This window comes from Gossypium hirsutum, chromosome D08, assembly GCF_007990345.1.
Source record: "Gossypium hirsutum isolate 1008001.06 chromosome D08, Gossypium_hirsutum_v2.1, whole genome shotgun sequence".
Taxonomy (NCBI): Eukaryota; Viridiplantae; Streptophyta; class Magnoliopsida; order Malvales; family Malvaceae; genus Gossypium; species Gossypium hirsutum.
Window position 1 is genome coordinate 3,515,642 of NC_053444.1, and position 71,831 is coordinate 3,587,472.

Here is a 71,831-nt window from a genome sequence, read left to right on the forward strand (position 1 = left end):
AGAGATGGTAGCATTTTGTAATAACAACCTGAAGAACGGAATAATCTATAAGCAAATTTGGAAATAGATGGAGAAAACAGGCCAAATAAAAAACAGTGTCCAAAACAGAATTGAACAAGCCATAGCTATATGCTATGTTACTTGAACTTGGGAGTGTGTGTCAGATAGGGGCATGTGCCCAACACAAGTATGGCCAATTTTTCTAAGTTTTTCCATATACTTGGAGAATCATACTGACACCGTAATATGTTTCAGATACTGGTGTCGGACAAAGGTAATTCAAGGAAAATGAGGAAAGCAACATAGGCTACATGTTATGAAGTATTTCTTCTCTAAGTAACAGGTACAAAACCATTCTTAATGTAGTCAAATGGCACAGAAGCATCCTATTCAATTGTCAGGAAATGAGAACAAGAGCTCAAACTAAAACACTGAAGGGCCTAGTTGAAGAACTGCTACCTTGAAATACTAGATCATAATCAAACTTACCTCTTTTGGTCTGTCAAGACAGATACTGCACTTCAGTATTTCTCTGTACTCTCTAAGTTCTTGTTGAAGCCTTTCAACCATCAAGTTCCCTTCTGTCTTCGCTCGAAGATGTACGACCTTTCTTCTCGCTACTTCCAATTCTTCCTCAAGTCTTTTCTTTTTAAACCTAATAAATGAATGACATGCAGAAAAACATACATGAATTCACCCTATGCATTAAGAAAACAGGGAAACATAAAAGGACCAATGAATTCTATTACCTTTCTCTCTCTATTTCAATCTGCAACTCCACTAATGCCGCTCGACTTTTCTCAATCTTCAATTGCGAGTCCTCCAGTGACTCCTTTGCTTGATGAGAGGATCTTCTCATATCTGACAATCGCTTTTGCGTATTTTCCAATGAAACTGACTTTTGAAATCTTTCTTCTCCAAGTTTCTGAACCTGGTCTGAGCAAAACCTCAGCTGCAAAAGGAATTGTCAATACTTGAATGCCTTTAATAGTTTATTTCATATAAAATACCTAGTTCATAATCATACCTGATCCTCGATTCTTGCAGCTTTCATATTATAAAAATCAAGGGATGTGCTGGCTTGCTGAATCTCTTTCTCCATGTTATGTTTCTCCAAGAGTAGAGTGTCCTGAAGCTGTTTTGCCCTCAAACCTTCCAAAACAAGCTGAAAAGGACACCATTAAAGTAAAATCAAGTTCTAGGAGAAAATATACAATAGTGACAAAGGATCATGGAGGCTCTACAAGTAGAAGTTCTCTACATGAAGGTAAATATCAAGAAATAGAATATCGAACCTAGATGCCCAATGTCCTTTACAAGAATAGGTCATAATAAAACCGAAGGCATTAATTGCTCCTCCAGTTTCATGATAAGTAAATTCATCTGTCTTTAAATTAAAATTACAAGATCAACTTCATTTTTTATTTTTGCAAATTTCAGTAATGTTTGGGCCAATAAAACCCTCATCCTTGATATAATTGGAGGAGTTAGGCTATTCAAAAATCTCGGTGCCTGCCAAAAATAAATGAAATCTCAATAAAATTTTACATTAATGAATATGGGCACTTAGTTATCACAAGTCCAACCAATCATATCAGATGACCAGCCAAAGAGAATATTTATGAATCTTCATACCAACAACTAACACCCAAATGGAGACCAAGAACAGAACCCAGCTCCCAAGTTCTATCTCCTCATGTTTAACTCAAGGGAAATGATGATTGTTAGTTTCTGTGATTGGTTACCAAGTAAAAATTTCTATTCCATGATCAAACATCTATGAGTATCTGAAGAACCGTTCACCTCTAAGTACATGGCTGGCAGTGGTAGCTAGTGACAACTGGATGCTTGAGGTTTTAAAAAAGGCAGAGTTATACAAAATCAATTTATAACTAGCCAGCATAACAGCATAGTTACAGAAAACTTATCGAGAGACCATCGTTTTATGGCAGTAAGCAGCAAAAAAGGAAGAAAATAAAAGAGAAGAAAAGAAAAGGGTACAATGATGCTAGTGAATAAATTTTCAACGGATCTCTGAATATCATAAACCAAATAATTGATTACCTTGATGTTATAGTCATCTCTTTCAGTAATTTGCTGCAATAGCTGCTGGTTTTGAGTTTGCATATCATCATATGCCTGTCCAATTGACTGAGGAAAACCAAACTAATAGTGTCATGAAAACATCACGAAAGTACCAAAGGCAGAGCCAAGACTAAATGACAAGAAGCTAACCTCTATTTCAGATAAGTAAGCCTCATTTTCTTCAATTTTGGCTTTTAAAGAATCAGTAAGCCTAGATTTATCCCTGAAATAACAGCATAATTAACACTTTTCACTTGCTTCTTGTAAACCCATTGTTTGATAAATGAAGGTAGCAACAACATAAATACCAGCTACACAATTTCCAATACATCTACATTCTGGTAATGAGAATTTTAACAGAATAATGTGTGGTGGAATTCTCTAGGCACATCAAATAAACATTTTACGAATAGCAGCAGGCTTGCAGAGATCTAGGCAAAATCCGCTTCCAGAAAGAAAAGGTATATTAAAATAATAAACCTGAATCAGTGACATCAAAAGGTAATCTAATATAAAGAAAAAGAAACAAGTAAACTATAACCTCTTAGAAGCCTCCAATTTGTGTCGCAACTCAGCAATTTCAGCTTCGGCAGCAGCCAACTTTTGCTGGGATATCGCTTCAGCTTCATTAGCTGTCTTAACACGTAATTCCAAATTATGCTCATCAAGGCCGGATTTCAAACTTTGAACATGAGCCCATGCCTTGAATTCTGAATCTCTTGCTTCCAAAATATCGCTGCAATCATGGAAAAGGATAAAAAAAAGTAAGAACCTGTAACTATGCATCAAGAAGAACCCAATTGAGGGTAGCAAGATCAACACTTCAATACATAACGCAACATAACCAGAGGTAGAATATCATAACCAGTATAACATAAGATAAGCTGGCATTCTCTTGCACCTCAGCTCATTAAAATTTCCAGTAAAAGAACAAAGTTACATTACAGAAGAATCTGATGCTTAGTCTAACTTCCAGCAGCACTGGAGGGAGGACTTTAGTGAGAGATATCTTAAAGATTGATCAGGTGTCCAGAATTTTCCATGGATTAAAAAGTAAATTAAGTGTATTGAATCAGATTAGAATTCACTGCAGAAGATTATAAAGAACACATCTTGTTTATTGAATCTGACCTTGAATCAGTGAACTCACGTCTATACATCTCCAATATCAATTTCAATTCCCCATCACTGTCCTTCAAATCCTGTACCTGTAATAAAAGAAAAGCAAAACAAAATCTAAACATAGATTTTCCTTCTCCGTGAAAAAATAAGCATGGAGAATGATAAGTGCCGATAACCAATCATACCATGGCTTGCAACTTATGCATCTGAGTAACTTGGTCAGTAGATCTGACAGATAAATTCTCTATCTCTTTGGCCTGTTCATAAATAATTTTTTAGAAATTGTTACAATTCCATCAGGCAAAAAGAAAAGAGGATCTTTAATCCCTTAAAGCAACAACAGGAATAACCAGTCAACTTATAAAAAGTACAAACCTTCCTATCGAGAATGCTGGAAAGAGATAGCACGTCAGCCCGGAGAGAATGAATATCCACAGCAGCCTCTTTGTACTTCCCTAATTGGCTCTGCATCGAACTCATTGCCTCGGGAAATGAAGAAAGCAAGCTTTTAAAGTCTGCAATTATTTCCGTTCTTCCTGAAATTTAAATGTATTTTAAGCTAATATTCAGCAAAAGAATAGCTATAAGATGAAAACAACAGATATGTTCCTACCTGGTTCTCTAGATGCCTCTTCCAGCTTAGCTTCAATCCTCTTTCTTTCATCAACTTGTCGCTGTATCTCTGCCCCAAGATGAGAAGCTCTAGAATTAGCAACTGCCAATGATCTCTGAAAAACATCAGCTATATCATTCTTTATGCTCAACTCCTTTTCTCTCCAAGCCAGGTTATCTTTCTCAACCTAAAAGGTTTAGGAGGGACATTATAGTTAGCATAGGCATTGGAGGTCCTCTGTAAAATTACAGACAAAAAAGGCATAAATGAAACTACCGACCAGTAACAACCTGTAGTTTCTCAAATAAATCTTGATGGAGGAAAACTTCTGACTTGGATTTTTCTAGTTGATCTCTCACCAAAAGGTACACTTTGGAAGAAGAAATACACTTTACACTCTTCAATGCGTTCTGTCAATTAGAAATCCCCATTCAAATTATACAACTGAATAAGTAGACCTGCCTGTCAGAAATATAGGAAAAAGAAAAATATAATATCTTAAAAGAGCAAACCTGCAAATTTGATAACCGCTGTAATATTTGAATTCTTTCTTCATGAAGACCTTTTAGCTCTGTCAGTCGGGAAGAAGCTTGTTCCTGGCAGCTCAAATAGATCATTGCATCAACTTTCAGTTTTAGAAATTTCACAAGATAACTCAAAAGGAAAAAAGGAATTACCAACAGCTCCTTAAGGGCAGACTCCATTTCATGCAGATCTATATGCTTATCTTTGACTTTGTCACCAGAAACATGCTTACTGCCAAGGTTTAAGACAGGAAAAAATGCCCCTTTTGTTGCATCTCTCTCTGCTTTAAGAGTTGCCAATTTGCAGTTACTTTCCTGCAGTTCCGCAACTGCACTCTCCAATTCACCTTCAAAAAAAAAAAAACAGAGCAAACAATGGCGGTCAAACTTACAGATTCTATAATGACATTTCATATCTTGATAATTAACTGGCATTTGGGCCCCAAGGAAAGGGTTAACACCCAGTGATTAGTTCATCCATAGCAATAGAGGGAGAGAGTTGTCTAAGGTGAAAGAATTGCGTGGATTACATAAATTTTCAAAAATATATGGCATGCATACTGATTTTTGTTCATGCTACCACATAAATGCAAGATTAATATATCATAAATGAGTTAAGAAGCAAACGAATTCTGCTTAGGAGGCAACTGATAGTGTTGTTACCACTTCTTAACAAGACCAATTCTGATCACATATGGAAGTTACCTTTCAGACGTTTAAGTTCAGCTTTATTTTTCGCATCAATATCTCTATGGCTCTGCAATTCCCTTGCCAAAGATCTGTGATTCAAATGAACATCAGCTATTGCGAATCTCAAATTCTTAACTTCTGATTCTAGTTCTGCCAGCTGCCTGCATGAGCCTAGCATAAATAGACATGCATACAGTTAACTGATCAACAACTCGAGGGGGTAAAATGGGAAATATTATGTTGTACACAATATAAACTTCCTACTAAGCATGTACCATCGTTCTGAAGCTCCTTCCGAACTGCAGCATATAACCCATCCTTCAGGCACCACAGGTCATCAATGGCAACTATTATATTGTTTAAAATGTTCCCAGTCTTTGCAGAAACGGTATGTTCTCTATCTTCTTTAATCTGCTCTGTGCAATTATTGGAAGAGGAACTTTCAGTCGCACCTGTCTCCATAAGTCGGCTAAGAAAAGCATTCTCAGTATAGGATGGAGGCCCGTCTACATAGAAATGCAAAAGCCTTCTTAGCTAGTATACTTGCCAAACAATTAAAACCTAAAGATAGAAAACGGATGAATCATATAAAACTCCTATAAATCAGAATTGCCAAAAATTTAGCTCAACCTTAGAAGTTATAACAAAAATAAAAGCATAGTCCTTGGTATTAAGTTAACAGTTCCATTACAAGGGGCTAGAACAACAACAAATAAAAAATTTTAGCATGGCAGAAGATTCTCACCTTTCACATTTGGAGTATGTCCAACATCCTGTCCACTAGATTTTCTTGTGTGGATGGACCTTGATTCCAAGTCTGTAATCAGCTATTGTAAAAAAATAATGTCAATTTCCCATAAAGCAGTTTACTAGGGGAAAAAGTCTACAAGATGTAAAATATTTTTCTAGTCTTTTCTTAGTCAGCAGAAAAGCATATAATTGTCTAACGGTTTGGACAGGATCTTACTGCTTCCCAAGATTTATTCACCGCTTTCAATGTAGAATCATATGGCTTTTGTTTCTCTTTCAGTTGAAGGAACTTATTCTCAAGGGTAGAACACTCAACTTTCTGTGCCTCTAACTTTTGTACAAGCTTTTGATTCTGAAATTGTAGAACTGCAGCATCAAGCTGCATCATGCCAAAAAAAAAGGAGGGGGCATTAGGAGAAGGTTCAAATAATATGAGCTATAATAAGATAACATTTCAACTTGGCAACCTACTCATAGACAGATGAATTATTTCCCCCAAAATTTCACAATATAGCATTCACACAACCAATAAAAACAACTATCAAAGGCAAAATGACATCACAATACGAAAGCACAAACAGATACAATCAGAGGTAAAAGAAAAAGAAAAGGAAACTTCATATAATATAAAATTCTTGCCGACAAGAAAAAATGTGCCGTATAATTAACAAAGCTAATTTCCACAGACCAATTAACCTATCCATAGGTCCATACCCCAATCAAAATCTTCTTCCACAAAAAATAATATCTCATATTCAAGCCTGAGCACATAGGAGGAGGACCCAGCAATTCACGGTGTTAAAGCATACGACTATACTGAGGAGATTGGCTACAAACAATATAGTTACTAAAGTGAGCTAAAAGAGATCTGCAAAAGGGCGGTTAAGTGGCAATGGCAGCAAATAAACCTGCAAATCCATGATCATTTAAATAATAATAAACCCTCAGAAATCAAACCAGAGCTTAAAGTTCCAATCATTAGGTCAAAACCTTATATCAACATGCATCGATTTGATTCCATAAAAGAAAATTCAAGTAGAAACAACATGCTAAAAAAGAAACTCCGATTGATACATAAGAAAAACCAGGTCAGGAATTAAGTGATTTTGATTTTTTTTTTCGAGTTGAAATTTAATAAAGAAAAAAGCAATAAGACAAGCATAAATATTCCACTGCATACTTCAAATTAAAAACTAAAAGTTGTTTTTTAGGAAACTAAGACCTTACCTTTTTCTCCTCAGAAATTGGCAAGAATGGTTGCTTCTTCGAGGCAACAGCAGTGGGCGGTATAGAGTTAAAGTGACGCCGTTTTCGGCCAGCCTCACCAGTGCTCCCCATTGAGCGCACCCTCAAAACTCACAAACCCCCAATCCAACCTGTGCTTCGCATCAAATCCCAATACCCACCCCCCAAATAAAACCAAGATTAAAGATTAAAGTAAAGGTCTTTTTTAACAAAACCCTAGCCAACCAATTCCGTTTGAAAACCCTAATTCCTGAATTTGAAAGCTTTTGATCACCTCCGGTTCTATTGAAACTGTAACGAAAACAACAATATTGGGTTTCTAATAATAATAATAATAATAATAAGAGTTGTTTGTTGGACTTTCTTTCGCCCTACTTTTCTCTCTCTGAAAACACAGCGAGAAAATGAAAAATCCTAATTTAATAATTACTAAGGGAGGTCGAGGGGGTATTCAATGGAGTTGTCTGAAATTTCGTGAATGTTAGAAGGGTAGTATTGGAAATTTAGTGAAAATGGAGTTTTTTCTTCTTTGATTTTATAAATTCCTTGATTTTCTTAGCTGTTTGCCTGTTGGAGAAGAATCTCATAAATTATAAATAGGTTTAATTATGACTCCAGTCCTTATACTCTTTGAATTTATAATTTAATTTCTTTACTTTTAATTCAAGAAATCAATCCTTCATCGTGTCTGATTTAAAAATTGGCTTAATGCATTGTTTAGTCCTTAAAGTATACAGCTTTTCTCACTGATGGAATATCTAGCCAGTCATAAAATGCTAAGAATTAATGAATTCAAAAAATATAATTCAAAATTTAAAAAAAAAACCTAGAAAACAATCCAAAGAACTAATTTTTCCCTTAAAAACGCTGCTAACTTCCGTCAAATGCCACCATTTCAACCATCGCTCCAGAGGGAAAATCGATCAGGATTCTAATCTAGAGAGAAAGGCTATGGACCAATTAAGTCAAGATAAAAATTAGTTAGAAGCGACAATTGAATCGATTGAACTGATTTTTAAGATTTTTTATTTTTATTAATTTTTTAATAATTTATTTAATTGAATTATCTAAATTTGATCAAACCAACCAGATCGACATGACATTCAAATGCCACCATTTCAACCACCGATTTGTCCCCTTTCGCCTTCATTATGCGATTTCTTTTTAAGAACTTCCCAGGAGCAGACATTGGGAACCCAGTACTAACTTCTTTAATTTTTAAATCAAATAAGAAGGTTAAATTCCAGAAATTAAAAATAAAGATATTAAATTGCAAATTGCAAAAAGTATGAAACCTGAGGACTTAATTACACCATTAAAATATCCAAAGCTAAATTTAGTTCATTAGCTCCCTCGAGAAAGTTGGCACGAGATATAAATTCAAACATGAAATAAGAAAAAAAACCTTATATTGGATATATACTCAGATTTAAGTCGAGATAACACAGGAGATCAGCTATATAAAAGAAGGTCCTATACTCATTTCATCATTGTAATACCTGTTCTTTTTTTACAAATTGGGCAGACCGAGTCTGCCTAACAGTTCAGCTATATACACGTCAAATTATCAGGCTTCAATGGAGCTAGTGCTGGCCAAAAAGAATTTAAAAGAACCTCATCTACTCGGTTAACGGTACATTCATTACACCCAAGTGTGACGACGACTACGTCATTCATCTTTCATTGAGAGTTCACGTCTTTTTTTCTGCCCAACTTCCACAACCAGTGTTAAAAGAGCCTCGCACACTTGTGCCGCATCTGCTTCAGAAGGGTCATCATTCAATGATGAATAAACCATCCAGGCATGATCTAGTTTCCGTTTTGGCCGTACCACAACAGATCCTGGGGCTTCTGCATCACAGCGTGCCACAACCCCGTCGCTCTTTTCACTGTATCTAACCCGCAGCAACTGGGCACATGCAGCCATCACAGCACCGAGGGGCATGACCACAGGCAACCTTGCAGGTTGACCATCAGAAAGGGGAGCCGTCAATGGTAGCTCCGCATGAGCAATATGAGATAATGTTGCTAAAACAGCAGGAGTGATGCCGGCTTCGGTATGGAAAGAAACAACAGGAAGTTCCCGAGGTAAATGGTGTTTCTTCAAAAATTCCTTCCTCCGCTTGTAAGTTAAGTCTTCCAAAGCTTGCATGTCCCCCTGTACAGTCAGAATTATTCATGAACTTAGAAAAATAAAATGTGAAGAGATGCAAATTATCTATACTACTCGGACACAAGTTTAAGCATCATATATGAGTATGTGTCCAACACGAGTATGTTGAATTTTTCCAAGATTTTCCAAGTAATTGGAGGATCCCTAAAGAATCATAGTCTTATACCCGATTACATATCCGGATACTGCACTTGGCTAGAAAGTAGACTCATAAACCCTTCTTCCCTAGGAAAGAGGTGAAAATCACTAAAATACCAAAGCAGGTGCTGAGTTCCTCCCATGGAAACTCAGAAATTGCAGCAAACATAATTGCATAATATCATACTGTCAATTATTTGTAGAAACTAAAGAGAAAAGAAAATGCATAACAGATAACTCCAAACCTTAATCACTTTACAAATCAAAATCTCCATAAGTTTCCGTATATTAACATAATCACCGAGTTGACCTTCTCTCAAGATATCTGAAGCTATAGGGCTTCCACCATACGGACTCTGTGCTATTGCCAACCCAGCAACTTTATCTTTCAAGTCAGACCAATAAATAGATAAAGCAGCCGCTGCATCTACGCCACCTTTGCTATGTCCAAGAAGCAAAACGCGTTTCTGGGAACCCCAATAAATTTCCTCGATGTAATCCTTTATTTCTTTGGCATTTTTCTCAACTGAAGCCTAGTTAGTAATTGTCAACATTCAGTATAGACCAAAAAGTACAGAACTGTGGAATTGAAGACTAATTAAATATACCTCACTGTGAATTTTGGCAATATGGCAAGTTAGACCCAATTTTGAGAAACTTCTTTTTGTGCTGACAAAGTATAGAGGGCCATGGTTGCTGAAAAGACCTGCCAAAAAAAGGCCAGAACTGAAAATTTAGCTAATATAGAAATATAGAATCCTTTTTCTCTTTTTCGCTACAAGAAATATAGAATTTGAAGTTACAAAAGGGGGAAATTAACACAACATAGTTCAAAGATATCTCACATCTACTTTTCATGTCATGCCTACCAATGGCATCAAATTTCACCATCCAAAAAAATCAAGTTCAGGGATATATCTTGATACGAACTCAAGTCAGTTTTAACCTTGGTCCATTTTGGCATATTCTTAGTTATAAGTTTCCATAACTGATTTTAGTCAGTTGAAATCCTATGTAGACTCTTAATTACTACAAATACAAAGTAAATGCAATTCATGAACTTATATTCTTGATTTCACCAGTGAAAGGTAGACAATATGTTTCATAGCTGATACAAAATAGATGATTTTGGAAGGTACCACATGCTTGGTGAGGTAGTCAAACTCAGCTAAGGTAGGGTTAGGAAATGCTGTTTTCAGAAAGGTTTCCTTCTAATTTGTTTTTAAGAAACAATCTTTGATGTTTTAAACTGTCTACAATAAATCTTTAGTCATAAAATGAACTTCCCTTAAAAGAGTACTGTAAGCAACGGTATAAAATTACTCCCCCTCCTTTTAGTTTCTAAATCATTTTTTTTCTTCTCGCGGTGCCAAAGAAGAAATATTTTTTCTTTCAGGAGAAAAAATTGCTAAGATACCTGGAACCAATAAATAAACCATTGTGTTTGGCAGCTTGTGCAGACCATGCCTGACAAAATGGGAGCCAACTAATCAATAAGTGCATAAACACGCCAAGTAATAATAGATACAAAAGATGCAAAGCCCATTTTACCTAATATTGTCTAAAATTTCCGCAAACTTCTCAGTTCCATCTTCAACTGGAGGCATCTCAGGATCACGCTTCAACCATCCTATATCATCAGCAGATCCACGAACGGTCCTCTGTGCCCTTTCAATAAGCCTGAGGTTTTTTGTTTTCAAAGATTGGGAAAATTCAGTACTCCATATAATTCTCATAACTAAAATTTCCTCTGCACTAAATAAGAATCAATACAAAATTACGAACAAAAATCGAAATAAAAGAAAGGGAAAGATTTTTAACTAAAATACTCCATGATTTTAAATGGAATAGAAGTACGCTCCGTAATCAATATCCTATATCTATTGAGAGCATAAGAGGAACTTCACTTGAAAATTGCAAACATTTTATCTTTTAGCATCATGTGTAACTACAGCTACTGATAATATTATGGGAAGAAATTTTCAAATCATAATTCATTTTCACAAATTGTCCTACAGAAGAAATTCAAAATTAAGCATTCAGGAATCTGTACCCTTGAAACATGGAAATCCCATTTTGCCCATTATGATTTGAATGTACAATCACACCAGTATTTTCAGATGGATCTCCAGCAGTGGCCCTTGCTATTCCAACATGGTTAGCAGAGGTAGCATTTACAAGACTAGATGATTCAGCCAACGTGGAGGTGCTTTCACTAGAAAAAGGATGATCACTAATCACAGTATCCTCAGTCTGTACAGAAGAAAACGTTTCTAATTCTTGTGCATGTACAACGGAATCCCCTGAATCTCTGGTGGAAGGTTCCACTGCAACATTGCCGAAAATATTTCAATGAATTCATCCGTAGTTCATGGATAAAATCAATGAGAAGAAGAAATAAAGGCCAAATAAATGAAGAACACCATTAGTTTGATATATAGGCAAGTTTCAAATGAAAATGATATAAGTAACTCTTCAAAGGCTAATGATTAAGACTCGGGAAAGAAAAAGAAATAAGAAAGAACAAAAAATAAATCTTATGTACAACATAAATATTGCATAAGGAAAGGGGAGAGGAGAAATACAAGGTGAAAAGGTACAACTTACCAGCATAATCAGAAAAACAACCAGTAAAGTAAGTAGTTGTTTGAGCAAGACACGAAACAGCTTCATTTAGAGCTGGTAATGAGGTAAATAATTGAGGAATAAGCCCATCAAATCCCTTGTCATTTTGTGCCTGACAACAGGGTTGCTGTTACTTGAAGTTTAAGTTAAAAACCAGATGCAGTCTTAATGAAATTAACTAAAGAACTATGACACCAATTTTACCCAGAAGAAGAAGGGAAAATAAAATAAAGCTATAACTCCAAGTTATGAAGTTTAAAAACTAAATGTAATTGCAAAAAAGGATCTTATGTCAAACAATACTAGAAGGAAAAAAGATATATAACAGAGAAAGCAGAACTCTAGTATGTTATAAATTTAAACTAGAACCCAGATCAGGCTAAACATTTGATTGAAGAACCTCTTAAAACTCAATAAAATCTTGAAATCTAAACCAAATACAGATTCGAATAAAACATCTTCAAACAAACAATAACCTATACTTTTAAAGCTGAAATACTTACCACCAACGGAGCTGATTCTCCATTTCTGCATCTTTCAGCACCCCTCATTAGGATCAACCTCTAACAACCAATAAAGAGGGAAAATAACAAGTTACCTATTAAAAAAACACCTCAAAGATGAAAATAGGAAAGTGAAGAAAAAAAAAAATTGCCTTGATGCTCATCAATCCAAGCTTTATTAATCTAAGCTTTCGGCAGAGCAATTCCATTAGCATAATTTGCTTCCAAAAGCCTAAGACTAGAGAGTTATATGCTGTTATTCTTTCATTTCTTTTTTTTTTCTTTTTTTTTCTGATTCTTAAACCCTAGATCGTTCTCATAGAAAGATTCGATAGATAACGCAATCAACTTCAACAGAGAATTAGGCAAAAAAAAAATCTAACATCAAACAATTAATAATAAATAAAAATTTAAAATTTTTAAAAGTAAATTCAAGAAACACTTACTTGAAATTTTCTCTTTTCTCCAAATAATAATTATCCGTGAAACGTTTTGCAGATCCGATTCAACAAATTTCAATACGCATGAAGGACGGATTCAATCTTTTCGACAAAGAAACAAAGACGATAACTGATTGGTATTGGGCCGTGAAGTGTACGGATCCAAGGGGAAACCCCTTTTTTCCTTCAGTTGGGCCTTATAACATCAAACAAGTAAATGTTTATAGTCCCTAAAAAAATTATTATTTTATATTTGAAACAGAAAAGCCAAATAATCTACACTATCAAAAGTTAATCAGATCATCTCAGTTAAAAAAATTACGAAAATATTTATTAAAATAAGTTGTATTATTTGAAAATATTTTAATCTTTTTATTTTAATAAAATTTAATAAAAAACATGCATGCGATGAGATTTAAACCCACACCAATTGCAATAATAAAATCTTATATTCACCACTTAACCAAAGTTTCAATTTAATATATTTTATACAATTTTATTTTAATATGCATAATTTATTATCTCCATAAGTTATATATATATTAATTAAATTCAAACCATATGTTTCATTATTTATTATATATTATTTTTAAACACATATTTATATTCTAAATTCATAATTTCCACATCTATATACATAGAATTTCTAATAATAATAATTTCTGTAAAAATTATTATAATAATAAACCTTTAAAACTTTTTATCACTTTGTCTTCATCCCCATTTAGCAATTTTTATTTCTCTCTTTTAAAAATTTAAAAATGAGTTAACAAATAGAAATAAAATATTTATTTTAAATAAAATATATTTAATAATTATTTTCTCATAATAGAATAATGAGAAGTAAACTAAAAAATATACATTTATAGAATTTGAATCAACGCAAGAGATTTGATATTTAAATATTGCTAGAAACGAAAACGATATATGTTTCCTAAAATTAAATGGAGACTGATTTTTCTTTAGTACAACTCCCATGCCATTACGAAGAGTAAATAATAGTCAACACATCAATACTATTACTATTGAGATTCAAACCTAAACAATTCTCGAGGAAGGTGGATAACTTGAGACTTAATATATCTTCACTTATCGTACCATATATATAATTAATATGTTTTTTTAGTATTTTTTATATCTGTTTTATGGTACACGTTTCGAATTTATGGTTTTCCTTCCTAGCAATATCATCTTTAAAGCTCAAACCAATAGCGAAATCAGGGGCTGACAGTAGAGTTGTTCATGAGTTGGGTCAGGTTTAGGTCAGGCCAAGTAAAAAAATTTAGGCTTATTTTCTAGGCCAAACCCAAAAATAGACCTAAAATTTTACCCAAAAATGACATGAATAAAAAAATGCTAAAACTCGAGCCTGACTGACCCGTATTAAAATATACAATTTAATTCCTTCATTCCTAATTCAAACCTTTGTATTTTTTTAAGAATGCAATATACATAACTTCACCGAACTCTTTTGTTATATATTTAATCAAATATTGAACGGCACATCTATGTACCTATATATATACCGAATTTAGCTATTTACGTATTTATTATACTTAATAATTATTTATTAATACAGTTGGTCAGATCAATTGAATTTTAAGTTTTAGTATTGCCCTTCTCCGTAGGAAAGGCAATAGGAGGTTATTGGAACAGACATAAATTACTATAAATAGAAAAATTAATTCGTAATGAGAGGTCAAGAAGGAAAAATAAATTCTTTATTTTCCAAAAAGAAAAAAAAAACTGAGATTCAGACTGGCTTCTTCCATGTTTCACTTTTTTGCTTTCTTGATCAATTAAGGAGCATTATCGATCATTTACAGCGAAACATATGAACAGCTAATGGTTTTTTTTCAACAAACCCTTCATTAATATTTCTATCATTACAATATTTGTAATAAAAAGAAGAAGAAGAAGAAGAAGAAGACATGTTTTATTTTTTTGGTTTTTAATTGAAACAGATGGATGGCAGCAAAGGGCCTTCTCATTATGTAAGGATTGGGAAGGAAAAAGATCCTGTTGAAGATATCACCCCCGGTGAACTCAGTCAACCTGTCAATGTTCCTCAGGTTTATTTTATATTTTTTTCCCAATATTGTTATTTCTTAATAATAATTTTAGATTTCAATAAATAATTTTTTTTTTGTATTTGGGGTGTTCAATTTTTGGTTAAAATCGAATTAATCGATCGAATCGATTTAATTCGGTTAATCAATCGGTTAGCCAATCTAATTTGGTCAGAGGTCGGTTAGTAATTTTTTAGAAGTTCGGCTATAGGTTAATTCAGTTCAAAATCGAGTAATTAACCAAACATAATAATTAGTAATACAAATTATATACAGTTTTAGTTCGGTTAATTTAGATAATTCGGTCAAATGAACATTATCAATTTATTTTTTATATGTTTTATACTTGTTTTAAAAATATATATATAAATTTCGATTAAGTTGGTTAACCGAAATATTTCAGTTTGGTTAATTTAAAAAAAAATTAATTCGATTAACAGTTAAAGGATTAAAAAGTTCGATTAATATTAGTTTGGTTCAGTTAACCGTTTGAACACCCCTACTTTGTATTTATCAAATATATGGATTAATTTTTATATTTTAATTACATTTCAAATTCATCAATTTTTTAAATTTTAAAAATTTAGTTTTGAGCTAAATTGTAGTAATTAAAATTGTTAGGTCAAATTCTGTTATTGATCTCATAAGTAACGGATTTACTCCGTGTTCTTCAATTTGGTCAGTTGTAGTCTTTATATTTTTGAAATTTGAAATTTCAATCCTGACTCAAACGATAACTATTAAATTCATTGACTAAAATAACGTGACTTTTCTTTGAGTGTTATTTATAAATAGCAAGTTAATATGACATTACACATATAATAATATATTTATCGCATAAGATTTTGAAAATAGTAAAATTTAACTTAATAAATTTAATAATTACCATTTACTAAAAAAAAGTAAAGTTAAAAATATAAAAAAATTCAGCTCAATTTATCTTATATATTCAGCCAATGGTCATTGCATTATTATAAGCAAAGGCTTAATAAATTTTTTGCATTTTATATTAATTTTATATTGGTACCAGTTGTTATACTTTTCAAGCTTTTGTTTAGTATCTCAACTTTCAATTCTAATAATTTAATCCCTCTACCTGTTAATTTGGTTTTAAAATTAAGGTTCTATTTTTTAATTTTAAAAATTTAATCCCTCAACCAAGACTTATTTAGAGTAGGGATAAAACTCTCATCTAGCACCATGATAATACGGGTTCAAACCCTATCATCTCTTCTTCTTCCCCACTAATATTGTAATAATAATAAAAAGTATTTAATCTCTCTACTTATTTGATTAAAATTTAAGGTTTTTCCATAACATTGTTAATTAATATGTAATAACAACCGGACTTTAAAATTTACACCATTTGTCTTTAATTTTTAAATCAGACAAATAGAAAAGTTAAATTCTAGAATTAAAAGTAGAAAAACTAAATTCCAAAAGATCAAAGAGTACAAGGACTGATGACAAAATTATACCATTTTATATTTGCTTCTGATTATGGCTACCATTTTTTTTTTATAGTTAATAGTTCACAGATGCGGTGAATGTGGACAACCCTTACCTGAATCCTACGAGCCACCTTCAGATGAAGACTGGACCACTGGTATTTTCGGCTGTCTTGAAGACACTCAGAGCTGTAAAAATCCGACATTTTATTTTATTTTTTAAGGTTACTTTTGATTATTTCATATAAAAAAAACACAACATATGTACTTGATTTGAGAAATAATATTATATAATTGCAGGTAAGATGGGTATGTTTTGTCCATGCATATTGTTTGGACAAAACGTAGAAACGGTGAAAGAAGATGTGATGTGGAACGATGCATGCATGTGCCATGCAATATGTGTAGAAGGAGGGATGGTGGTTGCAGGTGCCACCATGTTCTTCCATGGCATTGTCGACCTTAAAACTTCCTTCCTCATCTGTGAGACCCTTCTTTTTGCTTGGTGGTTATGTGGGATTTATAATGGCTTGTTTCGTCAATCACTACAAAAGAAGTATCATCTCAAGGTATATATATTTATTTTCTTTTAGGTTAAAATATGACAAAGTCCTATAATCTTCAAAATTTTAGAATTTAGTTTATGTATTTTTATTTTTAAAAATTTAATCCCTCTATTTTTTAAAAAATTTTTAAATTTAGGTTTAACTGTTAACACTTTTAAAATTATTTTGTTAAATTTAGGTTTATTACATCATTTTTTAAGTTTTTTTCAATACCAATCATTTTTTAAATTACATTGCTACAAGTGAAATTTTTGTTTATTTCAAAATGTCAAACCAACAAATTTAACTATATTAACAATTAAACCTGAATTTTGAAATGTGAAAAAGTAGATAGACTAAATTCTAAAAATATGAAGAGTATAGTGACCTATAACATATTTTAACATTTCTTTTATGGATATATCATTAATTTGTTAAAAGGTAAAAAATACCTAGTCAGTTGGTTAGGTTATAATTTTTAATCTTCTATAAAACCACGCTGCTGATCATCGTAATCAACTTAAGCAAACCAATTCGCCAAAAGTCATTGTACAGTCAGTTTAAACCAATCGACTTTTATTCACCACTATATGTTGTAGATATTGAAATTCAAATCCCAAATCTATTAGATATCATTATTTTAAGAAAGATAATTGCATGAATCAAATGAGCTAAGGAAGTGGAATGTAAGAAGAGACAGAGGGGACTTGCCCCTCAGAAAATTCAAAATTATTAATAAGCCCTTCAAAGTTTTTAAAATTTTATTTTTATCTCTTAAAATATTTATAATTTTAATTAAACATTACAAAAGTTCTAAATTTTTTGAAAATTATCATTAATTTTCACAAATTCTTTTACAAAAATAATTATGCCCTCTAATTTTTTTAAAAATTCTCATTATACCTAAATTTAAAAATTAATTAATTAATTAGACCCAAATTTTAAAAAATAAAATAATTAAGCTCTCAAAACTTAATCCCATATTACGCCACTTTGAGCTGACCTTAAGGTTTGTCCTCTATGGTATTCTTTGACATAGATTCACAGCATGAAGACATGTTGTGTTAGGTAGCTTAATTAGGAAAACGAATAAGGGATTCGATCTGTTTTGTCATTTCTAGATTAAAATTTTTAAAAATCGAATAAATCAAACAAATTCGAAAAACCAACTGTTTGGTGTTTATATATGTAGAACTCGCCATGCGATCCATGCTTGGTTCACTGCTGCTTACACTGGTGTGCAATGTGTCAAGAATACCGAGAGATGCAGAACCGTATAAGCGATAACAGTGAAGTGCAAAGCACCATTGTTAAGCCTCCTCCACTCCAAGAAATGAACACTGTTAGTGCTGCTACTACTAATGATGATGGTGATCCAAAAAAAGAGGCTCAGTCAACTGCTTCATCTTCTTCTCCATCTGCAAAGGATAAACAAATTACAAAGTTGGAGATACAACCAGTATAGTAGGATTTTCTGACCAAGACATGGATTTTCTTTTTTCCTTTTAGAAAAAGACTACTACTCACTCTTATAATATTCTAAATAAAAAAAATAGGATAAACTATGTTGATTGCGATTCTATTTTGACATTTAGTCTTTGTATTTAAAACGTTAAAAATTTTAAATCTTTTTATTTTTTTATTTAATTTTTGTAGCTAAATCATCATTGTTATTAGTAATTTTCATCAAAATTTGTTAATTTAATATGTTTATTTTCCGTCAATCATAGATCACACTAGTGGCGGAGCCAAGGGGGCTAGTAGGAGCCTTGACCCTCCTAAAATAAAAAATTTTCCATTTAGGCCTTTATAATTTATAAAATTTTAAATTAGTAATGGTAAAATTGCACTTTGGCCCCCAAAATAATAAAAAAATTGATTTAATATTTTAAAAATTATAAAGATATAGATTATTAAAATGGTGAAAGTACATTTTTACTATTGTAAAAATATACAATTTAATTCCGGCCCCCCAAAAATATTTTCTGACTCCGCCACTGTATAAACAACATAATCAACTTACGAAATTTGTAAAAATTGACAGGAAATATTAACAATATTAATTATACTAAAGTGATTAAAAATAGAAATAAAATCAAAGTGAAAAAAAAAAACGTTAGATGTAAAGTTTATTATTATACTTTTTTTTCCAAACTATCATTCTTATTAAAAACAAATTAGCACCAATGAACACAATAGCATCACTTAATTAGAGTTATAATTATATATAAATTTAAATTTAAATTTAAATTTAAATATTTTTAAAATATTTTTATATAAAATGTGAAGTCATATTTGAAAGAGATAAGATGAGAAATAATATTATAATATTTACAATTTGAATTTAATTCTTATCTAAATTACTTTTTAATAATTTAGTTTTTGAATTTCGAAGAATCAAAATTTAAGCTTTGATATTAATGAATATTGTGACAGATATTTTTCAGAAAAAAAAAATTAGTAAAAAAAATAAATTGGTAAATTTATTAATGTTGATGATAAATTTAAATTGTCACAAACTTTATATTTTATTGTTAATGAAGCAGCTTTTTAATTTACAAAAATATTTTTGTTTTATGATTTTTTTTCTTCTTTGATAATTCGAAAGAGTATATGGACAAACAAATACTATAATGTTAGTATAAAGTATACTTATATTATGAAAAATGCAATAATACAATTTATTTTGGTATAATGATTTATTTGGTCTTTCAATTATAAAAAAAATTATTTTAGTTCTTTATTTAATTTTTCGCCTCTATTAGCCTTTAAACTTGCGTTGTTTGTCAAACCACTCAAAGTGGATTAAAAAGCTAACGTTTGGTACAGGGGCGTAGCTAGCTAGGGGACTCACAGGGGTCCGATCACCCCTAAAATGAAAAATTTTCCATTTAGACTCTTTAAAATTTTAAAAATTTAAATTAGTAAAAGTAAAATTGTACTTTGGTCCCCCTAAATATGATAAAATTTGGTTTAATCCTTTAAAAATTATAAAGATATAAGCTATTAAAATAGTGAAATTACATTTTTACTATCGTAAAAATTACAATTTAATTTCGGTCTCTATTAAAAAAAATTTCTAACTTCTCCCCTAGTTTGGTAACTCCGTTGACATAACATACACTTGAATTGCCACATCAGTAATTACTTTTTTTAAATTTAAAGTTATTACACCTTTTATTTTTTTTTACTTTGTATTAATTATTCTATCTTTGTGCTAATTTGAAAAAAAGTTACCATTGTCGATGATAAGTAAATTATTTTATTTTTTAAGCTTAAAAGTTTCAATTAAATTAAATTCATGTTTTATTTATTTTATCTAATTACTTAAAAAAATTTATTGGTTGTTTATTTTTTTTTCACTGTCATTATTTTTAAAATGTTATTTTATTCTCTCAATTATTTTTAAAAATTAATCAAATTTTATTATAAATTAGACAAATCCTCATTTAATTAGTAAAAGTTTTTGATGTTATAAAAACATATTATTTAATAAATTAAAAATAAACATGTAAATCTACATGACATTTAAAACTAAATATTACTAAACATTATAAAATTATATTTAGAGAAATAAAATTATTTATAATTACAATAATTTCAATAGAATAATAATTATATTTCATTCCATTACTTAGGGTTGTAGTAATAGAATTTTGCATAATCATAATTAAAAGTTGACAATTCAAATATGATGGGGTGTGACTAGAGGTGATCATGGGTTGGACTGGGTCGGGCATCAATAGAATTTCAGGTCCATTTTTTAAACATAGGCCCAGCCCAAAAAATGGGCCTAAAATTTTGTTCAATCTCGAACCAGATAAAAATGCTAAAATTCGAGCTCAATGTATCTGTATTAGAAATTTTTTATATTATTATTTCTATATAATATATCAAATACACTAAAAACATTAAAATAAATGTTTCCCAACAAATTGAAAATAAATTTAAAAAATTATTTATACTTAAATAACACTAATATATGTGCAACTTAGCAAGTAAATACATTTAAAATAGTAACAAAATTAACAATAAAATAATAGTTATACAATATCTAAACAATAACAATTAAATAGTAGCAATATAATAGTAAAACCGTACCAAAATAGTGACAAAACAACCGCAAAAAGCAACAGGTTTTTTTTTTTAAATTCGGGTTGGGTCCAAGTAAAGAAAGACTTACCTGAAGCCCGACCTATTTAGAAAATAGGCTTTAGTTATTTTTCAAATTCATTTTTCAAACTTGTATTTTTGTTTAAACTCTTTTACTTTTTGAACAGACATTTAATCCGGTCCGTGATCAGATTTACTTCGAGCGGACCTTCAATCAGGCCCGTGATTAGTTGTAGTTGTGAGTGTAAATTATTCACCTTTTGGTGGAGAAAACATAGGGAGATATGAAACATATGTAATAAAAAGAAAACAGATTAAACCAACCGACATAGAAGGCGAAGCATGTGTTGGAATTTCTTGGCTTGGAATTGTAAAGCGACATGAATAGCTTTTGGCAGTTTTAGAAACTTAATTCTTATTTCAGATCTCCCCTCCCAAAATCTTTCATTTCATGTTCTTTTTTACGATTCATTTACTGGTTGTACGCAACTCCGTTGGTTTTTTATGGGTTTTTTTTTTTTTTTTGTGATCATTGATTGAGCGGAGGCACCACCACCCTTGCACCTCCACGAGACGGCCGAAGAAAAAGTCTCTAATAAATTAACCCCCTTTGTTTCTCTCCTACCACTTGTCGCTCACCATTTCTCATATCTGTACGAAAACTCGATTAAGCCATTAACTCTTTACTAAAAACTAGGGCTAGCTATGGACGCTTCTTTTTCACCATACATCTCTGCAACCACACCCTTCACTATACAATAACATATACGACATTCTTCATTGATCACTTCATCGAACAAACACCATCTTTATTTTGTTTTTTTGGTTTGGTTTATTTCTTTTATTATGGATCAACGATCGAGTTATAAGCATTTTTGTAGAATTTGCAAGAAAGGGTTTGGATGTGGAAGAGCGCTCGGTGGGCATATGCGGGCGCATGGGATCGGGGACGAAAGTTGGAGCATTGAGGATGATGATGTTGTGAGTGATTGGGAGGTGGAGAAATTAGGAGGGGATTCACCGCTTAACAATAAGCGTATGTACTCGTTAAGGACAAACCCTAATCGGTTGAAGAGTTGTAGGGTTTGTGAGAATTGTGGGGAGGAGTTTTCGTCATGGAAATCTTTCCTCGAGCATGGTAAATGTGGCTACGATGCCGCCGAATCGCTGGTGTCATTGCCGGGGTCGGGCGGTGGTTGGTCTAAGAGGAAAAGATCAATGAGAGCTGAGATGGGCCATTTCAATAGCGAAGAAGAAGAACTTGCCAATTGTCTTATGATGTTATCAAATGCAACCGTTGTGAGGGAGGTCGAGGTTGATATCGAGGCTGAAGCGGAGGAGTCTTGTGCTTCAGCCAGCAAAGAAGATGAGATGATCATCAAAAGGAAGAATAATACAATGAATTTCATTGCTCCCATTGCATGTAGGGTACCAATGGATCATAATAAACCCAAAGGGTTATTTGAGTGCAAAGCATGCAAGAAAGTGTTTAATTCCCATCAAGCATTGGGTGGACATAGAGCTAGCCATAAGAAAGTTAAGGGTTGTTTCGCGGCCAGGCTTGATCATTTCGATAAGACCCAACAAGTTGACGAAGACCACGATGTCATCACGCATGAGGAACTTCTTCCGACGAAATCGACCTCCCATATACAACTTGATCAAGGAACTAGCACTCCATTTGCGGCCTCTACGTCGAAAAAGAAACTGAAAGTACACGAGTGTTCAATCTGCCATCGGGTTTTTTCGTCGGGACAAGCATTGGGAGGGCATAAAAGGTGCCATTGGGTCACTTCAAATTCACCGGACACTTCATCATTGACCAAGTTTCATCGGTTCCAAGATCAAACGGCGCACATTCGGCAAAAACCAAAGTTAAATATTGATCAATCGCTTGACCTTAAGCTTGATCTTAATCTTCCTGCTACAACAGATCTTGATCTTGTACGACGAAACCATGTGAACCCATATTTGCAACCATTTACAGGGATCGATCCCAAAGAGAAGACGACCATTAATAATCAAAATCAACTGCAAGTTGACGCCATTGATCGTAAGAAGAGTGATTTTAATAGTAGTTGTTTGCAAAATGCAGATGATGAAGCTGACAGTAAGGTGAAGTTAGCAAAACTATGTGAACTAAAGGGGATCAATGTGAGTGGAGGTTCTTCATCTCCATGGCTTCAAGTTGGGATTAGTTCTGACCCTTAAAAAACATTACGAGAATGTTTTTATTCATATTCTTATTTCAATTTTTTTGGTTGTAGACAACACGTTGTATTTATATTATATTCAAAAGTAAAACTGTAATTATAAAATCAAACATGATCTTTCATGCTAGCAGGCATTAGATTACATATTTTGTGTATTTACATCATATTTATATAAATTTTGATAAGTTCATAGTTGTTATTGTATAAATTTTAGATATTGTGCTAGATGGCATCCCCTTGATAAAATTTTCGAAAAAAGTCCTTGATGGAACAAAGTGTGTTGCAGAATAATAATCAAGCTCTTTAGCAAAAAGCTAAGATTCAATGCGGTCTTAAATAAGACTTTTGTTATTCGGAAACCTACTCAGCCTTTCCAACTACTTGGTTTGGGAAATGATTACCGTATGGTAAAATATCAAATCTGGAGGTGTTCACAAGGGTTCTTTGGTCATGTATGGATAGTATCTCACAATTCAGCATTAAATATCTTTCTTTAATGCTATTCAATTATATTCGTGGAGTGCGGTGGTCGGATTCCATTGTCAAGATTATTTAGAGCAATGTAAATTTCTTTTTATTAAAAACGATGAGTGATATTGTAGGTAAGACAATTAAGATCCACAATAACACAAATAATGGAGAAAGAGGGAGAATTACTTGCATGACAATGTACATTGACTTAAGGTAATCTTTAATCTCCAAGATTTACTTCAGAATTGTACTTTTAACATGTGGCGTAACAAATCAAGTAATAGCCATTAGTCTTATCTTCTTCAAGGTTGATAATTTTTTCTTCAAATGGTTTTGTTGCAATTTATTGAATCTGGTGTATTAAATATAATATTTTCGTCTATGCATATTTATATTTTTCAAATAAATTGGTTTAATTATAATATTCATTAATTTCATTAAGATCATTTATATATTGTCCTCAATGTTTTTGCACGCAAAGTAAAATAGAATAAAATATTGGCTCATTGGTTATCTAACGTTTAACTAATACTAAACGGTATTAAGTGTTCGAACCATAATACAGAAAAACAACTTGTATTAGTAGATGAATCTAAACATATCCTTAGTCTAATTGGAAATGAGCAAATTGATTGAAAGGCTAATATGTCATCTATCAAGTCCAGTTGGGGAGATGTTTTATTTTGACCATCAGAGCAAATGACTCCAAGAAGCTAGAGACATAGATGTGACTGACTGGATTGACAATATATCAAACATGACCCGAGTATAATAAATCTTATATCAATTCATAGATTTATTTACTTGTGATGTTTATAATGTGGCATACTTAATCCTGAGTAGATGATGGACTATATATGTGTGACTCGTATATTTTGATGTAAGTAAAACTTGAGTTCAAATAGATAATGAACCAAAAGCTAGTGCGCTAGGTATACGACTTCTATAATATGCAACATCATTCAAAATAATTGAATTTGTAGCTCAACTAATGGGTAAAGGGTATCCTCTTATCGACATTACTTGATAGATGAAAAGTAAAAGTGGCCACAAATCGTTTGTCTTTGTGATAAATGACTTAATTACTATTTTATAGTAATCAACTTTCCACGAAGGAAGAAGTAATAGTTATCATGAGATAAAATAAGATATCTAATGAGGGTAACAAGCTGATGATAAGGTTATTGGACGAGCACTGATTAAGTAGCTTTTGTTATGGTATGTATTTAGGGAGAGCTTGGTCACAATGCTATATTAGATTGAGTTCGTGATTAAATAAATTTATAACTAATAGATGAAAAGTTGAAACTTAATTATAAATTATTTGAGCCCTAACTACATATACTCAATTGGTCGCTCCGCTAGCTTGTAGAAACTATAAATAAATTGTATGTAGAACCAAATAAACATAAATGAATAGAAATGATGAAGTTAGAGAAATGAGTCGCATTCACAAATGAAAGCGTTTTCTTACTGACTATAGAAATGATTTGAGAATTAATTTAAGGTTTTTGAATTATTATTTAATTAATAATTGAAGTTCAAAAATGAAATGAAATTAATTAGTTATTATGAATCTATTGAATATAAAAATTAAATATATTTCTTTATAGATTCTTTTACAGTAAAGTCGTCCCGACTTTAACAGAATTAGAATTAGATTGAGAAAATTATTTAACTAGGAAATTAATTTAATTAATTAATATTTATTTTGGAAATATAAAACAAATATTAGGTTGGATTAAATTATAAAGTATTGCATCAAAAGCTTGAGAAACATATATAATTAGACCCAATACGTGAGAGGCCTAATACTACCCTTAATGAATATGAAGGGGCGACAATCCTAGTAATATTTACTAGGGTGTGTCGCCTACCCTGAGTGAGAGAGTGCATTCTATTGAATAAATATTAATTGTGTTATACTTGTTCAATTAGGATTCTCCTATATCTCCCTATAAATAGATGACATTGGTAAAACTATTAACATATAAGTTTCACATATTCTTATTTTGTCAGAAAGTAGTGGAAATTTATTGTTTTGGAATAAATTCTATTTTTTGGGAATAATAATTTCTATCGGTTTCAATCGAGATAATTATTTTCCTACTGAAAGTAATAAATCGTTTTTGGTTTTGTGTTCGGTTCTTGTTGTTTGAGCCCACACCCAACATAAATCAAGGTACGAAGATAGTGGAGAAATTCGTTCGATTGTAAGTTGAAAACATTTCGAATCTGTATTGCACAAAACACAAGTAATTTTCAATAGAATATTTATTACTATAAATATCACAAATCGGCTCATTTTAGAAAACTTTTAAACTTTCGTTGTAATAGTAAGCTATTTTCATAATCGAATTTTTTCAACAGTGTGTTCATCCTGTTTCTACATGTTCTATTCAAAAACATTGGTGCCTCTTATTCCGCGACTTTCTTTTGTCTTTTGGGTTTAAAAGGTAGAAGAGTAAACTTTGCTTTTCTTTTCTTTTTTTTTTCTTGCAATTGTAGCCTTGGCAGTAAGGTTAAATAAAGGTTCTATTTCCTCTCCATTCTCTTCTAATTCAAATCAATGTGAAGGATAATAATATATTTCTTCGCTTGTGGCAAATTCATTCGCTTATGAAGGATAATAATATAGCAAAGAGTAAATATATGGTGTTGAAATAATTTTAAAAAACCATAACTATAATAATTAATAAAAAGTGATTGCATCACTAACTATAATTTATAAAACATAATATAATTACAAGTAATATACTAATTGTTGATAGAAGTAGGAGTTTGCGATGGTTTGTGAGGGTTCACTTGAAAGGTGAGGAATTGTAGGGGCAATTATAATAGTTAGAATGTGGGTTGTTGGAGAGGATCAGAACGATGAAGAAGTAGGAGAGGCGAGATGGGGAGTTAAGACTATTAGATGAGATTTAACCTTTAAGGAATTACTTCTAATAATTTCCAATAGGTCAAGTGTCGTCCATGTATTGGTTTTGGGTTTCTAAGGTTTAGCCAACCTATCGGTGCTTGGATGTCATGGGTAGAAGTTGTCATGTTAGGACAATAGATATATGTGATATGTAAATGGTAGATACTTTGTCCATGTTAGGGGTGTGGCCCTAATGATATGAGGTCACAAGATCTTAGGCTAATAAGTGCCTTTAGCTTGCAAGGTGATCCTTTTTAGTCAAAGGCGTTGACTCGTGAGGTGTAGGTATAGTTTTAAAGTATAGTATTTACTATTTCAATATTAAGAAAAAGATATATATATATTTTTAATTAGACTTAAATTTTATTGAAAGAAAACAAAACTTTTCAAAATAATAAAAACAAAGGGTTGGTTCAAATTTTCATATTTTGCCCATGATCTAAGATAAACTAAGAAATGGGTGGTATTTGGATTATACCCTAGTTTTTGACATTTTGATACAATTAACCTAAGATTAATCTTGATACTGTTTGAGAATGTAAGATTACGAGGTGTAATGTTACATAATGTGAACCAAACACTCTTAAAAGGTGCATGTCACCCATTTAATCACTGTTATATCTGCTCTTTTTGACACAATGTATAGAACTAACCATAGCCTTTCCCTAACCCATAAATTGAAGTGTATAGGACATGAGTTTGAGTGCGTTGAAGTGTATTATCCTCCTATTTAAGGGTTGGGGAGGGTCTATGGATAGTTCTATGTATTGTATCAAAAAGAACAGATTAGATAAGAACCAAAATAATTATAAAATTATTTCAACAAATGATTATGATCGAAGTGATAAGAGATTTTTATTTGAATTTGTTTGTTTTGTGTTTGATCGCTAAATAATGTTTTTAATTATTTTATTTGAAAATATTATATAAAAATACAAAATAATAAAAATACCCTGATAATACTATTAATTACCTTTAAAGTAAAAATAATATTTCATAACTAAGTTAGTGTTGTATACCAACTCAAGCAAAGATTTTGTATGGTATAGAGTAGACTTATTCATGGGTCGGGCTATTTGTCCGAAAAGTGAGAGGGTTTGGGCAAAAATATCGACTCGAAAAATAAGCTTGAACAAAAAACAAGACTTGCTTTCTAAATGGGTTGGGCCTCGGGTAAGCTTTATTTTGCCCAAGCCTAGCCCAAATTTGCAAAAAAAAAAATTGCCACATTTTTTTTACTATTTTGCCACTGTTTTTCATTGTTTTGTTATCATTTCACTATTATATTCCTATTATTTTATTGTTATTGTTTGGATATTGTATAACTCATATTTGATTATTAATTTTGCTATTATTTTAGAGATATTTACTTGTTAAGTTGTACTTATCTTTATTTTATTTAAATATACATATTTTAATTTTTTCTATTTGTTGAAAAATATTTATTTTAATGTTTTTCTTATCAAAATACTGGGTTGTATTTAAAAAGGAAAAAGACCAAAACAGTAAAGCCTAATAACAAAGCACAAGCCAGTCCTAAAAAACAAAGACTAAAGGCCTACCAAAATTCAAAGAAAAAGAAACAATAAAATAAACGACAATAAAACAGCTACCCAACCATATGAGCTGTCTTCTTCCAGATTATTCTGTAGAAAATATCTGCAACCCAAACGACCAGCTCTTAAAGAAGACAAACAGACAGAGAAATCGATTCAATATCTTCTCATACTCCATATAATCACTTGATGATTCTGTTTCGGTGTGGGCTTCATCTCCATCCCCGATCGACTTCCAATTCAGTTAGATCTTGACCAACATTTTCATGCATTTTTACCCATTTTTAGCCTTTCAGATGCTAAATTGTGTGCTGATTTGTTTGCTGCTCGCATTGCATGTTGAAACTTGCATTCATAAAAAGTCACATTTTGTTCTTTAATATCATGAATATATGATCCAATTGCCGATTTGTCTTTATTTGGATTTTTAACTTTCTTGATTACTATTAATGAGCCACCCTCAATTTCAACATATTTCATCCCCAAATCTCTACCCATAGTAACCGCCTGCAAACATGCAATGGCTTCAACTGCGAATTTGGAAGGAATGTTATCGTGGACCATTATTTTTGAGGCCAAAACATTTCCTTTAAAATTCATGACTATGATTCCCGAGCATAATCTGTTTTTACTGTTATCAAAAGCAGCATCGAAGTTTATTTTAAAGAAGCCTTGTTTCGGATGTCTCCACAAATCAGAGTCCGGACTTAAGGTAAGATGTTTTCTATCAGTATCTTTTAGGTCTTGTATATACTGTAATATGAACTTCGATGTCTCTACTCCAGATCTATTATGTCCTTCATGAATCCATTGATTTCTAACAGACCAGATAGCCCAAATGGCATAGACAAAGATTCGACATCCATCTGCCTTACTGTTTAAAAGGACCCAGGTAAACTACTCCATAAACTCCATTTGGGATATATCATGAGACCAGGCATAGTCTAATTTTTCCCACGTTTCCTTTGTAACAACACAATCACAGAAAATGTGTTCCCCAGTTTCTAGCCCTTGCCTGCATATTGGACAAACATCTTCATTAGTTAATCTTTTTATTCTTAGATTCACTAGTGTAGGAAGATAGTTGAGAGTGGCTCTCCAAGCTGTAATAATTAATTTGGAAGGGAAGTCACTGTTCCACAGCTTCTTGTAGCATTTATTATTTTCAATCAGGTTATAACTATTACTATTGTGAGCATTACCTTGTAATAGTAACTTTTATTCGCTACGCACAGTATCTCGCCCAATGATTCACCCTTCCATACCAAAAAATCATCATGGGGAAAATGAGCCAGTGGAATTTGTAGAATCTTTTGAACATCATCTTCAGAAATTGTATTCAAAATCAACTCAATTATCCATGATCTAGTAGTACTGTCAATAAGATCCGCAACCCTTATAATATTCTGCCTACTAACCATTTGTCTAATCAACAGGCCTTCAACATTCGGAACCCAACCATCGTCCTCGATTCTAATGTCACGACCAGTGCCCACCCTCCAGTACAGTCCAGATAGAAGGAGTCCTTTCGCAGCCCATATACTTTTCCAAGTATATGAATGTAAGTTCTTTAACTTTGAATTTAAGAAATCAGAATTTGGATGATATTTGGCTTTCAACGTTCGTGCTAAAAGGGACTTGGGATTGTCAATTAATCTCTAACCTTACTCTGCGAGAAAGGCCAAAATAAATTTTCCTAAATTACGATAACTAAGACCACTACACTCCTTTAATTCGCATAATTTACTCTATGAACACCAATGGATCCCATGTCTCCCATAACCCTTTTGCCACTAGAAATTTGCTATAATTTGTTCCATCTCTTCGCATATTGATTTCGGCAATAGAAAGCATGCCATTATGTATGTTGAGATTGCTTGTAAAACGGCTTTTATGAAAACCTCTTTTATTTTTTGCGATAATAAACTTGTACTCAAGCTATCAATCTTCATCTTTATGCGATCCTTTAAGTGTTGGAACGCCAGACGTTTCTTCTTACCCACCATATTTGACAGACCTAAATATTTCTCGAAATTGTTGGACCTTTTGACCCCCAACCTATTCGATATGGTAATATGGACTGTATCAATGGTATTTGAACTGAAAAACACAGTCGACTTCCCATAATTGACACATTGGCCTAAGCAAACTTCGTATTCTTTTAGAACCTTTTCGAACATCGTAGTACCTTTATCAGTCGCTTCCCCGAATAAAATACAGTCATCAACAAAAACAAGGTGGAAAATCTAAGGCCCTCTTCTGCTTGCCTTAACCCCTCTTAAACTCCCTTACTCATTTGCGAGCCTTAATAGAGTTGAAAGCCCTTCACTACAAATGAGAAATAAGAAAGGGCTTAAAGGATCACCTTAACGCAAACCTCTTTGATTAAATGCTAAAGTTACATATTTAATGTAATTAAATTGGTTAATTTATGAGAATGCACCACTAATTTTGCCATATTTATTGACTTAGTGGGGGAGATTATTTTGGGATATTTTTTGTCATGGAATATTTTTTTTCCTTAATTTTCTATGACTAGTTGGCTCCTAATTTAGTAAATTCTCTAGTATAAATAGAGCGTGTATTGTTCATTTATTCATCAATCAAAAAATATTAAGTTCTTGTCTTTCAATACATTCTCTCTTTTCTCACGTAGCATTGTTGTTTCTTTAGTTTCCTTTCCTTCAATTTTAATTTCCAGTAGCTAATCACCAAATCAAGCCATTTGCAATTCCTTTTTCAATTTTTTTCCAAATAGTCAACCACCCCACTTTAATATATTCCAGCCCCCATACTCAATCACATCACCCATCTTTTCACCATTCCTACCTTATTTAATTTATCAAATACCAACATGCCCCAAACCTTAGCCAACTAAACCTATTTTCAGCTTTAGGCCGAAATTAGCCTCGTCAAAACCCGTGAGTTACGAACCCGAGCCATTTAACTCCTAAAATTCCAGTACTTATTACTTCTCCGGATTAAGAGTATGATTTTGTCAACTCATAAAGTCAGATCAACACTAAGTCAAAAAAGACGTCGTTTGATTTAGTGTGGTTAGACGTACTGTTGGAATTTTGAAAGGAACGTTTCTAATCGGTTTTCTGTGAACACATTGGCGTACCAAGTAGAGATTGCTGTTTGGTTCCGTTAAGGGAAGTAGTAACCGGATTTAAATGTCCCACGCGGTTGAGGGCATTGGTTCGAGCTAGGCTCTTCTAGAACGCAAAGCTGCCGGAGTTCTAAATCACGAACGTTTCGTGGTTGTTCGATCGGTAAGAATTAGTTATTGGACATTCCATAACTAATTTACACAAGGAAGAGTTGGTGTCCGAGGCGTCCTTGGTAGCTATAACTAGCTTATTGGAAAAGAGGAGTTCATCCAATTTCGAGGATCGGTTCAAAGACGAGGAAAATTTGTGTCTAAAGCTGAGCTCATTCTAATTAATTTTTCTTAATATTTATTTCACGGTTTTTATTATTCTGTTTCCAACTTTTACTTTTGACATTATTTTTCTGTTAATTTCAGATTTTCAAGTTTTTATCCCCCTGAACGTCTTGGGCACGACAGCTGCCCCGACATAAATCTGGTCAAGCGAGCAATAGTTTACAGTAAACCAGTCTCTGAGGGATCGACCCTATTCCCTATACTGCATAATTTGTAAACTAAGGCGTAGGTTTATATTGGTGGATTCGATTCCCATCACTCTTTCTGGGGTAAAGACCATCCTTGGTACACCATTTAAAACAACCAAATACAAAATAGTGCTAATACAGTGCATGATAAGATCAACCCACAAATCATCAAAACCCATTTTGGTCATCATTTGTTTCAAAAACTCCCATTCCACCCAATCGTATGCCTTTCTCATATGTAACATCTCGAAAATTATTACTGAAATACCCTGAAAACTACTACAGTAAGAAAATAGGTATCCTTGATATAGTAAAATAAAGAAATAAAGTGACAAAAAGGGAGATTTTGAGTTATGGCAACATTGGGAAGTATATTATGGTATATTAATTCAAGAAAGGATTATATTGCAAAAGTGAGAAAAAATTTGTTGACCAAGAGTAAATACTCAAAATTTGAGGGGGTAAAGTGTAAATATAAAAAATTTGAAGGACCAATAGTGTAAATATTTTATGGGTGGAATAATCTAAAAACTAAGAAAAATGGATGAATTGGGACCAAATTGAAAAGGTGAAGAATTTTGAGGGATTAAATCGTAATTTTACCAAATTAAGTGATGATTCAATGATATAATTTTAAAAGATTATGGAGGGCAAAATGGTCAATTAGAGAGAGAACTATAGAATGTAATGATGATGTTGGTGATATTTTTAATTAATTAATTAGATAAATGTTATTTTATTAATTTTTTTAGTATTATTTTATTATTAAATGATTAATATAAAAGGGAGGAAAGATGAAAAGAAATCATCATCTTCCCATACATCCAATGTGAGAAGAAGAGAGAAAGAAATAAAGTTTTGCTTTCTTTACAATTTGGTCATTCCACCAAATATTTATCATTTTCACCTAGAAATCAAAAGAATTTTCATAGCCATCAAGAGAGAAAGATAATAAGGAGACTATGGGGAGTTAGAATATCAAGTTAGATTCAAGAAATAGAAGCTGGAGGAGAAAGAAAATCAAGTTAAATATTGAAATTAATAGCACAAGGTAAGAATATCAAGATTTTAATATATTTTTGAGTTTGATATTATTGAAAAAGTAGGAAATTAATGTTAATGTAGAGTTTCATTATATAAGGTTCTATATTCTTGTTATGTTAGTAAAGGGAAATAAGAGGAAGTGATGGAAAATATTGAAGAGAACGGAAAGGAATGTGTTATAAATTTAGTTATCAACATTTTATACTAAACAGTTTTGAGACAGCAACAGTAGTCTGACTTTGAAAATTCACCAAAAATCGTAGAAATTGAATTAGAGGATGAAAAAATATGAAATTAAATATTATTAAGTCTATTTTCACACAAAATAGACATAGAAAGCAAAAGAGTTTTATATTATGAGATATTTGAATTTTAGTGAGATAGGGTCAGAATGATTTCAGAATCTTATGTCTTGACTTTGGAAAATCATAAAAAATTGTACAAAAATAATTATGGGATAAACTTTATATGTTAAGAATCCTGAATGAGTCTATTTTCAAAAAAAATAAACGAGAACATTATACAAATTCTTTACAATGAGATAATTAATTTTTAGTGAAGAGTGGTCAAAATTGTTGAACAGTGAAATAGGGGAGACTTTAATGAATAAATTGTACTATTTGACTAAACCAAAAATTGTTAAAATTTTATGGTAATAAGATATGTGAGTCCAGTTTCGGGGAAAATTAAGGGATCTTAATTTGGAGTTTCGTAGCTCGAGATATAAATAATTTAGTGACTCTGACTTAGACAGACAACTTTGAGTTTACATATGAACAAATAGTGAAATTTTGGATAATGATAATTGAGTGTGTTATATATTAAGGATGTGGAATGGAGAGGAGGAGGAGGAAAAAATATATGAATGAATTGTGTATAATTGGTTATATGTTCGATTATAATTGATCAATGATGAAATAGAAATGATGCTTATATTTGTGCATTATTGGTCATGGTTTAAGCTCGTGTGGGAAAATAAAGTTTCATAGTATGTATGTATGATATATCTGGTATATGATTAACACATGTTGGTAAGTTTGATACTTGAATAAATGTTGTGCTCATCCATCCTTATAATGCTTATGCTATATGTTTATTTGGCTAATATGTTTGGTGTACATGCTTAGGCTTTGGCCAAGTTGTGGCTGAATTATGCCACGTTAAACTTATAAGTTATGCGTTGTAATGATATGTTTATGTTTCGTGTAATATGCATAGGAACGAGCTTGGAAAGGTAATGAAATAGTAAGTTCACACTTGAAATGTAAAATGACGAAAAAGGGGGATGATGAGTTGAATTGATGTTGTTATTTAAGCTAGAGTGATATTTTCATTGCAAAATTGAGAATTTCATAAATGTGTTAACGAATGATATAATCGATATACATTGAGTTAAATGGTAAATGCGTATTAGTATTTAACTTAATGACATTGAATTGTACGTGAATGAAATGGAAATGAAGCATTGAATTGCATGAGTATGTATCGGGTCTCGTAGGCCCTATTTATTATGATTAAAATATTTTGAGGATATATTGTGAAGAGTTATAAAAGCATGTTAATAATTTTAAAAGTTTTAATTTAGATGAAATTTTGTAACTCGGTTAAATACGTTTACAAGTGTATGTGTTATGGTAATGCCTCGTACCCTATTTCGGTGTCGAATACTGGTAAGGGGTGTTACATCGTGTTGATCTTAAGTGCCATAAGACCTTTTTTCCCCACCCTTTTATTTCGCAAGGTATGAAGAATTTCATTGGCAAGAAGTGTATTGTCGGTTATTAATCTTCCCGGTACAAACACATTTTGAGCTGAATCGATACAAAGATCAAGTTCTTTTTGAAATCTATTTACTATAGTCTTTGAGATGATTTTATAGAACACCTTGTAGAGACTAATTGGTCTAAATTTTGTAGGGTTTTTCAGATGGGCATTCTTTGGAAATAACACAATATTTGTATGATTCACAGGTTTTACAGACTTACATTTATTAAGGATCTCTAAGCAGAAATTGGTTACCTCCCTCCCCACAATGTGCCAAAATTTCTGGAAGAAAATGGCTGGAAACCCATCAGGTCCTGAAGCTTTGGTTGGCCCTATATTGTTGAGCGCTTCAATTATTTCCTCCTCTTTATATTTCGCTATTAATAACTGATTCATATTTTCATCGATACACCGTTTAACACCCGAAAGGAGATTTATGTCGTTGACCCCACTTGATTAGAAGTGCCCAATAAAATAATCTCTTATGATATTCTCCATATCTTCGTCTTCTGTTTTAAGGATACCATCAATATTTTCCAATCCTCGTATTTTGTTCGTCATATGTCTTTGAGATGCTTTGCCATGAAAGAAACTCGTATTTTTATCCCCTTGGCGCAACCAATTAGCTCTGGCTCTCTGTTCTCAATACATTTCCTCCTTCTCCATCTCCCAATTTAATTCTAATTTCGCATCAATTATTTCAGCTAAAGTATCATCATCCTTAATCATGCCATCAAGTTCAACCCATATTTTCTGAAGATTTTTCGTTCTCCTATCGCGTTTTCCTTTGATATTTCCCCCATCTTTGTAGATCAACTTGAAGATATTCTAATTTATCCAAAACATCTCCTGACTTCTCATCCCATAGTTTTTTAATGACTTCTTCACATGAATACTCAAGTATCCACCAAGACTCAAATTTAAATCGATTTCTCCCAAAGCATTTTACATTTGTCTCTATTTGAATGAAAATTAGGCAGTGATTGTAGAAAGGGTGAGGGAGATGTTGTACCGAAAAATTAGTAAACAAATTTAACCACTCAATATTTGCCATTCCCCTATCGAGTCTTTCTCTAATATTTGTATCCGCAAAATTTCCCCTTTCCCAAGTGAACTTCTGTCCCATGAAACCTATATCAATCAAATCACAATCTGCCAAAGCTTTTCAAAACTCCTCCATTTGCCTTTTGTCTTTTGTTGCCCCTCTTCTTTTCTCATGTGCGTACATACTCGTTGAAATCTCCGCAAACACACCATGGCAATGAACAGGTTCTTCGTAACCTTTGAAGAAGATTCTAAGATTCTTGTCGATTGGGTTGTCTTAGATTTCCATAAAAACCAGTAAACTTCTATTTGTTTGAGTCGTCTTCTTCACTAATTTCTACGTCAATGTGGTTATTTGAATAACTGCGAACTTGGATCAAATAATTCCCATTCCAAGCAAGGCTTAATCCACCTCGCAAACCAGAAGCTGAAACATCCAACCCATTATGAAAACCACAACGTTTTTGAACACGTTCCATTCGAGTGTGATCCAATTTTATCTCTATTAAGAAGACCAGTTGGGGTTTGTAAAGCTTCAACGTGTGTTGAAGCCTCCTAGTAGCCTGAGGATTCCCCAATCCCCGGACATTCCAACATAAGAGCTTCATTGTTTCCGGTCGGCTTGCCATTTGGCAGCCACCGATATAATTTGTGAAGAATCTAAGTCATCCTTCGAAATAGGCCACGAAGGCTCAATTATTGTGAGAACTTCCAAATATCCATTTTTAGATTTTGCTCTTTTTGCTATGTCTTCAACAAATGAATATGGTTCAATATTATCCAACTCCTCTTGGTTAAATTTTCGCTTTCCCATTATCGTCTCAGACATGTTTGTGTCGAATATATCTCTATTGACTAAGCGACGCCAACTTCTTTTTTTGTGACCCAATTGTTGGGCCCCTATTAAATTGGTAAACCCCTCCAGCTCAGAGTTTCATTCACATTGATTCTTGTTAGACTTATCTTCCACGTCTATAGGCGTAATTTGAAAAGATAAATTAGCTTTGATATCCCTATAATTTTGCCTCATTTTCACAATTTCCAAGAAAGTATAATTCTTCTCTGAGTAACCTTCCTTTGTTGTCTGATGTATTTGTTTCATAGATTCTGGTGAAAAACCTTCATCTCTACTCGTTGCTTCCACACTTGTGTAATAACATTGTTTCATTGTTCTTTTCATTAAAGAACCAAATAATAAACTTTTTTTCCTATTATGGGTGATTCAGCCTTGAGCGCTAACGAATAAGGTAGATCATCTTCCGCTTTAACTCGATCTCCAGACGGTATCTTCGTACAATCCTTAACCCCATGAACCAATCGGCCACACCCAAAACAAAAAGTCAGGAGATTCTCATATTTGAAAGAAAGCTAGATTTTTCCTTGTCCATTCGGAGAAACAAAAATACCTCTTCGTAACGGTTTTTGAACATCCAAATTAACTCTGATTCGACAAAACTCACCTTTAATCTCTGATTGAATTACACCCCTAAAAGTGGATCCAACAACATGCATCAAGTCTTTCTTATCACATTCGGGTGGACACGGTCCAAACTTAAGCCAAAACGGAGAATAAACTAGTCGAATCTTGTTCAGCTCAACCGACTTCAGTAGCCAGTCGAAAATAATTAATTGTTTTAGAAAAAACCATGGACGCCCTTCCATAATATGCTCTAAATTATCCTCATCTTCAAAAGATATTATGAACAAGTCCTGCCCTGCAACTAGGATCTCAAACTTCTTTTTTGTTTTCCAGATGCTTCTCAATTGTGCTCTCAGACTGTTCAGATTGTAGGTTTTCCTTGTCCAAACAGAGCCTATTAGCGCCGGATTTTTAGATGGAACTACTAATAAACTTTTCACCGTTAGCTGGATAAACTCATCTTCAAGGAGGGCTTACTCATTCTCATCTTCCATAGCCCCGAAGTCACCACTCGTCTTCTTCCCAACCACAGTATCCACTGTTTCTTGGGAGACCTAAGAGAGCACTCTTGACTTCTTTTTGTTTATAAATTGTTAGATACAACTATTTTATTTTAATATTTTTAGTGTATTTGATATGTTATTTTTTTTAAATTTATTTTTATATAAAAAATTTAAGTCTATTTTTTCGACCCAAATTGAGCCTAGAAAATGGATCTAATTCTTTTACTTAACTTTACTCAACCCAACTCATGAACAACTCTAGCGTACACATAAATTTATCAAAGAATTAATATGATCCTAAGAAGAAAAGACAATTATACCCCTAATTAGAATCGCTGCTGTAAAATAGGAACCGGATCAACCGCAGGTCGAAAGCAAGACAAACATCAGTATCCCACGTTCTTGTTTTTTTCACTTCTTTCTCTTTCTCGAAAACCGGTCACCTGAAACTCAAACGCCTCTCTGAATCCTCGCCGGAACCTGTCAATCTCTTACATCTCCGGCGGCTGTCTCACGGATCTGTTCACGATGAGCACCGGCCAACTTCTCAGCATCGAGCCTCAAGAGCTCCAGTTCCCATGTAAGCATCTTCCAAAACCCTTTCAACTTTTTTCAAAAAAAAAAAAAAGTTTCGCGTTGCTCTTCAGATCCGTATCCTTGTCGTTTTAAGCTAACTGTTCAAGTTCGTTCAACTGTTTTTCTAATTCTTAACGTTTCTTGTTCCTAATCAGTTGAATTGAGAAAGCAGATCTCGTGTTCCCTAAACTTGTCCAACAAGACCGACAATTATGTGGCTTTTAAGGTAATCATGCTGATTCTCAAATTAAATTTGGATTTTTTTTCTAATTTAAGGAGACTTTGGTTCTATATTGTGTGTGCGTGTGTGTGTTTCATTTTTTTGCAGGTCAAAACGACAAATCCAAAGAAGTACTGTGTAAGGCCAAATACTGGAGTTGTGCTGCCTAGGTCTACGTGCAACGTTGTTGGTCTCTCTCTTTCACCCTCTCTTGCACCAATTTGAACTTAGATATCACTATTTTAGTTTATCGTGGTTGATGTTCAATCCTAGTAGTTTATTTCCTTTTTTTCCTTGACCTGTTAATTTCATTGCAAATTTTTTGCTTTATTTCCACATTATGGTTACTTTATATCGTTGTAACTTATTGGTCTATTTATGGAATCAGTTACAATGCAAGCTCAAAAGGAAGCACCTACTGATATGCAATGCAAAGATAAGTTTTTACTTCAGAGTGTGGTTGCTAGTCCTGGAGCTACCCCGAAAGATATAATGGCGGAGATGGTACCTATAGAAACTCTATTGAATCTGATTTGAATCTTTTTTACCCCCTAATGTTTGCTTTTGAATGTGTTAGTTTAATAAGGAATCTGGGCATAATGTTGAAGAGTGCAAGTTGAGGGTTGTTTATGTTGCACCTCCTCGGCCTCCTTCCCCTGTTCGAGAAGGATCTGAGGAAGGCTCTTCACCTAGGGCTTCAGTCTCGGACAATGGTAGCTTTAATGCTGCTGAACTTACATCTGTGAGTATTTTGTTTGACATTGAATAGGATTTAGTGTTTCACCACGTTCCATTCAAATTTTACGAGCTGTGTTGTGATTGTATGGTTGAGCCTGTAGGTGTCTAGAGCTCATGTTGAGCGGCATGAAACTCAAGACAACTCATGTGATGTAACCTCTCTCTCTCTCTCTCTCTCTCTCTCTCTCTCACACACACACACACACACACACTTATTGACACTTTTAGCTCTGGTATTGTAATTTTATGGTCTCTCAATGTTCTCAGTTTCCATAGACATACTTCTTTTCTTGTTTGAACCCCATGGACTTCATTTTGTTTGAACTTTTGTTGCCCTTTAATTAACTTCTATGCACAGCGAGTGATTCCCTACTAAGAAGTAAATTATTTTCTTGTTAAACTTCCTATCTTAGGACTGAACATGCATATCACTTGATATTGCTGTGATTTTTTACTTATTATGATGCATGTTTAGACCTGTTCATTAGGATTTTAGGTGTGTAAAATACATACCTGATTGATATTGAAGGACTCGTCTCCTTTATCTTGATGTGGTGAAAGTCTTCCTATGTGCTGAATATTCATGTTATTGAATTTCCTCATCTGGATAGCGATTCTCACCACTCATCACCATTACAACTCCAGTAGGTTAAATTGGCTGATTTGAGCACTCGGAAATCTTGTACTTGTTTTTCTGTCATGGTGGTAATTAACCAGAACTTCTCCTAGATTTCTAAAAAAAAATGTTTTTCATAACCCCCCAGCATTTGGCTGTTGGATCCAGTGCTGGATACACTAAACACGCCCATAAATGCCAACCTTCTCCAGTTAAAACTTAGAAGTTTGTTCATATGCACATTTTAAAATTCAACTATTAGTGTTGTCTTTTTAAATGCTCTTGATGTGAGAAAATTGTATGAACCTAAAATGACTCACTTTAGATGTGATGTTATCACCTTGTGAAATCATAAATGCTATATCTTTTGTCTTCACATTCATGTTATTGCTCTTTTACATGATTTAATATGATAATAATCTAATTGAAATGCTTTAAAGAATTATCATCTCTGAAGAATGAAAAAGCCTCGAAATGTGGCTAGCTAATAGTGGCAATGTTCCTTTTTCCTCTATTGCTGAAGCTGTTCTAAAATTCTGCAATTATCCAAAAGGGGGGAAAAAGGGCCTTAAAAAACATTGAGGCTTTGCTGTGGCATTGTTATTCTGAAAAAAACTTTTTATTGCAGGCAAGGACCCTCATTTCCAAGCTAACTGAGGAGAAAAACTCTGCCATTCAGCAAAATAGCAAGCTTCAGCAAGAACTGGTAAGTTAATCCTCTATTTTCTGCGAGTTTCTGGCAGTTCACTTTGGAATTATATATTCGGGGTCCTCAACTTATAACAGAAATGCTGAAGGAATTTAAGGACCAATTGCTAATATGCTAGCTATATAAGTGCATCATCATTCATCTGTGACCTTAGCCAAAAAAATCATTCCTCCACAGTCGTGGTTCTGTTGTCAATAACTACTTATCATTGTCATTTTTTTTATCGAAACTGAGAATGACAATGCAAAACTTTAAAAAGGAAATGGGATCTAAAAAAGAGAATAATAATAGAGAAAACGTTTATGTTAATTGCTTTATTACATTGCACATTGCAATTTGATTTGCAGGAACTGTTGAGACGCGAAGCCAAAAGAAACCAAAGTGGTATTCCATTCATTTATGTATTTCTTGTGGGCTTGATCGGCATCATTTTGGGATACCTATTGAAAAGAACATGGCCACCACCGTGTTACACATTCTTCGTTTTCTTTGATGCAACTTCCATGGCTGGGAAAAGAAAAGAAATTTGGAAAATTGGTAAGGTAACTGGTATCTTATTCTGCCGGAATGTAGTGCACTGCTTATTGATCTGTATGGAGGACTAGCAAAAAAAAAAAAAAAACATGTGAAGAGCGTTGTTTGTTCACTGTATTTCCGTGCATTATTTAGGAAAACTAACTCTTTATTGCTGATGGTAGGGGTTAAAGTCTAGGGTTTCTCGTTCATGCGCTTTGATGGATTGGTTATAAATCAGTCGTATCTTTAGATTTTTTACGTTTCTCCTTTTTTCTTGTACCTTATTTTAATTCTCCCCAACGAATCTTTTGCATTGCTGTTATGGAAAATTCTACCCTACGCTTAAAAAAATATAAACTAAATTTGGTATAAAGATAGAAATTTTGGTAAACGTTAAAAATTTGGATATACATTAGATAAATATAATTGTTTTTGATATACATACATTAGATAAATATAATTGTTTGTATATGTAATATATAAATGTAAAATAGTGTTACATAATGATGGTGTCGGTGAAAATCAAAATTTTATGTATAATGATGTAAATAATTAAAATTTGTGCATAATATTTTACATTAGATCAGAGTTGTGTAATTTTGATGTATATATATTTTTAATTGAAGTACTAAGCTCGCGAGACCCGTGTCGTGTCAAGTTTAGTTTTAATTAATGATCTTAATTTGTTAGGTTCACCAATCTCAGGTCACTTTCATCTGTCTCATTTCCTATTCTGTGATCAAACTCAAACATAATTTATCATAAAAGTTGGTTCGACTATGAAAGTCCTAGAGGGACACTCGAGAGATATAAAAACTTTGCTTAGATAACCTTTGAAACTGCACCTCCACTCATGATGTGAATCACTATAATAAATTATAATCTATTATAACAATGTTAAAATTTTAATTTAGTTTAAAATAAGTGATTTTTTAATATTCTTAGATAAGATAAGCTTCATTATTGAATTATTGGTTTAGCTCTTAAAACCCAATGAAGGGTAAAAAATTGAAATAGAGTTCCCAATACTTAATTCAAACTATTCATGAACCACATTTAAGCCACGAAATGTTTTAGTTAATCTCTAAAATTCCCCTTCTCTAAAAGAAAAAAGTAATTGAGTTTAATATATGTAATACGTCTTTGTCTTTGACTTCCATTACGGTACGTTTCTTTATTTTGGTAGGTGATCGACAAAGTTATTCAAAATATTCGGAGTTTTGATGTTTGAACGTCAAACACTCTGCATAGTCATAATTCATTTCATGTTTTTATTTTCTTTTGGTAATAATGGGTAAACTACTAAAATGGTTTTTTTTGTTTGACTTAGGTTACATTTTAGTCACTTATGTTTCAAATGTTACGTTTTAGTCATGTTTTCGTGTTGTAACATTTTAGTCACTGAGCCGTTAATGGTCTAACAATATGCTGATGTGGCACATTAAATAATTATTTCATACGGAAATTTTAAGTTAAATTCTACAATTGATCCTTATATTTTTTTATTTTGAGCAATTTATTTTTTTCTTTTATGTTCTTTTAACTTTTTTTTCTTTATTTTCCATTCTTTATTTCTTTTAACGTAATTTTTTATGTTTTCCATTCGTTAAAACGAGTCCACAAGCTCGTCTCATTTAAAAAAAATTAAAATATTTTAAAAAAACAAAAGTTTAAGAACTAGTTTTAACAAATGGAAAACATAGAAAAACTACGTTAAAAGAAATAAATAAAGGAGAAAAATAGGGGAGAAGCAAAAGAGAATAGAAAATAAAGAAAAAAATATGAAAGTTAAAAGAACATAAAAGAAAAAAAATTAAATTGCTCAAAACGAAAAAATATGGGATCCGATTGTATAAATTAACATAAAATTTTTGTTTGAAATAATAATTTAACATGCCACGATAGTTTACTGTTACACCATTAACGGCTTAGTAACTAAAATGTTATAACATTATAATGTAAGTGATTAAAATGTAATATTTTAAATATAAGTTACTAAAATATAACTTAAAGTAAACAAAAATGATTATTTTAATAGTTTACTGTTCGAATGTGAATGAGTGCTTAATATTTTTATTTTAAATTCATTAAATCTTGATCTATTATTATTGTTACGTTCTACATTTCCATTTCCGTACGAAACACTCATCTCTTTTAACTCTTGCAAGCAATAATATACCCAACCAAACCCTATCTTTATTTCTATATATCTATAGATATATTAAACTATTGTATCGAAAATTATTAAAATATATATTTTTAGGCATAATGATTTATTTAGTCATTTAGTTTTATAAAAATTTTTTTTTAGCTATTCATATAATTTTTTTTATCTCTTTTAATTATTGAATTTGTATTTTTTTGTCAAATCACCCTAAAATGAATAGAAAAATTAAACTTTGCTAATGTGAACATATATGTAGATTACCATGTGGATATCACATTAGCAATTAATTAAATTTTTAAAAAATCATGAAAAATTCCAAAAAAATAGAACATTATTAAAATTATTTAAAACTTTTGTAAAAAATAAAAAATCTATCTTATAAAGTTTTTTAAAAAAATTAAAAAATAATTAATTAATTATGTGGGATTCATATAGCTATCTATGTTTATGTTCACGTCAGTAAAGTTAATGTTTGCCAACATTTTCATCTATTTTGAGGTGATTTGATTAAAAATAAACACAAGCATGAATTGCAGAAGAAGTTCTTGCAGTTAAAACGCCGTGTGTTCAAAGTTTAAAACAAACGAAAAATTATATAGATGACTAAAATGATTTTTTTATAAAATTGAAAGGTTGAATAAATCATTATGCTTAAATATGAAATAACAAATATTAATATAATGACATTTTCTGTCTTTTCATTTTTAATAAAATAATACTATAATATAATTTAAACTTTTAATTTAACCATTCAATTAATATTTTAAAGTAAATTTATTATAAATTTATTTTTTTACATATTTTTTTTCACCCGTGCCATTAAACTAGTTTATATATATAATTTTTTTAATATAAATATCGTTTTCAAAAATATATATCAAATTCGTAAAGTTAAGCAATCATCTTTGGTTGAATTTGATGTTATAAGTTAAGTATAGATTATAATAAATTAAATACAAATATTTAAATATTCCAATTTAAAAAAAATAATAACCGTTCAAAATTAATACTTATTTAAAGGTTAGCTTTTTCAATTTAAGAAAAAAATGTTATTAATTCATATTTTATCAATTTAGTTTTTTTAGTTAAATTTGATCCTAACCTTTAAAAAAGAGTTAAATTTAACAATCAAACTTTTAAAAAGGAATTAAAATGATTTTTTCGATAATACTAATTAAAATGTTAAAATTTTAAACATGATAATTTACATGACAATTTAGGTGTACTCTATGTTGTTGTTTTTTTGAATTTTTTATATTTTTAATATTATATTTTTATAATTTTTAAATTATTTGTGACGCGGCATATAAGATAAATAATGTTATGTTAACATGATATGCATATGAACTGTCATGTGTATGGTTAATGTTATAATTTAATATTTTAGTCATCATTTCCGTTAAAAAAATTTGACTAATTTTTGAGAAGTTAAGAGTTCGATTTTGTTAAAAAAATAAAAGCTAAATCGACAAAAAAAAATATAAACATGGAGGATTGAAATTTTTCCGAATTTATCATTTGCAACCGTAATCATTGAAGTCCTTGTTGAAGACCCGACTCACATGGCCCGACCCGAGTCTAATCACATAAAAGGAACCGCAGGAGAAGCCAGAAGGCCCAAACCTATTATCGTCTTTTCACTTTTATTTATTCATATTTATTTTTAATATTTAAAGACAATAATAGCTTAGCAAGTCTGGATCTCTTCAATTCAGTCTCTTAGTTTTCGTGTTCTTGTTGTTTACTTCTAAGTCTCTTGATTTATCGATTTTAGTTTTCATTCAGCTGAAAAGAAAATTTGAAAAAAAAAGATTATTATTATTTTTTATTTTTTGTATCTGGATTCTTCAAAATCGAATAACGGTTCGTATGTTCGTATGTTGAGATTTTAAAATTTTGTTGTCTCGATTTTGAATTTAAGATCTAGGTTTTTTGAAAAAATAAATCTTTTTCTTTCTTCTTTTTCATGTCTATTTGTTGAAATTGTGTATTTGCTTATTGTGCAGAGATACTCAGCACAATGGCTAAAAGTAGCTTCAAGATCGAGCATGACTTTGGTATTTACTGATATTTGTGTATTAGTATTAGTTTTTGTTATTGATTTAGCTATTTTTTGGTTGGCTTTGTTAATTTATGGCTTCTTGATGTTTAGAGAAAAGGCGCGCTGAGGCTGCAAGAATTAGGGTAAAATACCCAGATAGAATTCCAGTAAGAATCAATCATTAACTATATCTGTTTTATTATTTTTAATTTTTTTTTCTGATGTTAAAATAGCAATTTTGATTGTTCTATCGCTTGTTTGTCCTTGGTTTATGTAGTGCCATGTGTTTTTAACTTTTAAATTTTGTTGAGAATTTCTGTTAGGTATCAGTTTATGTTCCATATTTTAGATCAAATGACAATTTCCATATACCAACTTTAGGGGTTGGACTAGTCTGGCTTGCATTTCCTTGACTTTGTAGTGTAATATTCCACTGTGTTGTTAAGGCGTGTGTGCACCTAGGCTACCTACGATGTTGTGCTTGCAGCGTAACGGTAATGATACCTATTGTGTCATGTCAGTAATATGCTTTGTTTGATGTATGTTCATGGGATCTGGCTCAAGGATTTTAAGCAATTATTTGACAGATGAATTGGCAATACTGTCATTACTGTGTAGACAGGATTGCAGTCCCTTTGTTTGCTATTGGACCATGGTTAAGGCATGCATCTATTAACATCGTGTGATACTTATTGTGTTGTGATTGCAGCATAGTAATACATGTCGCGTTAATATCAGTAATTTGCTTTGTTTTTAATGTATGTTCGTGAGAAATGGCTTGAGGATTTCAAGCAATAGTTGAATATTTGTATTGGTTGGATTGTCGTTACTTTCTAGACATGATTGAATGAATAGAACGATATCATGTAACAACTTTTTGTTTCGGGAAAACCTGTGCCTGTTTTAAGCTGGTGAAAAGGAAAACTTTTGCTATTTAGGGCATGGCTAAATTAGAACAGCTAATTATGAGGCATTGAATAATTTAAAATCTCAATAAAGATTAAATTCCCTTCAGATACTCTATGCCTCCCTGCTGAGGAGGAGAAAAAGGCCCTTTAAGGAGGAACAAGAAAAGCATGAAACTCGAGCAGTTAAAAGTTTAGAGCGCTCAATATCTTAATCCTGGAATAAATTACTAATCTTTATATTAAAAGCATATAAGGTTAAATGGAGGCTGCTTGAATTGGTTTATGCATGTTTGGTCCATCTCCTTGCATGGTGCAAAAGAAAAGCTTATGCTTTCTGACCCCAATCTTTCTTATATTGATATTTGCTCATTAGGTGATTGTGGAGAAGACGAAAGGAAACGACATCCCTAACATTGACAAGAAGAAGTAAGCAACAATTTCATGCCTAGTGCTCAACATCTCCATATTATTAATTTATTAGACACTGGTGATGACATTGATTATATAATTTACAGATACTTAGTACCAGCTGACTTGACAGTGGGTCAATTTGTCTATGTGATCCGAAAAAGAATCAAATTGAGTGCTGAAAAGGCTATCTTCTTATTTGTGGACAATGTCCTCCCTCCAACTGGTATTTTCCTATGCTAGTTCTTTCTTGGCTTAAAAAAATGTAAAAAGAACTCTTAAGTTTTATAACTATATTTAAGTAACCCTCTCATATTTATTACCCAAATAAGATATTAACATTTGATGTATACCTAAAACAAGCCTTTAACTCAAGGCGATATTTTATTTAAATATTAAGGGCTCAAATCAAAGGATAAAAGTTTTAGTATAATAAAAGCTTAGGGGCTTACTTAAAGTTCTGGGACATTTTTTCATCGTCTTCTTTTTTCTATTCAATGTTAAATGCTACACTGTCATTTTTTTTTCTTTTTACAAATTGATATAAATTTGCAGGAGCAATTATGTCAACCATCTATGATGAAAAGAAGGATGAAGATGGATTTCTGTATGTTACATACAGTGGGGAAAATACATTTGGTTAGTACATCATGCATTGACCTTAATTAATTTCCATGTTAATGTTGTCCCGCGCTTTAAATAATTGATAATTGTGGCATTATTGCATAGTATGTATGATCTTTCTGTATTTACATGTATAGTTTCTCTGTATATAGCTTGTCAGCAGACTAAAATGTGAGACCAATGAGCAATTTAAAATTCTTGTGTGTTATATTCCTGAACTTGGCATTGTCAGTTTTCATGCAACAAAAAAAAAAAAGTCACTAATGGAGAAAATAAAGTATCAGATCTGAAATTTCAACTTACCAAGGAGTAGATACAGAAATCTCCAAATAAAATTTTGTGATTTAGATGATGGTAGATGTATGTATATTTGTTGGTTCATAACTTCATGTTGTTGATTTGATTCACTGCTTTATCAGAGCTTCACGATGTGTAGTGTATCTCGTGGGGTTTGAATACAGTGATACAGTAAATTTGAGCTAAATCATCAAATGAATAACTTGAGAGAGCATTTACTCATACATATTCAATACTACCTTACTTGTGGTAGGAGTATTATATTTTTAATTGATTTTAGTCAACAATAAATTAATTTCATTTGATAGTTTTTGATTAATCAAAAGGCTTATTTTGAGTTTCTCATTCTTTTAATTTCATATAACAAACTATTGTAATACTTGCATATTAATTAGCTTTTCCTTGTCTTAACGTGCTATTAAGAAAGAGGCACCGATATTTTGTTTTCTTGTCTTGTTTAGGGTTTTTTTGGGAAAATATTTTGTACATTGACAGTATGGTAAAAAGAAATGGAACACGTGACAGATTTGTAATTTTATTTATGGGTTTAAAAAAATGCATTGTCAAAATGCGTTAACTTTCCAAAGTCATTTGGGAGGTAGATGTACTTGTGGGGTTTGACTTATGTTTTCTTATCTCAAAGATAGTTTGAAGCAAAATTAGAGATTGGGATTTTCCTCTTATTCCTCATATAGTATTAGGGTTTGAGATTTATATAATGGCCGGAATTAGGGAATGATAAAACTCAAATTGGTTGCTAGATTGTGAATTGATCCACTTTAAAACAGAGATTTTCTTATTTTGAAAAATGAAGGGGGAGGTTTGAAAGACGGGTATGGGTTGTTTTTTTATATTTTGATCGTTGCATTCAATGAGTATGGATCAATTTTGATATTTTTATCCTTTAAAAGCATAAAAATATAATGATATGATAAACTCTAAAATATTTAAGTTAAAAAGTTAAAAAGGTAAAAGTAATTAAATTTGAGTTAATTGTTTGTAATTACTTGTATAATCATTTTGATTTTTATTCTCTTTTTTTTTAAGAATTGATTGTTACCTAAGTGTCACGTGTAATTATATACAATTAAATACATTTAAATTCAATTAGTTGGTAAATTTTTAAACATACCCCATATTCATAGACTATTATTTTATTTTTAAATGTCAATTTGAAAATGTTAAAAAAACTAATAAATATCAAACGATTTGGGTCAAGACTATTATTGGAAAGGTATCCATTGATTAAGTTGGGTTGAGGCTTGATGTTAAGGGCTTGATTAATAATATTTAAAAAAAAAGTATTTTTGGAAAAAAAGTTGTATTAAAATTTTGAAAAGTATTTTTAAAAAGGAGAAGTTAAAAAAATTTAGTTTTTCTTTTTTCAAAAGTATTTTTGGTGTTTAATTATTTTTTCACTCATCCAATAATGTAGTGTTTTTTTTTCTTTTTTCTTTTTTGATGCTTAATCATAAATGTGTTTAAAAAATATACTTTTTAAATAAATCAAATGTGTGAATACTAATTACAAATATTTAATGGTTATATTTAAATATAAAAAATATATTTTATATATTCTAATTAAATTTTATAAATAATTAATATTTATTGCTTAAAATATTTAAAATTTATATTTCATATATTAAAATATTAACAAGTTATAATAAATTTTTTTATATTCTTATTAAAATATAATAATATTAATTAATTTGAACATTATTTAAATACATATTTGTTACTTGATAATACCATGTCTAAAATGAACATTTTATTTTTAAAAGTACTTTTTGACAACAATGCTAAATATTCCATTCTTAAATTAAACTTTTCAGAAGTACTTCTTAAAACTATTTTTCCACAACATTTTTTAAAAGTACTTTTCAAAAGCATTGCTAAACTAGTTTTAAATAATTTCTAAGCTTGATATTAGCTAGTGTAGGTCATTTAATTGTTTAAAAATAATAAGAAATTTTTTTATTTAAATTTAATTATAAAATATAAATATTGACTTATTTTTTTAGTTAGATTTGATATTTAACCTTTTTAAAAGAGTTGAATTTGAGTATTTAATCATTAATTTTTCAAGAAGAGTTTAGTTTTTATTTTTTACCAGAAATATTGACTAAAATGATAAATTTTATACATGGTTGCTCAAATGTAAACCTATTCAAGGGTCGGGTAGCTTGTCGAGCACCGGAAGACCCAACCTGACTAGGGTCGGGCATGGACAAAGATTTTTGCATAGATTTTTGCATTTCAGGCCGGCTCGGCTTGAATTCAATTTAAAAACTAAAAATATTTTTAAAATTTATATTTAATTATAAAAGCATATCAAATACCAATTAAAAAAATATAATTTTTAATATATTTTTTTGGATAGTGAAATTGGTTTTTTGGGTGAATTGGGCTGGCCTAAAAACAGGCTTGGGCTTGAAAAAATTTTGGAACCGGACCTTAATTTGGCTTGACCCATGGGCATCTTTACCTGTATGGCTAGCCCTCTTCTTTTGAATTGTTATGAACTTTTTATATATATTTCTTATAATTTTGATTTTTTGAATATTTTTATAATTTTTTAATTATTTGTTGATGTAGTATACAAAACAAATAGTGCTATGTCAGCATGTAGTACTTGTGAACTGTCATACAGGTTGCCATGTCAACTTTGTTAAAAACATTAATGTTTTAGTTAGCATTTCCATTAAAAAGAAAATTTTGATTCATTTTGAAAGGTTAATGACTAAATTTAGCTAAAAAAACAAATTAACAAAAAGAAACATTGAGAGCTAAATTTATCACTATACTTTCATAATATCCGCTTTTGTCTGCTCTATTGTCAACCCTAGACCCAACATGATGATATTGGTGGATATGATGTTTTGCATTTTAGAGTGTGCTTGGTTGGGTGGAAAGTCGAGGGATGGGAGGAGATAGTGAAAAAGTGGAAGAAAAATAAATTTTAAGTGTGCTTGGTTTGGAAGAAAAGTGAGAGAAAAGAAAATAGAAGGGATGGCAATTTTCCATCTCAATATATATAAAAACCAACCATTCCAAATGGAAGAGAAGTGTATGTTAGTTCAAATTATGCATTTTTTAATTTTTTTTCTTTTCACTTTTCAACTCTACCAAGCAATGGAGAGAAAAAAAATTATTTTTTCTTTCCATCTTTTCTACCAAACACACCTATGGAAAGAAAAAATATATTTTCCTTCATTTTATTTTTCTAATTTTCTTTCTACTTTATCAAGAAAAGCCTTAATACTCTATGTTGTTGATATTACATAATATTTTCAGTAATTGAATGTAATAACATTACATAATTATTGTCACACCTGATTTTCTTAAAGTCCAAAATTTAGGAACGATTAGGGGTTAACTTGAAAGAAGCCGTAAGTTGGCAGCTTCTACTGAAAAATTAGAAAAATTTAGAGGCTGATTTGGACATAGTTGATTTCTAATTCTGGTTTGGTTTGATTAGAACCAACCAGTTCCTTAGTGAGAGACAAAATGATTACTAATGCATGTATCTATAGGGTTGATAACTGGGTGTGAAGGGCTATAAATAATTGGGAAATGAATTCTCGGAGTGAATTTTTCTCAACCATGTTTTGTTTTGTTTTCTCCGTCATCTTCTTCAGTTGCTCTGAAGAAGAAGAAGAAGGAGATAATAGAGCTTTGCATGGAGCGATATTCGTGAAGATTGAGTCAAGAAGATAGATGAGTAAGGGAACTGCTGCCAGGAGAATTAAAGCTACGATGTTTGGAAAAGCTAAGCTGAGGAGGCAAAGAAACATTAAATGAGTTTGTATACTCCATTCCTGGGATGTTGTATTGCTGGCATGAATCTGTGTTGAGTTCTGAATGAGTTCTGTGATAATGTGTGATCTCTGTTGATTGTTAATGCTATGCGTGTATAAGATTGTGTAGGTATATGAGTATTCGCTAATGTATTTCAATATGCATGAAATAGATATGATTCGGTTCTTGAAAGTAGCGTACTCCATAATAAAATGTTTATGAAATGCATGTTTTGCATGTTTATAACGGTGAAGTATGAAGGGAAAATTATTGACGAGTTAGAAGAAGTTAGGATTTGGCGATGTGGAGGATCAGACGAATTGTTTGGGAAATGGAATTTTCGTTTACCGCAATCCAGAACTATTGGGTGCAAATTGTGATGTGCGAAGCTTCAGGCCTTGTGGATGAGACATTATAGGTGCATGGGCCAGGCCGGGCTCAACTAAAATTTTGCCCAAGCCTTACCTGACCCACCCATATTAATTTTTATATAATTTTTAAATACACATAATACTTCAAAAATAATAAAAACATCAAAATAAATATTTCCCAACAAATTGAAAATAAAATTTTAAAAATATGTATACTTAAATAACACTAAGATAGATGCAACTTAACAAGCAAATGCCTCTAAAATAATAACAAAATTAACAAATGTCTTTAAAAATAATAACAAAATTAACAAAAAAATAAGTTTTATACAATATCCAAACAATAACAACAAAATAGTAGCAACATAATAGTAAAATGGTAGCAAAATTGAGAGAAAATAATAAGAAAATAATATTAAAACACAAAAAAAAATATTTTTTGTCCTTTAGTGAATTCGGGCCGGGCCCGGGGCCAAAAATGCCTTACCTGAGGCCTGACCCTTTTTTAAACGAGCCTTATTTTTTTGTCCAAGCCCATTTTTCGGGCCTATATTTTTGCCCAAACCCTCTCACAGTTCAGGCGGGCCTTCGGGCTAGGCCAGGTGGCCCGTCCTATGAATAGGTCTAAGTATAACGTGTAAGACCATAGCTCCACTATAGCAACATAGAGAGTTCATTAGGACGTTAAATTTGAGGTAAACGTGTAAGACCATAGCTCGATTATGACAATATAGAGAGTCTACCAAGACGTTAAACATATGGTTATATTGTATAAGACTGTAGCTCGACTATGGCAGCATGTGAAGTCCACAATAAACACGGGGTAGTCCGTCGAGACAATAAACACGGGGTAATCTGCTTAGACAATAAACACAAGGTAGTATGCCAGGATGGTAATCATGGGGACATTACGCAAATGAGGAAAAATGGTTAGAAAAAAAATACAATTGTTGGCAAACGATAGCTAACCAATGAGTTTGAGGAATCCGCTGAGAATGAAAAAAGTAATAGAAATGAGAAAAGTCACCTAAAACAGTAAATATAGAAGAAGGTATGACATATGAGTGGTAACCCATCAAGAATCATATATGAGAATGACGTGCCAGTAATCTTTGTGTATAGGCAAATGAAAAAGGATATATCCGAGGACCGTAGATAAGGATCCGCTATTAAGAACTTCAAAAGGGTGCTCAATGAAACTTTGTATGTTAGGAAGATGTACTAATAAGGATTATCCAAGTGACAATTATGTCTATCAAGACTATTCCTCTTTGAGGAGAATCTATTATGAGTGTACCCGTTATAGAGTTAGTTCTGCAGGGAACCATCATAAAAGGGAGATTGTAAACTCGAATAGTTGCTCAAATAACAGTCTGCTAGTTATTGTAGGCCAAAATGGTCCAATGCAGATGGACATGTTACTCATTAAAAGTAAGGTAACACAAATAAGGTGGATTACAAGAAAGTAACCTAACAAACATTTGAACCCGAGTGTAGGGTGGAAGTAGAAAATATGAAATAGGGTTAAGACCGCTAGTATGTTGTGGGCCTTTGCTAGTGGCCTTGTTAGAGGAATGTTAACAAATACACCAGAACTATTATAAGATAAGAGAATCAGTTAAAAGGATACCATATAATGGGAATTCTGTTAAGGATAAAGTGTACAATCGGACTTACATTTAAGGGTGACGATGCAAGTAACAACTCGTCAAGTTTCGAGATTATGGGATTACAAGTCGGGATAAAGGTAACTGGTGGTTCATGACCAAAATGTGAAAAGGGAAATAAGGTAATATCTGTAGGAAAAGTAAGATTTCACAAGTATGATGAAACATTTAGAAACCACCAAAATCAATTGAATGGTCATAAGCTCGACCAGGTAAAGATTGCTAAGCGATCAATCCGCCAATAAAGAAGTGAGGAAGTTGAATCAGAGTCCATCACTCCAGAATAAGATCAAACGTTTAAGTAAAAAAGAGAGTTAGTGTGGTTTGTTTTCCTTTAAGTTAATACCTCATCAAGAAGGGGATTACATACATTTATAGTAGCAAAGAAATTCACTAAGTTCTTTTAAACTTACAAGAATTTTGATCCATGTTTGTAGGACTCATTGGGTGAATGAGGAGCTCAAGGAAGGACCAAGCCAGACCTTGTAAGATCAAGGAACATCTTCAGTTAAGTGTCATGTTCAAAAAGGGGTACCTTCAGATGCTTCTCCTTGGGGTTAAATATATTGTGTTTAAGTAGTTTCCTTAGGATTTTAATTTTCGAGGTAGTCAAACATGGTTATGATTTAAGGTTTCTGTTGTACAATATATTCATTGCAAAGTAATAAAGTCTATTGGCGAATCCTTTTTATTAAAATGTGATGTTAGACCAAACTGATTCAATTGTAATACTCCATATTTGGACTCGGCGGTTGGGTCAGGTAAGGGCGTTACAATTGTGATAAATTATTTTGATATAGCAAATAAGATATTTTTGAATAAAAATAATTTTAAATAGAACTTGGCAAAAATTCCTTTTTAAATGATATTTTAAATGAAAAATTGTTGAACTTATACTTAGAAAAAAAATTTAAGGCCAAGTTAGTTAAACAAACTTTCAAACATTTTTCAAATAAGTTAAAATTTCACTAAGCCAAAAAGTACTAATCCAATATTGTAACAACCTATACCCGACCCTAATTATCGGATCTGGATAAAGGATGTTATAAAACTTAAACACCTAGCAAAAATTTTACGACGGGCATAAAGCCATTCTAAAAAATACTTATTATTCTTTTATTTATTGTTCTTAAAACAAAAGATAAATAAAAGAGAATGCTTAATAATTACTCACATTTCCAAAAACAGCATATGACATTTCAACTTAAAACTTTGTTAAAGATAGACTTTTTTGTAACAGAAGATTAATAAAAGAGAATGTTTAATAGTTACACCCGTATCCGTCGCCAGAACAGGGTTATGGAGCATTACCGAACTTATCTCATAATTCATAAAATCATTTCACATACAATCCTCAATTAATCATAACATCATTCATATACACTGATAAAGTCCCTAATACGAGCTCTTGGGGCTCAAATCATGCATTAGAAGCGATTCGGCACTAAACTGATAACTCAGGAAAATTTTAAGAAATTCAGAAAGTTTTTCCCAAAATAGGGGACCCACGCCTATGTGGCCAGACCGTGTCCCTCACACGGCCACCAGACACCCTCGTGTGTCTAAGCCGTGTAACTCACTGACTTGTTTCTATTAAATGCTACAGGGGACACACGACCATGTCGCTTGGCCGTGTGTCACACACGGTTGAGTCACACGCCTGTGTGCTCCGCCCGTGTGGACAAAAATAGGTTATTTACAAGCCATTTCGCCACTCATTCTATGCAAACCTACACAAGCTTCATTTGTACCATTTCAAAACATATATATGTAGCCAAAACAACCTCAAATCATCACATTTTATACCATTTCAATATCGACAATTACCATACTCAAAATCACCATGATTCAACTATTCAAGCATATACCAAAATCACATACTTTACTAACCATGTTTCATATATATATAACTTTACCTATAATCAACCAATTCATCATTCAAAACCAATCCACACCAAGGCATTTCTCAAGCAATTATATACTACATGCCAAATGGCCAATTTCATATTATAGCCACAACCTCATCCATACCAAAATGAGCCATAATGCATGATTATATAAACATTAAACCATAACATTAACAAGCCATTTCATAAGGCCAAATACATATTCATCAACATGCCAAAATGACCATAGCCTATACATGTCATTTATCAACTTCAAAAGCTATTCAATTGGTCATTTATATATGGTTACTTTTGTGCCCATCACATAACTTATATGCCAATTCAAATCACCTTCTAAAAATCAAGACAATCATATAACAACTATAAACCAAATCTCATAAGTCATATACTTATATAATTTCATAATATCATATAAACCAAATTTAAGCTAAATCACATGGCTAATTACATATCAAACACATATGCATCAATTGCCAAAAGTACTTATACTTATCAAATAACCACAAAGCCTATACATGCCATATAACCAAAATCACAAAGCTTGTAAGTACCAAATCAATAGTTGGATAGTGTGATGTGATCTTCGATGACTTCCAACCCGAGCGAGCCTTCGAAACACTATAAACATAGAAAAGGAAAGAAAGTAAGCTATAAAGCTTAGTAAGCTCGTATGGTAATAAACTATCTTACCAAATTAACACATTTTAAGCAATTACTCATATAATGATTTAACTCATATGATTTCAACAATCTATCACATATTCATTTACATAGTTTACCATGAATTTCACAAGTATTCAATTTAATGCTATATGGTTTGAGAACATCATATTAACTAATTCACAATTACATAAGCATAAGCAAATTGAGATAGGCTACATTTAATCTAATATCCATCACATTTCTATAGCTAATTGAATCATGTAAAGTATCATCAATTTCCACTTACTCATCATGTGAATTTCACAATATCACTTACTTGTCGATTTCTGTCACGAGTACCTCAACTGTTTCGTACCATCGTTTATACTCACGAACCATCATCTTTTCTAGTTGAACCATTCGAAAATTAATAAAGGATACTCGAGAATCACACATACACAATACCAATGCCATATCCCAAATATGGTCTTACATGTAATCTCTTATCGATGCCATAGCCCAGCTATGGTCTTACACGAAATCTCATATCAATGCCATATCCCAGATATGGTCTTACACGTAATCTCAGTAACCCTAATGTCATGACATTTGTATCCTAATCTATTCCTAAGGTTCAACTGGGACTTCCACTGTATCAAATCTCCGTCGAACATTTCCGTTGTATCGTACACAATAGCATTCACATTTCATTTCAATAATATAGCATTTAAAATACAATTATAATAATGCTTATTAACATACGAACTTACCTCGTTCGTTGTAACGACGAATTAGGTCGACTAATCTGATACTTTGTTTTCCTCCGTTCTAGATCCAAATCTCATTTTTCTCAATGTATATAATATCAAAATTTACTTATTTAATCATCAATTCATTCAATTTAGTCCAAAATTCACATTAAGGTAGCTTTACGTTTTTGCCCCAAATATGTTACATTTTTACAATTTAATCCTTATATAAAAAATATACAAATTCAAGCAATTCAATTTCAACCAATGCTAGCTGAATTCTCTTTATTGCCATAGCAACCCATATTTTTCATTTGTTTCACATTTCTACCTCAACATTTTCATATTTCACAATTTAGTCCAAACTTGACATTTTTACTAAAATTCACTTAACAGAACTCATTAATCTAACATCGAAGATTTATTTTCTATCATTAAACATCAAGATACTCAAACATTCAGCAATGGTAAAACTCACAAACTTCAACAGTTTTGAAATCGAAGGCAGGGCTAGCTAGATTAAGCTGTAACGTTTCCAAAAACATAAAATCATTAAAAATAGGACAAAAACGGACTTACAATTTAGCTAGCAAGCTTGGCCGAATGTTATGCATCCATGGAAGTTTTATCTCTTCCATATTCGGCTGTAAAAATGAAGAAGAAAGATGATACAAATTGTTTGTTTTATTTAATTTTACATATAATTGCCTTTTTACTTATTTCACCTTTAATAACATTAATAATTACACCAAATGCCACTCCATTATCATCCACTAACTCATAAATGGGCTATTTGCCATATAAGGACCTTCACTTTTTAAGTTCTATAGCTATTTAACACCTTTAACTAATAGAACTCAGCTTTTACGCTTTACGTAATTTGGTCCTTTTATCAAAATTAAGCATTAGGCAATGACTACACACACGCCTACAACATCTTATAGCACATAACATCATATCATGTTGCACATTGTTCACTTCATTTATGTATTTGTAGACGTAACAACCCGGTTTTGACCCTAATCGGAATAGTGGTTTCGGGACCACAAATCCGAATTAGAAAAATATTATTAATATTATTTTGTGTGTTTATTTCGTGTGCATTTGATTGTGTAAAATTTTCGTGTTTTAATTTCGTCGTTTAAGTGTCCGATTTAATAAAAGGGTTTAATCGCGTAAAATAAAAGTTAGAGGTTAAAATTTAAAAGCACCTATTTGTAGTTGTCTTTTTAAATGGGAGGTCTAAAGATGTAATTAGACCAAGATTTAGTTAGTGGGTGGTATATGCCAACATTGCCCTTAAGTTATGTAATTTATAATTTATTTAATTAAGGTTAATTTAGTCATTAAGTAAATTATAATATTATAACTAAAATAAGTCATAAAAAGATGAATATGTTCATCTTTGTTAGCCGAATATTGGAAAGGAAGAAACCATCCATGGTTTCTTAAGTTTCGGCACTTTCATAGCAAAATTAAGGTATGCTTTGGTTTCGGTTTTTTGATAATTTTTACGTTTTTGAGATCGTTGCTTTGAATACTACCCAACCCATGCTTGAATTTCTGATTTTAATGAATATTTTGAGTTATGCCATTGATGAATATTTGTGTTTTGTGATGTTTGATGATGAAAAATGGAAGATATGTCTTAGATTAACATGTTTTGTCTTGGGATTTTTGATGAATTTGAGTATTTAGGGCTAAATTGTGAAAATAAATTTTTGAGGGACTAAAATGTGAAATAAATGCAATGTGTGGACTTGTATGAGAACCATGAATATTCGGCCCTTGTGTGGTATGGGCAAATTTTGTGTATTTTGTGTTTTGTGCAAAAAGGACTAAATTGCAAAAAGTGTAAAATGTTAGGGGCAAAATGGTAATTTTCCCATTTATGTATTTTTGGACTTAATTGAATGTTTTGATTAATAAAAAGGTTAAATTTGATTATGTTTAGATCAAGAAACAAAGAAAACAAATTTGGATCGGGGAAAAACGAAAGCAATCGAATAATCGATCGTGTCTACTGATATTCGAGGTAAGTCTATCAGCTGTTTAATGTTATTAAATTAATATATATGTAGGTATATCTATTATGTTTGTTGTTGAGATAAAATCAAAAGAAATTTAATTGAATAAATTCAAATTATAAATGGTATAAATATGTATATACAATGTTCGAATATATATATGCTTATATAAATATTTTTGAATTAAGTTAAAGTATGAATGGTATAAGGTATATATATATTCAAATAATTATATATGTATCTATATGTATATATATTTGAATTTAGTTGGTTGTATGAGAATTATATATATGTGCATATAATATTCAATTATATGTAAGTAAATACATGTAGAAATTCTTGCTTAAATTAAAGATATGTATAATACATATGTATACATAAGTTTCGAACATATATATGTAGGTAAAACATTGGGTTTGATTGAAGGTATGTATGTTGTAATTGTACAGATAATTTCGAATAAGTGGTTATAAGGGAGTTGGAACATATATATATATATGAATAGGTCTTGATTATATTTTAAGGTATAAATGTTAAATACGTACTTGGGAGTTCGAATATATCAAAATGTATATTCGTGTATAGATTCTTGAATTTAATTGAATGTATGAATTGCAAACTCTTTGTGATTGAATATGGATATTAATAAATATTTGAGAAATTATTCTGTATATGGAAAAATTGAGATTTTCAGGCTTAGAGCTTAGCAGGCTTATTGCCGGTGAAACACTTCAGACAAAATGTCTAGCAGGCTTAATGCCGGTGAAATATTTCAGACTATATGTCTAGCAGGCTAAGTGCCGGTGTACTGAATCAGGCTTTAAGCCTAGCAGGCTAAATGCCGGTGAATCTGTTTTTTAAGTATGTGATTAAGTGTATAATTATATGATTTTGGATATGTTTAATTGATAAGTATATTTATATATATATTCGGCTAAGTGCGTTTGATGATTATATATATTCGGCTTATGCACTTGTAAAATATATATATCTGCTTTGGGATTTTGTATTTGATAAGTATATACTTATAAATATTTGGTACACATACTTGATTAGTAACTACATATGCATTCGAGATATATATACCTTTGTTTATAAATATTGAAAAAAAAGGAATGCATTCATTCATATGTATTAGAATTGTATTTGCTTAATGTTTATCATGAGTATACATACATATTCGGTTATGATATGTGTATAATATATATATGCTTAGTTGTGTACATTCGGTTGTAATGTGGTTTGGTATAAATATAAAATCAATTGATTGCATTCGACAAGTATATATATATTGGACTATAAATAAAATGATCTGAGTACAATAATGTATAAATATTAGGTATTCGTGTTAATTGAAATCTCAGTGAATTAGATTAAAGAGTTATATTATTTATATTTATATACATTTAGTTATGCTGTAGACTTACTAAGCTTTAAAAGCTTACTTTATTTGTTTTCATCCATTTGCTTTTATAGATTTTGGAGACACGTTACGAGCTTGGGGATCATCAGCATAGTCCATCACACTATCGACTTCTTTTGGTATTTTGTTGAATATTTGAACTTAATCTTATGGCATGTATAGGTTTGAGTACGATGTTAATTACATTTTGATTGTAAATTATAATAGCTATGCGAAAGTAATTAAATTTTCATGTTGTGATCAGTTTGGTTTTAGAAATGGTTGTGTTTGTTCGGTAATGCCTCGTAACCCTAATTCGACGACGAAGACGGGTTAGGGGTGTTACATTTTATTGGTATCAGAGCTACGGTTTAGTCGATTCTTGGACTAACGTAGCATGTATGAGTCTAGCTATACATGCCATAATTTTTATATCGAGATAGTGTGATGACTGCTGATGTCTAAAAATGTGTTTTCGTATAGTAATGGATCCCGATCGAGCCGTAGCCTATGATGTTGAGAGTATAGCGCCTGCTCCCGCACAAGGGACAGAGCCGGTAGATTCTCGACCGACCTCGAGTAACCAGGAGGGAGAGGCTAAACAAGCCTTCTACCAAATGATGAATGACTGGTTTACTCAATATGTTCGAACTAATCCGGTTGCACAACAACCTCCACCCCCGACTAATCCACTTTCGATTCCTGTTATACCCCAAGTAAGTGATCCGATGAGATTACTTAAGCCTCCGGTTGACAATATTCGAAAACACGGGGCCGAAGAGTTCAGAGCTACTGATGATGATGATGCTGAGCGAGCTGAATTCTGGCTTGATAATACTATTCGAGTGTTTGATGAGTTATCTTGCACCCCTGATGAGTGCTTGAAATGTGCCATATCTTTGCTACAGGACATTGCATATCACTGGTGGAATACACTAGTATCGGTGGTTCCGAAAGAGCGAGTGACCTGGGAATTCTTTCAGACTGAGTTCCGTAAGAAATACATTAGCCAGAGATTCATTGATCAGAAGCGTAAGGAATTTCTTGAATTGAAAGAGGGTCGTATGACAGTGACAGAATATGAGCGGAAATTTGTGAGACTCAGTAGATATGCTCGAGAATGTGTTTCGACTGAAGCTATCATGTGTAAAAGATTTGAAGATGGGCTGAATGAAGATATTAAACTGTTAGTTGGTATACTTGAGATAAAAGAGTTCGTAGTACTTGTTGAACGAGCTTGTAAAGCTGAGGAGCTCGGGAAAGAGAAGAGGAAAGCTGACTATGAAGCTCGAGATTCTCGTAAAAGATCATTCAGTAAATCGTTTCAGTCGACCTCAAGGAAATCCAGAGAGGATCATAGCCGATTTAAAGCTACTACAGGGTTTCCTAAGTATGATAGAGATCGACCCCCCGTGAGTTCACGAGCTACTTCAGTTGCTAGCGTTGGTAGTGTTCAACAAAATAGATCAGAGTGCAAGCATTGTGGGAAATGGCATCCTGGAGATTGCAGATTACATGATCGGTCTTGTTTTAAGTGCGGTTCAAAGGATCATTTCATTCGAGAGTGTCCGATGGTAGCTGAGCAAAACACTGTGCAGAATACCAGACCGAGAAATGTGCCAGTACGAGGTAGTCCGCCGAGGCATTTGAGTAAGTGGCAGTCAGAGAGGAACAAAGGACACGACAGTTCGATCTGAGGCTCGTGCACTTGCCAGAGCATATGCCATCCGTGCTCGGGAGGAGGCTTCTTCTCCAGATGTTATTACTGGTACTTTCACTTTTTATGATACTAATGTTATTGCATTGATTGATCCTGGTTCGACTCATTCTTATGTGTGTGAGACTTTAGTATTCAGTAAGACTTTGCCTGTTGAGTCTACTGAGTTTGTAATTAAAGTATCGAACCCCCTAGGCCTATGTGTTTTGGTTGACAAAGTGTGCAAGAATTGTCCGTTGATGATTCGAGATTTATGTTTTCCGGCTGATTTGATGTTGTTACCATTCGACGAGTTTGATATAATTCTGGGTATGGATTGGTTAACTCTGCATGATGCTATAGTAAACTGCAAACAGAAAACTATTGATATACGGTGTCAGAATGATGAGATTATTCGGATTGAATCTAATGATCTGAATGGTTTACCGGCAATAATATCCTCAATGTCGGCTCAGAAGTAAGTGAGAAAAGGTTGTGAAGCTTACCTTGCATTTGTTCTTGATAGTAAAGTGACCGAAAAGAAGATTGAATCTGTGCCAGTAGTGTGTGATTATTCAGACGTGTTTCCCGAAGAATTACCGGGTTTGCCACCTATTCGAGAGGTAGAGTTTGGTATTGAGTTAGTACCAGGGACGACTCCAATTTCGATAGCTCCATACCGTATGGCACCGACCGAATTAAAAGAATTGAAAGCACAGTTGCAAGAGTTGACTGATAAAGGTTTTGCACGACCGAGTTTCTCTCCTTGGGGGGCACCAGTTCTATTTGTGAAAAAGAAAGACGAAACGATGAGAATGTGTATTGATTACTGGCAGCTCAATAAGGTGACTATAAAGAATAAATATCCTTTACCACAGATTGATAATTTGTTCGATCAGTTGAAAGGGGCTACTGTGTTTTCCAAGATAGATCTGAGATCAGGCTACTATCAGTTGCGAGTTAAAGACTCTGATGTGCCAAAGACTGCTTTCCGAACGAGGTACGGACATTATGAGTTCTTGGTTATGCCTTTTGGACTTACTAATGCACCTGCTGTTTTCATGGATTTGATGAATCGGATTTTTAGACAGTATCTGGATCGGTTTGTGGTAGTATTTATAGATGATATTTTGATCTACTCTCGTGATGAAACCGAGCATGCTGATCATCTGAAACTTGTGTTACAAACTTTGCGAGATAAACAGTTGTATGCAAAGTTCAGTAAATGCGAGTTCTGGTTACGTGAAGTTAGTTTTCTGGGCCATGTTGTGTCAGCATCGGGTATTCGGGTTGATCCAAGTAAAATTTCGGCTATACTTGATTGGAAACCTCCGAGAAATGTCTCTGAAGTTCGAAGCTTTCTGGGACTCGCTGGTTATTATAGACGGTTCGTGAAAGGGTTCTCTATAATTGCGACCCCGATGACAAAGCTACTACAAAAAGACGTTAAGTTCGAGTGGTCAGAAAAGTGTCAGAAAAGCTTTGATCAGTTGAAAGTTCTTTTGACCGAAGCTCCAGTCCTAGTTCAGCCCGAATCGGGTAAAGAGTTTGTTATCTATAGTGATGCATCTTTAAATGGTTTGGGCTGTGTTTTGATGCAGGAAGGCAAAGTTGTAGCCTATGCCTCGAGACAGTTAAAGCCGCATGAAAGGAACTATCCGACGCATGATCTGGAATTGGCCGCTATTGTATTTGCGTTAAAAATATGGCGTCACTATCTGTTTGGCGAAAGATGTCATGTTTATTCCGATCACAAAAGCCTGAAATATTTGATGACTCAGAAAGATCTGAATTTGAGACAGCGTCGATGGTTAGAATTGCTGAAAGATTACGAGCTTGTGATTGACTATCATCCAGGAAAGGCTAATGTTGTTGCTGATGCCCTAAGTCGAAAATCATTGTTTGCTTTGAGTGCAATGAATGCACATATGGTTATGTCTGATGATGGTGCGATAGTAGCTGAGTTGAAAGCAAAACCGTTATTTGTTCAACAGATTTGTGAAGCCCAGAAGGTCGATAATGATTTACTTGCAAAACGAGCTCAGTGTGACTTAAATGTTGATCCAGAATTTCTAGTTGATGCCGAGGATTGTTTGAGATTCAGAAATCGATTATGTGTTCCGAGAAATTCAAAGTTAATACAGGTGATTTTTAATGAAGCTCATAATAGTCGATTTTCTGTTCATCCGGGAAGTACGAAAATGTATAACGATCTGAAACAGCACTATTGGTGGCACGGTATGAAACGAGACATTTCTGACTTTGTTTCGAAATGTTTAATTTGTCAGCAAGTTAAAGCCGAGCATCAGGTACCATCTGGGTTGCTTCAACCGATCATGATACCTGAATGGAAATGGGATAGAGTTACGATGGATTTTGTATCCGGTTTACCATTAACACCCAGCAAGAAATATGCAATTTGGGTTGTTGTTGATAGATTGACAAAATCGGCTCACTTTGTTCCGGTTCGTATTGATTATTCACTTGATAAACTTGCTGAATTGTACATTTCTCAGATTGTGAGATTGCACGGAGTGCCTATTTCTATTATTTCGGACAGAGACCCGAGATTTACATCGCGGTTTTGGAAGAAATTACAAGATGCTTTAGGTACGAAACTACATTTTAGTACAGCTTTCCATCCGCAGACAGATGGTCAATCCGAACGAATCATTCAGATACTTGAGGATATGTTGAGATGTTGTATTCTCAAGTTTGAAGGTACGTGGGAACGATACATACCTTTGATTGAATTTGCTTATAATAACAGCTTTCAATCTAGTATCAAAATGGCACCTTATGAGGCTTTGTACGGTCGTAAATGTCGTACACCACTGTATTGGACCGAGCTCAGTGAAAATAAGATACACGGGGTTGATTTGATTAAAGAGACTGAACAGAAAGTGAAAGTGATTCGGGATAGTCTGAAATCAGCATCGGATCGTCAGAAATCTTATGCAGATTTGAAAAGAAAGGGTATAGAATTTCAGATCGGAGATAAAGTGTTTTTGAAAGTCTCACCGTGGAAGAAAATACTCAGATTCGGTCGTAAAGGCAAATTGAGTCCGAGATTCATTGGACCGTATGAGATTATAGAGCGTGTTGGATCGGTTGCTTATAGATTGATGTTACCGCCTGAGTTAGAAAAGATTCATAACGTATTCCATGTTTCGATGCTCCGTAGATATCGATCTGATCCTTCACATGTGATTAGTCCGATGGAGATTGAAATTAACTCTGATATGACATATGAAGAAGAACCGATTAGCATTCTGGCTCGTGAGATCAATGAATTACGAAATAAGAAAATTCCGTTAGTTAAAGTATTGTGGCATAAACACGGGGTTGAAGAAGCCACTTGGGAGTCAGAAGATACAATGAAAGAGCGTTATCCAAACCTATTCACCGGTAAGAATTTTCGGGGACGAAAATCCCTAAAGGGGGGAGAGTTGTAACAACCCGGTTTTGACCCTAATCGGAATAGTGGTTTCGGGACCACAAATCCAAATTAGAAAAATATTATTAATATTATTTTGTGTGTTTATTTCGTGTGCATTTAATTGTGTGAAATTTTCGTGTTTTAATTTCGTCGTTTAAGTGTCCGATTTAATAAAAAGGGTTTAATCGCGTAAAATAAAAGTTAGAGGTTAAAATTTAAAAGCACCTATTTGTAGTTGTCTTTTAAGTGGGAGGTCTAAAGATGTAATTAGACCAAGATTTAGTTAGTGGGTGGTATATGCCAACATTGCCCTTAAGTTATGTAATTTATAATTTATTTAATTAAGGTTAATTTAGTCATTAAGTAAATTATAATATTATAACTAAAATAAGTCATAAAAAGATGAATATGTTCATCTTTGTTAGCCGAATATTGGAAAGGAAGAAACCATCCATGGTTTCTTAAGTTTCGGCACTTTCATAGCAAAATTAAGGTATGCTTTGGTTTCGGTTTTTGATAATTTTTACGTTTTTGAGATCGTTGCTTTGAATACTACCCAACCCATGCTTGAATTTCTGATTTTAATGAATATTTTGAGTTATGCCATTGATGAATATTTGTGTTTGTGATGTTTGATGATGAATAATGGAAGATATGTCTTAGATTAACATGTTTTGTCTTGGGATTTTTGATGAATTTGAGTATTTAGGGCTAAATTGTGAAAATAAATTTTTGAGGGACTAAAATGTGAAATAAATGCAATGTGTGGACTTGTATGAGAACCATGAATATTCGGCCCTTGTGTGGTATGGGCAAATTTTGTGTATTTTGTGTTTTGTGCAAAAAGGACTAAATTGCAAAAAGTGTAAAATGTTAGGGGCAAAATGGTAATTTTCCCATTTATGTATTTTTGGACTTAATTGAACGTTTTGATTAATAAAAAGGTTAAATTTGATTATGTTTAGATCAAGAAACAAAGAAAACAAATTTGGATCGGGGAAAAACGAAAGCAATCGAATAATCGATCGTGTCTGCTGATATTCGAGGTAAGTCTATCAGCTATTTAATGTTATTAAATTAATATATATGTAGGTATATCTATTATGTTTGTTGTTGAGCTAAAAGTAAAAGAAATTTAATTGAATAAATTCAAATTATAAATGGTATAAATATGTATATACAATGTTCGAATATATATATATGCTTATATAAATATTTTTGAATTAAGTTAAAGTATGAATGGTATAAGGTATATATATATTCAAATAATTATATATGTATCTATATGTATATATATTTGAATTTGGTTGTATGAGAATTATATATATATGTGCATATAATATTCAATTATATGTAAGTAAATACATGTAGAAATTCTTGCTTAAATTAAAGATATGTATAATACATATGTATACATAAGTTTCGAACATATATATGTAGGTAAAACATTGGGTTTGATTGAAGGTATGTATGTTGTAATTGTACAGATAATTTCGAATAAGTGGTTATAAGGGAGTTGGAACATCTATATATATATATGAATAGGTCTTGATTATATTTTAAGGTATAAATGTTAAATACGTACTTGGGAGTTTGAATATATCAAAATGTATATTCGTGTATAGATTCTTGAATTTAATTGAATGTATGAATTGCAAACTCTTTGTGATTGAATATGGACTACAATGAATGTGTGTTTGCTATTAATAAATATTTGAGAAATTATTCTGTATATGGAAAAATTGAGATTTTCAGGCTTAGAGCTTAGCAGGCTTATTGCCGGTGAAACACTTCAGACAAAATGTCTAGCAGGCTTAATGCCGGTGAAATATTTCAGACTATATGTCTAGCAGGCTAAGTGCCGGTGTACTGAATCAGGCTTTAAGCCTAGCAGGCTAAATGCCGGTGAATCTGTTTTTTAAGTATGTGATTAAGTGTATAATTATATGATTTTGGATATGTTTAATTGATAAGTATATTTATATATATATTCGGCTAAGTGCGTTTGATGATTATATATATTCGGCTTATGCACTTGTAAAATATATATCTGCGTTGGGATTTTGTATTTGATAAGTATATACTTATAAATATTTGGTACACATACTTGATTAGTAACTACATATGCATTCGAGATATATATATATACCTTTGTTTATAAATATTGATAAAAAAATGAATGCATTCATTCATATGTATTAGAATTGTATTTGCTTAATGTTTATCATGAGTATACATACATATTCGGTTATGATATGTGTATAATATATATATGCTTAGTTGTGTACATTCGGTTGTAATGTGGTTTGGTATAAATATAAAATCAATTGATCGCATTCGACAAGTATATATATATTGGACTATAAATAAAATGATCTGAGTACAATAATGTATAAATATTAGGTATTCGTGTTAATTGAAATCTCAGTGAATTAGATTAAAGAGTTATATTATTTATATTTATATACATTTAGTTATGCTGTAGACTTACTAAGCTTTAAAAGCTTACTCTGTTTGTTTTCATCCATTTGCTTTTATAGATTTTGGAGACACGTTACAAGCTTGGGGATCATCAGCATAGTCCATCACACTATCGACTTCTTTTGGTATTTTGTTGAATATTTGAACTTAATCTTATGGCATGTATAGGTTTGAGTACGATGTTAATTACATTTTGATTGTAAATTATAATAGCTATGCGGAAGTAATTAAATTTTCATGTTGTGATCAGTTTGGTTTTAGAAATGGTTGTGTTTGTTCGGTAATGCCTCGTAACCCTAATTCGGTGATGGAGACGGGTTAGGGGTGTTATAGTAGATTCCTATCAGAAACACATATACACATAATTTCATGACATGCAGGAGTCAGGTTTAGAGACTCACCTGAAACTCACCTTTACTCCAGTTCAGAGCTCCTATTCTGATAGTCGTACCTGAACCAACAAAACCAATTGTTTAAAAGATCACATATCTTCCATTAAAATTTTATTTACAGATAGTTTGCTTAACAAATCAATTTCATGCGACCCCCATGCAAGGCCTCCCACTTATACTCTATTGTTCTTATGCCTTATAACATCCCTATTATTCAGAAATCTCAACATGCATATTTATAGAAATTACTAGGAGATTGAAACACCCATTGATTAAAAAAAAAATCTTGGTCTCCAGTCTTAAAGAAGAAGAGATTGTTTATGTTTAGGAAGAATAACCAGAACGTATAGCAGAAGGAAAGAAAGACCATCTAAAATGTTCCCTTCTTACTATATATACTCAGTTTCTCTTTCAATGGATCTTGACAAATGTCAAATGCATGCTGAAGTTGTCCTTTAAATGCCCTACCAAAATCGAGAAAAATATAAAAGGAAATTTGGATGAAGATACTGTTTGACTAGTCAAGTCCATTCAGTTGACTCTTAACCAATCCCATTGCAGGACCCACTTGCATAATGTTCGAGCAAATCTAATGTACCATACCTCTGGTGGTAACTCGTATGTGGGGTGGTATTAAAGACACCCTATAACTTTCTCATATCCTTAGCAGACATTTCATGCTCAGCCAAACTCGGTGGCGTACTCTTTTTTTGTCGTACTCTTTCTTCAATTGAAAAATACCCCGAGATGAAATCCGCAGATACTACAATGGGCGGATACTTTATGCACCAAAACTTTAGTTTGTTAGAAGTTTGTAAAGTGGCGAACTATGCTACCATAGTGGATCAAGATAGGTAACATGCATGACTACTTACCTTTTTTTCCTCAGATCTGCCGATGTTGAGATGTGACAACTCTTTCGTCTTTCACGAAAATTTCATCCTCGAGACTTTTCCAACTTGATATCACTATGACCAGTTGTGAGTAACCAACTTACTGAATCAGGCGTAATATATTTTTTGTCGAAATGCCCAAACATAGCCATAACAAACTTCTCAACTACGACAAATACCCAGTAGGTTCCAATTATCGTGCTCATAGACTACAGCCTCAAATGACAGATTCCGGGTTTGCAGGCACTTCTGTGTTTTTAAAAATACCGTAGTCTTTGACAAGTGTCGAGCTATGATTAAGGAATTTGAACGGTTGCCTAAGAAGTTAAAACTTATTGCGAACGCCGACTTCTTTATAAACACTGGGTGTTTAACCTATCCCCAAATATTTTCTGCATAATCGGAGCCTTAATTCTTTTCTTCGGCAAATTCTCTTTGTTTTCTTCTTTTGCCTTTAGATCATCACTACTTCAAAAGTAACTCTCCTCTTTCTCTTTTTATTGTTTCATCAAAGATAGTCAGAACCACTTCTCGTGGAAGGGGCCGTGGTAGTCGTGCCTTAGTCAGTAGAAGCGATGACCCTAGAGATGCTGCCAAGGTTGCACTTAAAGGTCTCAATGGTGCTCAGCGTGTGCTCACTCCTTATTATGATTGCACCACTATCGGTGTCACACCTTATATTTTATTTATTTATATTCGTTAGTTTATTTTAAGTAAATTCAAGGAGCCTAGTGGTTAAGAGAGTGAATTTTTTCCAAAAGATCCCATGTTTAAACCTCCACACTCCCACATTTTTTATTTAATTTTTGACAAATTCAAGTGGGTCAAACCCTCTTGTTGCCGTCCCTTTAGTTGTTAAATAGGGAAGATTTCTTTCCCTTTTGGTTTGGTCAACATGCCTAATTAGTTCCCTTTTTCACTTTTTTATTCCCTCCATGATCCACCTTTTGCTCCCCTTGTCCCCAAACTTGCCATTCTTCCCTCCATTGACTTTTTAGTGCAGTCCAAAGCATGTAAACACATGCTCACTTTTTATTTTTTTTTCATTTTGCTTTCCTTCTTGCTCCTCCCCCTTTCCCTCATTTTATTTTATTTTCACCACCTAAATCACCCTTTCTCTTGATTTATCCTCCACTCCACCACCATTTGAAGCCACTAAACCACCATCTCACCACCGCTACTGCCAATGTGCTGTCGCACCGTCGTCCCGCCGCTGCCGTCAACCACTACCAAATTTTTTCATTTTTTTCTTTTCTCTTCCTTTACTCTTAATCGATTTTTCTAAACACTAAACTCTTATATTTTGTTTATAAAGAGATTATTTCACATCATAATTCTAATTCAATTTTTTAAAAATATTTTGTTATTTTCTATCTAGTTGCGGATCGTCCTCTCTAATCGTTTCATTATGGGAAGTTGTTGTGCCCCTATCCTTTCAATTCATTTTATCCTTCGTTATGGAATATCTTTCGTTCTCTGATGCTTTTATTTTCAATTAGGATGATTCTAACAATTCATTTTATCCTTCTTCTGTGAAGTGAAATCCGTAAATCTCGGATCTGTACCCCACTGTTTGGAAGAGTGTGTTTGTTAGTCGATTGAGTAAGTATTTTACTTAATCGTAAAAATGAGGGTTATTCATTAAAATAACTTTAATCTGATACGATATGGAATTTGTTTGAACTTAAGGACTCAAGATTCGATCTCTCCCTTTAGACGTTGGAAACGATGTTGTTTCCATTGGAAATTACGATATCAGGTTTGAGGATCTACCTTATTAAAAACATATGATATTATTTTTTTAGTCATAAAATATATATATATATGAAAGTATTAAATAATTGTATAATAAAATCTTTGAAAAATAAAAATGGGTGAATACACTAAGTATTCAAATGGATTGATAAAATCTGATAAAAAAGAGGATTCCAAGTAATTCTGAAACTTTAGATCCGTGATATTTCGTATGTGATTATGCAATTTTTTGTTAATCGTGATGATGTATGTTTTCCTTATACTCATGTAATGTGATATATATATGACATTATTGGATATGCATGTAATATAAACATGTCACTGATTTGTTAATATTTTGATTCACATGTTAAGCATGCTATTATTCGAATTTTGATTCGCATGTTAATCATGTCGTTATTTTGATTCTGACTCTCATGTTAAACACGCCACTGTATTAAATTGTAAAGATATTTGAATCGCATGTCAAGCATGTCTACTGAAAATTTCTGTTCTGTATGCTATATCACATGCATGGGGTTGAGATAATGTTGTACAGTGGAAGATTCTCACAGTTTAATGATTTGTACGTTTATGGTGGTTAAACCACACCTTTTGGCAGTATATCTGCAATTTTGTTGGTTGACCACAATATTCTGTATTTGGCAATATATCCACATTTTCTGGTGGCTCGATCACAATATTCTGTTTTTGGAAACTTGACCATCTGAAATGTTCCCTTCCTACTATATATACCAAGTTTCCACTTTAGTGGATCTTGACACGTGTCAAATGCATACTAATGTTGTCCTTTAAATGCCCTACCAAAATCGGGGAAAATATAAAAGGAAATCTGGATGCAGATATTATTTGACAAGTCAAGTCCATTCAGATGACTCTTAACCAATCCCATTGCAGGACCCACTTGCACAATGTTCGAGCAAATTGACCGTACCATACCTCTAGCGGTGACTCATATGTGGGGTGGTATTAAAGACATTTTAGTCCCTACAACTTTCTCATATACTTAGTAGGCACTTCATGCTCAGCCAAACTTGAAGGCATACTCTTCGTTTGTTGTACTCTTTCCTCAATTGAAAAATACCCCAAGATGAAACCCTAGATCCTATTATGGGCGGATACTTTATGCACCAAA

At 32.3% G+C, this 71,831-nt stretch overlaps 6 protein-coding genes across 13 annotated transcripts in view; 4 read left to right on the plus strand and 2 right to left on the minus strand.

Moving 5' to 3' along the window:
* The window catches only part of LOC107937439 (E3 ubiquitin-protein ligase BRE1-like 1), a 7,926-nt gene extending 340 nt beyond the window's left edge, over positions 1-7,586 (minus strand). The window contains exons 1-19 of one of the 2 annotated variants that reach the window (XM_016870316.2): positions 7,012-7,586; positions 6,002-6,163; positions 5,780-5,861; positions 5,310-5,540; positions 5,050-5,205; positions 4,498-4,691; positions 4,333-4,416; positions 4,111-4,230; positions 3,821-4,007; positions 3,583-3,743; positions 3,393-3,464; positions 3,217-3,293; positions 2,627-2,821; positions 2,236-2,308; positions 2,065-2,151; positions 1,028-1,165; positions 750-952; positions 490-655; positions 1-28 (exon numbers count right to left, since the gene is read on the minus strand). The exon at positions 1-28 is cut by the window's left edge and continues 340 nt beyond it. In XM_016870316.2, the coding sequence (XP_016725805.2) occupies positions 1-28; positions 490-655; positions 750-952; positions 1,028-1,165; positions 2,065-2,151; positions 2,236-2,308; positions 2,627-2,821; positions 3,217-3,293; positions 3,393-3,464; positions 3,583-3,743; positions 3,821-4,007; positions 4,111-4,230; positions 4,333-4,416; positions 4,498-4,691; positions 5,050-5,205; positions 5,310-5,540; positions 5,780-5,861; positions 6,002-6,163; positions 7,012-7,122 (2,527 nt within the window). In that variant the 5' untranslated portion in view covers positions 7,123-7,586. Of the gene's footprint in view, positions 29-489; positions 656-749; positions 953-1,027; positions 1,166-2,064; positions 2,152-2,235; positions 2,309-2,626; positions 2,822-3,216; positions 3,294-3,392; positions 3,465-3,582; positions 3,744-3,820; positions 4,008-4,110; positions 4,231-4,332; positions 4,417-4,497; positions 4,692-5,049; positions 5,206-5,309; positions 5,596-5,779; positions 5,862-6,001; positions 6,164-7,011 lie in introns of those variants that run through there. The other variant, XM_041099556.1, reaches the window with a different exon arrangement.
* Positions 7,587-8,490: 904 nt separating this feature from the next.
* On the minus strand, positions 8,491-13,131 carry LOC107937448 (uncharacterized). Its single transcript, XM_016870329.2, has 9 exons — positions 12,915-13,131; positions 12,469-12,528; positions 11,948-12,077; positions 11,394-11,667; positions 10,892-11,020; positions 10,758-10,807; positions 9,949-10,046; positions 9,586-9,873; positions 8,491-9,187 (listed from the first exon to the last, which is right to left on the minus strand). The coding sequence occupies exons 2-9, from the start codon at positions 12,514-12,516 to the stop codon at positions 8,699-8,701; spliced, it is 1,506 nt and encodes a 501-aa protein (XP_016725818.2). The 5' UTR covers positions 12,517-12,528; positions 12,915-13,131; the 3' UTR covers positions 8,491-8,698.
* A 1,371-nt stretch (positions 13,132-14,502) lies between these two features.
* On the plus strand, positions 14,503-18,681 carry LOC107937433 (cell number regulator 6). The gene is made up of 5 exons (XM_016870307.2): positions 14,503-14,756; positions 14,873-14,980; positions 16,502-16,616; positions 16,726-16,994; positions 18,163-18,681. The coding sequence occupies exons 1-5, from the start codon at positions 14,754-14,756 to the stop codon at positions 18,433-18,435; spliced, it is 768 nt and encodes a 255-aa protein (XP_016725796.1). The 5' UTR covers positions 14,503-14,753; the 3' UTR covers positions 18,436-18,681.
* Positions 18,682-21,848: 3,167 nt separating this feature from the next.
* On the plus strand, positions 21,849-23,481 carry LOC107937427 (zinc finger protein ZAT9; the record flags this gene model as incomplete). Its single annotated transcript, XM_016870304.2, has 1 exon — positions 21,849-23,481. A coding segment is annotated over one exon (1,446 nt), but the record flags the coding sequence as incomplete, so codon positions are not given.
* Positions 23,482-28,265: 4,784 nt separating this feature from the next.
* LOC107937437 (vesicle-associated protein 1-2) lies at positions 28,266-41,290 on the plus strand. 7 transcript variants are annotated; one of them, XM_041099557.1, is made up of 12 exons: positions 28,268-28,958; positions 29,071-29,138; positions 29,683-29,807; positions 34,897-35,001; positions 38,007-38,237; positions 38,389-38,459; positions 38,562-38,643; positions 38,842-38,957; positions 39,031-39,195; positions 39,293-39,343; positions 40,436-40,513; positions 40,864-41,290. In XM_041099557.1, the coding sequence occupies exons 5-12, from the start codon at positions 38,186-38,188 to the stop codon at positions 41,119-41,121; spliced, it is 873 nt and encodes a 290-aa protein (XP_040955491.1). In that variant the 5' UTR covers positions 28,268-28,958; positions 29,071-29,138; positions 29,683-29,807; positions 34,897-35,001; positions 38,007-38,185; the 3' UTR covers positions 41,122-41,290. The 7 variants fall into 7 exon arrangements, with proteins under 7 accessions (XP_040955494.1, XP_040955491.1, XP_040955495.1 ...); XM_041099561.1 differs by lacking the exon at positions 39,293-39,343; XM_041099558.1 differs by lacking the exon at positions 34,897-35,001.
* A 3,598-nt stretch (positions 41,291-44,888) lies between these two features.
* Positions 44,889-47,388, plus strand: LOC107937451 (autophagy-related protein 8f). The gene is made up of 6 exons (XM_016870334.2): positions 44,889-45,062; positions 45,206-45,256; positions 45,352-45,407; positions 46,522-46,574; positions 46,664-46,782; positions 47,112-47,388. The coding sequence occupies exons 2-6, from the start codon at positions 45,220-45,222 to the stop codon at positions 47,198-47,200; spliced, it is 354 nt and encodes a 117-aa protein (XP_016725823.2). The 5' UTR covers positions 44,889-45,062; positions 45,206-45,219; the 3' UTR covers positions 47,201-47,388.
* Positions 47,389-71,831: the final 24,443 nt, after the last annotated feature.

Bases quoted from the DNA above. Each gene is read 5' to 3' on its own strand.
- LOC107937448 (XM_016870329.2), bottom strand. From the start codon at position 12,516: ATGAGGGGTGCTGAAAGATGCAGAAATGGAGAATCAGCTCCGTTGGTG. The intron at 12,078-12,468 runs GTAAGTATTTCA...CCCTGTTGTCAG, and splicing joins GAGAATCAGCTCCGTTGGTG to GCACAAAATGACAAGGGATT. The intron at 9,874-9,948 runs GTATATTTAATT...ATTACTAACTAG, and splicing joins TTGCCAAAATTCACAGTGAG to GCTTCAGTTGAGAAAAATGC.
- LOC107937433 (XM_016870307.2), top strand. The intron at 14,981-16,501 runs GTTTATTTTATA...TTTTTTTTATAG, and splicing joins AACCTGTCAATGTTCCTCAG to TTAATAGTTCACAGATGCGG. The intron at 16,995-18,162 runs GTATATATATTT...TTATATATGTAG, and splicing joins AAAAGAAGTATCATCTCAAG to AACTCGCCATGCGATCCATG.
- LOC107937437 (XM_041099557.1), top strand. From the start codon at position 38,186: ATGAGCACCGGCCAACTTCTCAGCATCGAGCCTCAAGAGCTCCAGTTC. The intron at 38,958-39,030 runs GTACCTATAGAA...TGAATGTGTTAG, and splicing joins AAGATATAATGGCGGAGATG to TTTAATAAGGAATCTGGGCA. The intron at 39,196-39,292 runs GTGAGTATTTTG...TTGAGCCTGTAG, and splicing joins ATGCTGCTGAACTTACATCT to GTGTCTAGAGCTCATGTTGA.
- LOC107937451 (XM_016870334.2), top strand. From the start codon at position 45,220: ATGGCTAAAAGTAGCTTCAAGATCGAGCATGACTTTG. The intron at 45,257-45,351 runs GTATTTACTGAT...CTTGATGTTTAG, and splicing joins CAAGATCGAGCATGACTTTG to AGAAAAGGCGCGCTGAGGCT. The intron at 45,408-46,521 runs GTAAGAATCAAT...TTTGCTCATTAG, and splicing joins AATACCCAGATAGAATTCCA to GTGATTGTGGAGAAGACGAA.